The sequence below is a fragment of the Oncorhynchus keta genome, unplaced genomic scaffold, assembly GCF_023373465.1.
Source record: "Oncorhynchus keta strain PuntledgeMale-10-30-2019 unplaced genomic scaffold, Oket_V2 Un_contig_2926_pilon_pilon, whole genome shotgun sequence".
Taxonomy (NCBI): domain Eukaryota; kingdom Metazoa; phylum Chordata; class Actinopteri; order Salmoniformes; family Salmonidae; genus Oncorhynchus; species Oncorhynchus keta.
Window position 1 is genome coordinate 1 of NW_026286458.1, and position 65,000 is coordinate 65,000.

At 34.7% G+C, this 65,000-nt stretch overlaps 1 protein-coding gene and 1 long non-coding RNA gene across 3 annotated transcripts; both read right to left on the reverse strand.

Moving 5' to 3' along the window:
* Positions 1 to 1,928: 1,928 nt before the first annotated feature.
* LOC127923315 (unconventional myosin-XV-like) lies at positions 1,929 to 40,136 on the reverse strand (the record flags this gene model as incomplete). Its single annotated transcript, XM_052507314.1, has 4 exons — positions 1,929 to 2,004; positions 11,039 to 11,143; positions 15,363 to 15,430; positions 40,013 to 40,136. Coding segments are annotated over 4 exons (373 nt in total), but the record flags the coding sequence as incomplete, so codon positions are not given.
* On the reverse strand, positions 36,901 to 38,011 carry LOC127923314 (uncharacterized). Of its 2 annotated transcripts, none has more exons than XR_008114084.1 (3): positions 37,741 to 38,011; positions 37,236 to 37,454; positions 36,901 to 36,945 (listed from the first exon to the last, which is right to left on the reverse strand). It is a non-coding gene; the product is annotated as an uncharacterized LOC127923314 (long non-coding RNA). The 2 variants fall into 2 exon arrangements; XR_008114085.1 differs by lacking the exon at positions 36,901 to 36,945 and having other exon boundaries at positions 37,204 to 37,306; positions 37,378 to 37,454.
* Positions 40,137 to 65,000: the final 24,864 nt, after the last annotated feature.

A 65,000-nucleotide genomic window follows, 5' to 3' on the forward strand; every position in this document is an offset into this window, starting at 1 on the left:
GTGCCAGAGAGCGCAGAATAACTGACGATTTCAGAGGACTCTCGTCTGTGCCAGAGAGCGCAGAATAACTGACGACCAGAGGACTCTCGTCTGTGTGCCAGAGAGCTATAGTCAACAGATTGACCAGAGGACTCTCAGTCTGTGTGCCAGAGAGCGCAGAATAACTGACGAATTCAGAGGACTCCCGTCTGTGTGCCAGAGAGCGCAGAATACAACTGACGATTTCAGAGGACTCTCGTCCAGTGGCAGAGAGCGCAGAATAACTGACGAATTCAGAGGACTCTCGTCTGTGTGCCAGACCTCGTCTGTGTGCCCAGGAATAACTGACGAATTTACAATCGCTCAAAACCTGTTGAACACGAGCCGGGGTCAGTAAACATCCTCAAAGAAAGCGTCATTAAATGGAGGCCAACAGTTACATTCACCAACACTCTGGATAACACGAAAACAGCCCAACCAGCTCTGCTCGGGAGAGTAACATGGTCAGAGTCGGGCTGTTCTCTCATTATGTGTCTGAAGTAGCTAGCCAACGTTAGCCAGTTAGCTCGGGTGCTTTTGACTGCCGTTGTGAGGTCAGAACTCTCGGATCAATCAGAGTGTCCAGTGTCCGTTTTGAGAGCGAAACGCAATGTACGAACACGTAGTTAGGTAGTTAGTTAGATAGCATATAGTTAATATACTGGCAGGTTTGATGTATTGGTAGCAACTAACGTTAGGTAGCTAACTAACATACCGGTACATACTGCTGTAATGATTTGGTACAGTGGGGCAAAAAATAGCAGCCACCAATTGTGCAAGTTCTCCCACTTAAAAAGATGAGAGGCCTGTAAGTTTCATCATAGGTACACTTCAACTATGACAGACATAATGAGAAAAAAATTCCAGAAGATCATTGTAGGATTTTTAATGAATTTATTTGCAAATTATGGTGGAAAATAAGTATTTGTTCACCTACAAACAAGCAAGATTTCTGGCTCTCACAGACCTGTAACTTCTTCTTTAAGAGGCTCCTCTGTCCTCCACTCGTTACCTGTATTAATGGCACCTGTTTGAACTTGTTATCAGTATAAAAGACACCTGTCCACAACCTCAAACAGTCACCTCCCAAACTCCATCATAATAAGACCAAAGAGCTGTCAAAGGACACCAGAAACAAAATTGTAGACCTGCACCAGGCTGGGAAGACTGAATCTGCAATAGGTAAGCAGCTTGGTTTGAAGAAATCAACTGTGGGAGCAATTATTAGGAAATGGAAGACATACAAGACCACTGATAATCTCCCTCGATCTGGGCCACGCAAAGACTCTCACCCCGTGGTCAAAATTATCACAAGAACCGTGAGCAAAAATCCCAGAACCACAGGGGGACCTAGTGTATGATCTGCAGAGAGCTGGGACCAAAGTAACAAAGCTCTACCATCAGCAAGGGCATTGAAGATGAAACATGGCTGGGTCTTTCAGAATGACAATGATCCCAAACACACCGCCCGGGCAACGAAGGAGTGGCTTCGTAAGAAGCATGTCAAGGTCCTGGGGTGCCCTAGCCAGTCTCCAGATCTCAACCCCATAGAAAATCTTTGGAGGGAGTTGAAAGTCCGTGTTGCCCAGCAACAGCCCCAAAACATCACTGCTCTAGAGGAGATCTGCATGGAGGAATGGGCCAAAATACCAGCAACAGTGTGTGAAAACAGTGTGAAGACATACAGAAAACGTTTGACCTCTGTCATTGCCAACAAAGGGTGTATAACAAAGTATTGAGATAAACTTTTGTTACTGACCAAATACTTATTTTCCACCATAATTTGCAAATAAATTCATTAAAAATCCTACAATGTGATTTTCTGGATTTTTAGAACTATGATAGACAAAGTGAGAAAAATAATTCCAGAAAATCACATTGTAGGATTTTTAATGATTTTATTGACCTACTGTGTTTCCTGGAGGAGGGGTGGTGCTGGGCGGGGTTCAGGCTGGCCTGGTAAGGGCTCTCTGGAGCTTCTTCAGTCTGGAACGAGATAAAGAGAGTGACAGGGTTGATGTTTTCATTTTTTATTTCACCTTTATTTAACCAGGTAGGCCCAGTTGAGAACACCTTTATTTAACCAGGTAGGCCCAGTTGAGAACACCTTTATTTAACCAGGTAGGCCCAGTTGAGAACACCTTTATTTAACCAGGTAGGCCCAGTTGAGAACAAGTTTTCATTTATAATTGCGACCTGGCCAACATAAAGCAAAGCAGTGAGACAGAAACAACACAGAGTTACACATGGAATAAACCAACGTACCGTCAATAACACACTAACCCCTAACCCCTAACCCTAACCCATGGAATAAACCAACATACAGTCAATAACACACTAACCCTAACCCCTAACCCTAACCCCTAACCCCTAACACCTAACCCTAACCCTAACCCCTAACCCTAACCCCTAACCCTAACCCTAACCCCTAACCCTAACCCCTAACCCCTAACCCTAACCCCTAACCCTAACCCCTAACCCCTAACCCTAACCCTAACCCCTAACCCTAACCCCTAACCCCTAACCCTGTATGGAGAAGGTACTGCTCTGTATCAGCTGGTATGGTCAGTCTAGCTGTATGGAGGAGAAGGTACTGCTCTGTTTCAGCTGGTATGGTCAGTCTAGCTGTATGGAGGAGAAGGTACTGCTCTGTTTCAGCTGGTATGGTCAGTCTAGCTGTATGGAGAAGGTACTGCTCTGTTTCAGCTGGTATGGTCAGTCTAGCTGTATGGAGAAGGTACTGCTCTGTTTCAGCTGGTATGGTCAGTCTAGCTGTATGGAGAAGGTACTGCTCTGTTTCAGCTGGTATGGTCAGTCTAGCTGTCTGGAGAAGGTACTGCTCTGTTTCAGCTGGTATGGTCAGTCTAGCTGTATGGAGAAGGTACTGCTCTGTTTCAGCTGGTATGGTCAGTCTAGCTGTATGGAGAAGCTACTGCTCTGTTTCAGCTGGTATGGTCAGTCTAGCTGTCTGGAGAAGGTACTGCTCTGTTTCAGCTGGTATGGTCAGTCTAGCTGTATGGAGAAGGTACTGCTCTGTTTCAGCTGGTATGGTCAGTCTAGCTGTATGGAGAAGGTACTGCTCTGTTTCAGCTGGTATGGTCAGTCTAGCTGTATGGAGAAGGTACTGCTCTGTTTCAGCTGTTATGGTCAGTCTAGCTGTCTGGAGAAGGTACTGCTCTGTTTCAGCTGGTATGGTCAGTCTAGCTGTATGGAGAAGGTACTGCTCTGTTTCAGCTGGTATAGTCAGTCTAGCTGTATGGAGGAGAAGATACTGCTCTGTTTCAGCTGGTATGGTCAGTCTAGCTGTTTGGAGGAGAAGGTACTGCTCTGTTTCAGCTGGTATGGTCAGTCTAGCTGTATGGAGAAGCTACTGCTCTGTTTCAGCTGGTATGGTCAGTCTAGCTGTATGGAGAAGGTACTGCTCTGTTTCAGCTGGTATGGTCAGTCTAGCTGTATGGAGGAGAAGGTACTGCTCTGTTTCAGCTGGTATGGTCAGTCTAGCTGTATGGAGAGAAGGTACTGCTCTGTTTCAGCTGGTATGGTCAGTCTGGCTGTATGGAGAAGGTACTGTTCTGTTTCAGCTGGTATGGTCAGTCTAGCTGTATGGAGGAGAAGGTACTGCTCTGTTTCAGCTGGTATGGTCAGTCTAGCTGTCTGGAGAAGGTACTGCTCTGTTTCAGCTGGTATGGTCAGTCTAGCTGTATGGAGAAGGTACTGCTCTGTTTCAGCTGGTATGGTCCAGTCTAGCTGTATGGAGGAAAGGTACTGCTCTGTTTCAGCTGTTATGGTCAGTCTAGCTGTATGGAGGAGAAGATACTGCTCTGTTTCAGCTGGTATGGTCAGTCTAGCTGAATGGAGAAGGTACTGTTCTGTTTCAGCTGGTATGGTCAGTCTAGCTGTATGGAGGAGAAGGTACTGCTCTGTTTCAGCTGGTATGGTCAGTCTAGCTGTCTGGAGAAGGTACTGCTCTGTTTCAGCTGGTATGGTCAGTCTAGCTGTATGGAGAAGGTACTGCTCTGTTTCAGCTGGTATGGTCAGTCTAGCTGTATGGAGAAGGTACTGCTCTGTTTCAGCTGGTATGGTCAGTCTAGCTGTATGGAGAGGTACTGCTCTGTTTCAGCTGGTATGGTCAGTCTAGCTGTATGGAGAAGGTACTGCTCTGTTTCAGCTGGTATGGTCAGTCTAGCTGTATGGAGAAGGTACTGCTCTGTTTCAGCTGGTATGGTCAGTCTAGCTGTATGGAGGAGGTACTGCTCTGTTTCAGCTGGTATGGTCAGTCTAGCTGTATGGAGAAGGTACTGCTCTGTTTCAGCTGGTATGGTCAGTCTAGCTGTATGGAGAAGGTACTGCTCTGTTTCAGCTGGTATGGTCAGTCTAGCTGTATGGAGGAGGTACTGCTCTGTTTCAGCTGGTATGGTCAGTCTAGCTGTATGGAAAGGTACTGCTCTGTTTCAGCTGGTATGGTCAGTCTAGCTGTCTGGAGGAGAAGGTACTGCTCTGTTTCAGCTGGTATGGTCAGTCTAGCTGTCTGGAGAGAAGGTACTGCTCTGTTTCAGCTGGTATGGTCAGTCTAGCTGTCTGGAGAAGAAGGTACTGCTCTGTTTCAGCTGGTATGGTCAGTCTAGCTGTATGGAGGAGAAGGTACTGCTCTGTTTCAGCTGGTATGGTCAGTCTAGCTGTCTGGAGAAGAAGGTACTGCTCTGTTTCAGCTGGTATGGTCAGTCTAGCTGTCTGGAGAAGAAGGTACTGCTATGTTTCAGCTGGTATGGTCAGTCTAGAGCTGTCTGGAGAAGAAGGTACTGCTCTGTTTCAGCTGGTATGGTCAGTCTAGCTGTATGGAGAAGGTACTGCTCTGTTTCAGCTGGTATGGTCAGTCTAGCTGTATGGAGGAGGTACTGCTCTGTTTCAGCTGGTATGGTCAGTCTAGCTGTCTGGAGAAGGTACTGCTCTGTTTCAGCTGGTATGGTCAGTCTAGCTGTCTGGAGAAGAAGGTACTGCTCTGTTTCAGCTGGTATGGTCAGTCTAGCTGTATGGGGAGGTACTGCTCTGTTTCAGCTGGTATGGTCAGTCTAGCTGTCTGGAGGAGAAGGTACTGCTCTGTTTCAGCTGGTATGGTCAGTCTAGCTGTCTGGAGAAGAAGGTACTGCTCTGTTTCAGCTGGTATGGTCAGTCTAGCTGTCTGGAGGAGAAGGTACTGCTCTGTTTCAGCTGGTATGGTCAGTCTAGCTGTCTGGAGAAGAAGGTACTGCTCTGTTTCAGCTGGTATGGTCAGTCTAGCTGTATGGAGGAGAAGGTACTGCTCTGTTTCAGCTGGTATGGTCAGTCTAGCTGTATGGAGGAGAAGGTACTGCTCTGTTTCAGCTGGTATGGTCAGTCTAGCTGTCTGGAGAAGAAGGTACTGCTCTGTTTCAGCTGGTATGGTCAGTCTAGCTGTCTGGAGGAGAAGGTACTGCTCTGTTTCAGCTGGTATGGTCAGTCTAGCTGTCTGGAGGAGAAGGTACTGCTCTGTTTCAGCTGGTATGGTCAGTCTAGCTGTCTGGAGGAGAAGGTACTGCTCTGTTTCAGCTGGTATGGTCAGTCTAGCTGTATGGAGAAGGTACTGTTCTGTTTCAGCTGGTATGGTCAGTCTAGCTGTATGGAGGAGAAGGTACTGCTCTGTTTCAGCTGGTATGGTCAGTCTAGCTGTCTGGAGAAGGTACTGCTCTGTTTCAGCTGGTATGGTCAGTCTAGCTGTATGGAGAAGGTACTGCTCTGTTTCAGCTGGTATGGTCAGTCTAGCTGTATGGAGAAGGTACTGCTCTGTTTCAGCTGGTATGGTCAGTCTAGCTGTATGGAGAAGGTACTGCTCTGTTTCAGCTGGTATGGTCAGTCTAGCTGTATGGAGAAGGTACTGCTCTGTTTCAGCTGGTATGGTCAGTCTAGCTGTATGGAGAAGGTACTGCTCTGTTTCAGCTGGTATGGTCAGTCTAGCTGTATGGAGAAAGGTACTGCTCTGTTTCAGCTGGTATGGTCAGTCTAGCTGTATGGAGAAGGTACTGCTCTGTTTCAGCTGGTATGGTCAGTCTAGCTGTATGGAGAAGGTACTGCTCTGTTTCAGCTGGTATGGTCAGTCTAGCTGTATGGAGAAGGTACTGCTCTGTTTCAGCTGGTATGGTCAGTCTAGCTGTATGGAGGAGAAGGTACTGCTCTGTTTCAGCTGTTATGGTCAGTCTAGCTGTATGGAGGAGAAGGTACTGCTCTGTTTCAGCTGGTATGGTCAGTCTAGCTGTATGGAGAAGGTACTGTTCTGTTTCAGCTGGTATGGTCAGTCTAGCTGTATGGAGGAGAAGGTACTGCTCTGTTTCAGCTGGTATGGTCAGTCTAGCTGTCTGGAGAAGGTACTGCTCTGTTTCAGCTGGTATGGTCAGTCTAGCTGTATGGAGGAGAAGGTACTGCTCTGTTTCAGCTGGTATGGTCAGTCTAGCTGTCTGGAGAAGGTACTGCTCTGTTTCAGCTGGTATGGTCAGTCTAGCTGTATGGAGAAGGTACTGCTCTGTTTCAGCTGGTATGGTCAGTCTAGCTGTATGGAGGAGGTACTGCTCTGTTTCAGCTGGTATGGTCAGTCTAGCTGTATGGAGAAGGTACTGCTCTGTTTCAGCTGGTATGGTCAGTCTAGCTGTCTGGAGAGAAGGTACTGCTCTGTTTCAGCTGGTATGGTCAGTCTAGCTGTCTGGAGGAGAAGGTACTGCTCTGTTTCAGCTGGTATGGTCAGTCTAGCTGTCTGGAGGAGAAGGTACTGCTCTGTTTCAGCTGGTATGGTCAGTCTAGCTGTATGGAGGAGAAGGTACTGCTCTGTTTCAGCTGGTATGGTCAGTCTAGCTGTCTGGAGAAGAAGGTACTGCTCTGTTTCAGCTGGTATGGTCAGTCTAGCTGTCTGGAGAAGAAGGTACTGCTATGTTTCAGCTGGTATGGTCAGTCTAGAGCTGTCTGGAGAAGAAGGTACTGCTCTGTTTCAGCTGGTATGGTCAGTCTAGCTGTATGGAGAAGGTACTGCTCTGTTTCAGCTGGTATGGTCAGTCTAGCTGTATGGAGGAGGTACTGCTCTGTTTCAGCTGGTATGGTCAGTCTAGCTGTCTGGAGGAGAAGGTACTGCTCTGTTTCAGCTGGTATGGTCAGTCTAGCTGTCTGGAGAAGAAGGTACTGCTCTGTTTCAGCTGGTATGGTCAGTCTAGCTGTATGGAGGAGAGGTACTGCTCTGTTTCAGCTGGTATGGTCAGTCTAGCTGTCTGGAGGAGAAGGTACTGCTCTGTTTCAGCTGGTATGGTCAGTCTAGCTGTCTGGAGAAGAAGGTACTGCTCTGTTTCAGCTGGTATGGTCAGTCTAGCTGTCTGGAGGAGAAGGTACTGCTCTGTTTCAGCTGGTATGGTCAGTCTAGCTGTCTGGAGAAGAAGGTACTGCTCTGTTTCAGCTGGTATGGTCAGTCTAGCTGTATGGAGGAGAAGGTACTGCTCTGTTTCAGCTGGTATGGTCAGTCTAGCTGTATGGAGGAGAAGGTACTGCTCTGTTTCAGCTGGTATGGTCAGTCTAGCTGTCTGGAGAAGAAGGTACTGCTCTGTTTCAGCTGGTATGGTCAGTCTAGCTGTCTGGAGGAGAAGGTACTGCTCTGTTTCAGCTGGTATGGTCAGTCTAGCTGTCTGGAGGAGAAGGTACTGCTCTGTTTCAGCTGGTATGGTCAGTCTAGCTGTCTGGAGGAGAAGGTACTGCTCTGTTTCAGCTGGTATGGTCAGTCTAGCTGTATGGAGAAGGTACTGTTCTGTTTCAGCTGGTATGGTCAGTCTAGCTGTATGGAGGAGAAGGTACTGCTCTGTTTCAGCTGGTATGGTCAGTCTAGCTGTCTGGAGAAGGTACTGCTCTGTTTCAGCTGGTATGGTCAGTCTAGCTGTATGGAGAAGGTACTGCTCTGTTTCAGCTGGTATGGTCAGTCTAGCTGTATGGAGAAGGTACTGCTCTGTTTCAGCTGGTATGGTCAGTCTAGCTGTATGGAGAAGGTACTGCTCTGTTTCAGCTGGTATGGTCAGTCTAGCTGTATGGAGAAGGTACTGCTCTGTTTCAGCTGGTATGGTCAGTCTAGCTGTATGGAGAAGGTACTGCTCTGTTTCAGCTGGTATGGTCAGTCTAGCTGTATGGAGAAGGTACTGCTCTGTTTCAGCTGGTATGGTCAGTCTAGCTGTATGGAGAAGGTACTGCTCTGTTTCAGCTGGTATGGTCAGTCTAGCTGTATGGAGAAGGTACTGCTCTGTTTCAGCTGGTATGGTCAGTCTAGCTGTATGGAGAAGGTACTGCTCTGTTTCAGCTGGTATGGTCAGTCTAGCTGTATGGAGGAGAAGGTACTGCTCTGTTTCAGCTGTTATGGTCAGTCTAGCTGTATGGAGGAGAAGGTACTGCTCTGTTTCAGCTGGTATGGTCAGTCTAGCTGTATGGAGAAGGTACTGTTCTGTTTCAGCTGGTATGGTCAGTCTAGCTGTATGGAGGAGAAGGTACTGCTCTGTTTCAGCTGGTATGGTCAGTCTAGCTGTCTGGAGAAGGTACTGCTCTGTTTCAGCTGGTATGGTCAGTCTAGCTGTATGGAGGAGAAGGTACTGCTCTGTTTCAGCTGGTATGGTCAGTCTAGCTGTCTGGAGAAGGTACTGCTCTGTTTCAGCTGGTATGGTCAGTCTAGCTGTATGGAGAAGGTACTGCTCTGTTTCAGCTGGTATGGTCAGTCTAGCTGTATGGAGGAGGTACTGCTCTGTTTCAGCTGGTATGGTCAGTCTAGCTGTATGGAGAAGGTACTGCTCTGTTTCAGCTGGTATGGTCAGTCTAGCTGTCTGGAGGAGAAGGTACTGCTCTGTTTCAGCTGGTATGGTCAGTCTAGCTGTCTGGAGGAGAAGGTACTGCTCTGTTTCAGCTGGTATGGTCAGTCTAGCTGTCTGGAGAAGAAGGTACTGCTCTGTTTCAGCTGGTATGGTCAGTCTAGCTGTATGGAGGAGAAGGTACTGCTCTGTTTCAGCTGGTATGGTCAGTCTAGCTGTCTGGAGAAGAAGGTACTGCTCTGTTTCAGCTGGTATGGTCAGTCTAGCTGTCTGGAGAAGAAGGTACTGCTATGTTTCAGCTGGTATGGTCAGTCTAGAGCTGTCTGGAGAAGAAGGTACTGCTCTGTTTCAGCTGGTATGGTCAGTCTAGCTGTATGGAGAAGGTACTGCTCTGTTTCAGCTGGTATGGTCAGTCTAGCTGTATGGAGGAGGTACTGCTCTGTTTCAGCTGGTATGGTCAGTCTAGCTGTCTGGAGGAGAAGGTACTGCTCTGTTTCAGCTGGTATGGTCAGTCTAGCTGTCTGGAGAAGAAGGTACTGCTCTGTTTCAGCTGGTATGGTCAGTCTAGCTGTATGGAGGAGGTACTGCTCTGTTTCAGCTGGTATGGTCAGTCTAGCTGTCTGGAGGAGAAGGTACTGCTCTGTTTCAGCTGGTATGGTCAGTCTAGCTGTCTGGAGAAGAAGGTACTGCTCTGTTTCAGCTGGTATGGTCAGTCTAGCTGTCTGGAGGAGAAGGTACTGCTCTGTTTCAGCTGGTATGGTCAGTCTAGCTGTCTGGAGAAGAAGGTACTGCTCTGTTTCAGCTGGTATGGTCAGTCTAGCTGTATGGAGGAGAAGGTACTGCTCTGTTTCAGCTGGTATGGTCAGTCTAGCTGTATGGAGGAGAAGGTACTGCTCTGTTTCAGCTGGTATGGTCAGTCTAGCTGTCTGGAGAAGAAGGTACTGCTCTGTTTCAGCTGGTATGGTCAGTCTAGCTGTCTGGAGGAGAAGGTACTGCTCTGTTTCAGCTGGTATGGTCAGTCTAGCTGTCTGGAGGAGAAGGTACTGCTCTGTTTCAGCTGGTATGGTCAGTCTAGCTGTCTGGAGGAGAAGGTACTGCTCTGTTTCAGCTGGTATGGTCAGTCTAGCTGTCTGGAGGAGAAGGTACTGCTCTGTTTCAGCTGGTATGGTCAGTCTAGCTGTATGGAGAAGGTACTGCTCTGTTTCAGCTGGTATGGTCAGTCTAGCTGTATGGAGAAGGTACTGCTCTGTTTCAGCTGTTATGGTCAGTCTAGCTGTATGGAGGAGAAGGTACTGCTCTGTTTCAGCTGGTATGGTCAGTCTAGCTGTCTGGAGAAGGTACTGCTCTGTTTCAGCTGGTATGGTCAGTCTAGCTGTATGGAGGAGGTACTGCTCTGTTTCAGCTGGTATGGTCAGTCTAGCTGTATGGAGGAGAAGGTACTGCTCTGTTTCAGCTGGTATGGTCAGTCTAGCTGTCTGGAGGAGAAGGTACTGCTCTGTTTCAGCTGGTATGGTCAGTCTAGCTGTCTGGAGGAGAAGGTACTGCTCTGTTTCAGCTGGTATGGTCAGTCTAGCTGTCTGGAGGAGAAGATACTGCTCTGTTTCAGCTGGTATGGTCAGTCTAGCTGTCTGGAGAAGAAGGTACTGCTCTGTTTCAGCTGGTATGGTCAGTCTAGCTGTATGGAGGAGAAGGTACTGCTCTGTTTCAGCTGGTATGGTCAGTCTAGCTGTATGGAGGAGAAGGTACTGCTCTGTTTCAGCTGGTATGGTCAGTCTAGCTGTATGGAGAAGGTACTGCTCTGTTTCAGCTGGTATGGTCAGTCTAGCTGTCTGGAGGAGGTACTGCTCTGTTTCAGCTGGTATGGTCAGTCTAGCTGTATGGAGAAGGTACTGCTCTGTTTCAGCTGGTATGGTCAGTCTAGCTGTATGGAGAAGGTACTGCTCTGTTTCAGCTGGTATGGTCAGTCTAGCTGTATGGAGAAGGTACTGCTCTGTTTCAGCTGGTATGGTCAGTCTAGCTGTCTGGAGAAGGTACTGCTCTGTTTCAGCTGGTATGGTCATGTTTATGTTTGAATATGTTTGAATATGTTTGAATCCTTCTTGTATTTTAATTTGTGGATTCAAATTGAGTATTTAAAATGTGTGTGTGTGTGTCAGTGTGTGTGTTTGTGTGTCAGTGTGTGTCCTCACATGGCTGGAGGTGCGGGGGGGTGGTTGTGTGGGAGGGGCCTGGGGGGCGAGGGAAGACAACATCTGCTGCTGGATAGCCATGGCCTGCATGGTCATCTGCTGCGCCTGAAAAAACAGGAACACAGTAGTATTACAGTAGTATTACAGCAGTATTACAGTAGGATTACAGTAGTATTACAGTAGTATTACAGTATCATAGCCATGTCCTGCATGGTCATCTGCTGCGCCTGAAAAAACAGGAACACAGTAGTATTACGGTAGTATTACAGTAGGATTACAGTAGGATTACATTATTATAGCAGTATTATAGTAGTATTACAGTAGTATTACAGTAGTATTACAGTAGGATTACAGTATTATAGCAGTATTATAGTAGTTTTATAGAAGTATGGTGGCAGTATTACAGTAGGATTACAGTAGTATTACAGTAGGATTACATTATTATAGCAGTATTATAGTAGTATTACAGTAGTATTACAGTAGGATTACAGTATTATAGAAGTATTATAGTAGTATTACAGTAGTATTACAGTAGGATTACAGTATTATAGCATTATTATAGTAGTTTTATAGAAGTATGGTGGCAGTATTACAGTATTACAGTAGTATTATAGAAGTACTGTAGCAGTATTACAGTAGGATTACAGTAGGATTACAGTATTATAGTAGTATTACATTAGTATTATAGAAGTTCTGTAGCATGTTTATAGTAGTATTACACTATTATAGCAGTATTATAGTAGTATTACAGTAGTATTATATCATTACTACAGAGCATTATAGTAGATTACAGTATGATTATAGCAGTTTATAGTACATAAGCTGAATCGTACAATACCGGATCCGACACTCGTCGGCTGTGGCAGGGCTTGCAAACTTTTACGGACTACAAAGGGAAGCACAGCCAAGAGCTGCCCAGTGACACCAAACGAGAGAAATAACTTCTATGCTCGCTTCGAGGCAATCAACACTGAAGCATGCATGAGAGCATCAGCTGTTCTGGATGACTGACTATGTGATCTCACGCTCTCCGTAGCCGATGTGAGTGAGACCGTGAAACAGGTCAACATTCACAAGGCCACAGGGCCAGACGGATTATCAGGACGTGTACTCCGAGCATGCGCTGACCAATGTCTTCACTGACATTTTCAACCTGTCCCTGACCGAGTCTGTAACAACAACATGTTTTAAACAGACCACCATAGTCCCTGTGCCCAAGAACACTAAGGTAACCTGCCTAAATGACTAACGACCCATAGCACTCATGTCTGTAGCCATGAAGTGCTTAGAAAGGCTGGTCATGGCTCACATCAACGCCATCATCCCAGATACCCTAGACCCACTCCAATTTGCATACCGCCCTAACAGATCCACAGATGATGCTATCTCTATTGCACTCCACACTGCCCTTTCCCACCTGGACAAAAGGAACACCTATGTGTGAATGCTATTCATTGACTACAGCTCAGCGTTCTACACCATAGTGCCCTCAAAGCTCATCACTAAGCTAAAGAACCTGGGACTAAACAACTCCCTCTGCAACTGGATCCTGGACTTCCTGACGGGCCGCCCCCAGGTGGTAAGGGTAGGTAACAACACATCTGCCACGCTGATCCTAAACACAGGAGTCCCTCAGTGGTGCATGCTCAGTCCCCTCCTGTACTCATTTACATTTTACATTTACATTTAAGTCATTTCCCCTACACCTGACAACCAGTGGAACAGCCACTTGCATCTAAATCTGTTCACCCATGACTGCAGGTGTCTCCGGAAGGTGGTGATTGACCAGCTGTCCTGGCGTCGTGAGGGAGTTTGTTCCACCTTGGGGGCCAACACCAGTTTTCATTAAGTTTGACTGCACGGCCGATGACTCCAACACCATCAGTTTGATGACAGTGGTAGGCCTGATCACCGACAACGATGAGACAGCCTATAGGGAGGAGGTCAGAGACCTGACCGTGTGGTGCCAGGATAGAAACCTCTCCCTCGACGTGATCAAGACAAAGGAGTTGATTGTGGACTACAGGAAAAGGAGGACTGAGCACGTCCCCATTCTCATCCACGGGGCTGTATGTAGTGGAGCAGATGGAGAGCTTCAAGTTCCTTGGTGTCCAAAAAACGAACATGTTCCAAGCACATCAAGACAGTGGTGAAAGGACACGACAAAGCCTATTCCCTCAGGAGACTGAAAAGATTTGGTCCTCAGATCCTCAAAAAGCCTATTCCCCTCAGGAGACTGAAAAGATTTGGTCCTCAGATCCTCAAAAAGCCTTTCCCCTCAGGAGACTGAAAAGATTTGGTCCTCAGATCTTCAAAAAGCCTATTCCCCTCAGGAGACTGAAAAGATTTGGTCGTCAGATCTTCAAAAAGCCTATTCCCCTCAGGAGACTGGAAAGATTTGATCCTCAGATCCTCAAAAAGCCTTTTCCCCTCAGGAGACTGAAAAGATTTGGTCCTCAGATCTTCAAAAAGCCTTTTCCCCTCAGGAGACTGAAAAGATTTGGTCGTCAGATCTTCAAAAAGCCTATTCCCCTCAGGAGACTGGAAAGATTTGATCCTCAGATCCTCAAAAAGCCTATTCCCCTCAGGAGACTGAAAAGATTTGGTCCTCAGATCTTCAAAAAGCCTTTTCCCCTCAGGAGACTGAAAAGATTTGGACCTCAGATCCTCAAAAAGCCTTTTCTCCTTCAGGAGACTGAAAAGATTTGGTCCTCAGATCTTCAAAAAGCCTATTCCCCTTCAGGAGACTGAAAAGATTTGGTCCTCAGATCCTCAAAAAGTTCTACAGCTGCACCATTGAGAGCATCCTGACGGGTTGCATCACCACCCGATATGGCAACTGCTCGGCCTCCGACCGCAAGGCACTACAGAGGGTAGTGCGTACGGCCCAGTACATCCCTGGGGCCAAGCTTCCTGCCATCCAGGACCTCTATACCAGGCGGTGTCAGAGGAAGGCCCTAAAAATTGCCAAGGGCTCCAGCCACCCCAGTCATAGACTGTTCTCTCTGCTACCGCACGGCAAGCTGTACCGGAGTGACCAAGTCTAGGTCCAAAAGGCTTCTTAACAGCTTCTACTCCATAAGAATCCTGAGCAGTTGATCAAATGGCTACCCGGACTATTTGCATTGTCCCAAACCACCCTCCACATTCGGCTGCTGTTTATTCTCCATGCATTGTCACTTTACCTTGTTACCTCGACTAACCGGTGCCCCCGCACATTGACCCCCTTTATATAGCCTCGCTACTGTTATTTCATTATTGCTCCTTAATTATTATTATTATTTTTATATATGTATTTTTGATTTATTCATTATTTGTTATTTTCTTACTTTACATTTTTTTATTTTTTTATTTTTTACATTTTTACTTCAGTTTAATTTAGAAAAAGACTTTCACTGTAAGAGCCTACAATTGTTCTATTCGGCGCATGTGACAAATAAAATTTGATTTTGAATTGATAGTTTTTATACTGAACTAAAATAAAATGCAACAATTTCAAAGATTTGACTGAGTTACATCATAGAAGGAAACAGTCATTTGACTGAGTTACAGTTCATAGAAGGAAACAATCAATTGACTGAGTCACAGTTCATAGAAGGAAACAGTCAATTGAAAGACATCCATTAGGCCATAATCTATGGATTTGGGCAGGGGCACAGCCATGGGTAAACCTGGGAGGGCATAGGCCCACCCACTTGGGAGCCAGGTCCTGCTAATCAGAATGAGTTTTCCCCCAGAAAACGGGCTTTATCACAGACAGAAATACTCCTCAGCACCTCCCCCACCCTCTCCCTCCTCAGACAATCCCGCAGGTGAAGAAGTCGGATATGGAGGTCGTGGTTACACGTGGTCTGCGGCTGTGAGGGCGATTGGACGTACTGACTAATTCTCTGAAATGTCGTTGGAGGCGGCTTATGGTAGAGAAAAGAACGTTCACATTTTGGGCAACACCTCTGTTGCGCATTCCTGCAATCAGCATGCCAATTGCACCATCCTTCATGACTTGAGACATCTGTGGCATTGTGTTGTGTGACAAAACTGCACATTTTAGAGTGGCCTTTTATTGTCCCCAGCACAAGGTGCACCTGTGTAATGACCATACTGTTTCACCAGCTTCTTGACATGCCACACCTGTCAGGTGGATGGATTATCTTGACGAAAGAGAAATGCTCACTAACAGGGATGTAAACGAATTTGGGGACAAAATTTGGGAGAAAGAAGCTTTTGTGCGTCTGGAACATTTCTGGGATCTTTTGTTTCAGCTCATGAAACATGGGACCAACACTTTACATATTTTTGTTCAGTATAGTATAATGAGACAAACCAGTATGATGGCTTGCTGGTTGATGATGGTCTGTTGCTGCTGAGCCATCCCTGTCTGTTCTGGAGAACCTGGAGAAACACACAGACAGACAGTTTCAACACAACTAGAAACAACCGTCCTCCTCTTGAGATACAAAAAGATGGACACACACACGGTAGGGTGCAGGGTTAGTGTCTGACTCGGTAGGGTACAGGGTAGGGTACAGGGTTAGTGTCTGACTCAGTAGGGTACAGGGTAGGGTGCAGGGTTAGTGTCTGACTCGGTAGGGTACAGGGTAGGGTACAGGGTTAGTGTCTGACTCAGTAGGGTACAGGGTAGGGTACAGGGTTAGTGTCTGACTCAGGGTAGGGTACAGGGTTAGTGTCTACAGGGTACAGGGTGTCTGACAGGGTTAGGGTACAGGGGGTAGGGTACAGGGTTAGTGTCTGACTTGGTAGGGTACAGGGTAGTGTCTGACAGGGGGTGGTAGGGTACAGGGTTAGTGTCTGACTCTGTAGGGTACAGGGTTAGTGTCTGACTTGGTAGGGTACAGGGTTAGTGTCTGACTTGGTAGGGTACAGGGTTAGTGTCTGACTTGGTAGGGTACGGTAGGGTACAGGGTTAGTGTCTGACTCGGTAGGGTACAGGGTTAGTGTCTGACTTGGTAGGGTACAGGGTAGGGTACAGGGTTAGTGTCTGACTTGGTAGGGTACAGGGTTAGTGTCTGACTTGGTAGGGTACAGGGTTAGTGTCTGACTTGGTAGGGTACAGGGTAGGGTACAGGGGTCTGACTTGGTTGGGTACAGGGTTAGTGTCTGACTTGGTAGGGTACAGGGTTAGTGTCTGATAGGGTGGTAGGGTGACAGGGTACAGGGTTAGTGTCTGACTCGGTAGGGTACAGGGTTAGTGTCTGACTTGGTAGGGTACAGGGTTAGTGTCTGACTTGGTAGGGTACAGGGTAGGGTACAGGGTTAGTGTCTGACTTGGTAGGGTACAGGGTTAGTGTCTGGGTACAGGGTTAGTGTCTGACTTGGTAGGGTACAGGGTAGGGTACAGGGTTAGTGTCTGACTTGGTAGGGTACAGGGTTAGTGTCTGACTCAGTGGTAGGGAACAGGGTAGGGTACAGGGTTAGTGTCTGACTTGGTAGGGTACAGGGTTAGGGTTTGTCTGACTTGGTAGGGTACAGGGTTAGTGTCTGACTTGGTAGGGTTACAGGGTAGGGTACAGGGTTAGTGTCTGACTTGGTAGGGTACAGGGTTAGTGTCTGACTTGGTAGGGTACAGGGTAGGGTACAGGGTAGGGTAGTGTCTGACTGGTAGGGTACAGGGTTAGTGTCTGACTTGGTAGGGTACAGGGTTAGTGCCTGACTTGATAGGGTACAGGGTTAGTGTCTGACTTGGTAGGGTAGGGTACAGGGTTAGTGTCTGACTTGGTAGGGTACAGGGTTAGTGTCTGACTTGGTAGGGTACAGGGTTAGTATCTGACTTGGTAGGGTACAGGGTAGGGTACAGGGTTAGTGTCTGACTTGGTAGGGTACAGGGTTAGTGTCTGACTTGGTAGGGTACAGGGTTAGTATCTGACTAGGGTAGGGTACAGGGTTAGTGTCTGAATCAGTAGGGTAGGGTACAGGGTAGGGTACAGGGTTAGTGTCTGACTTGGTAGGGTACAGGGTAGGGTACAGGGTTAGTGTCTGACTTGGTAGGGTACAGGGTAGGGTACAGGGTTAGTGTCTGACTCGGTAGGGTACAGGGTTAGTTTCTGACTTGGTAGGGTACAGGGTAGGGTACAGGGTTAGTGTCTGACTTGGTAGGGTACAGGGTAGGGTACAGGGTTAGTGTCTGACTTGGTAGGGTACAGGGTTAGTGTCTGACTCGGTAGGGTACAGGGTTAGTGTATCTGTAACCTGACTTGGTAGGGTACAGGGTAGGGTACAGGGTTAGTGTCTGACTTGGTAGGGTACAGGGTTAGTGTCTGACCTAGGGACTTCTGACTTGGTAGGGTACAGGGTTAGTGCCTGACTTGGTAGGGTACAGGGTAGGGTACAGGGTTAGTGTCTGACTTGGTAGGGTACAGGGTTAGTGCCTGACTTGGTAGGGTACAGGGTTAGTGTCTGACTTGGTAGGGTACAGGGTAGGGTTCTGGGTTAGTGTCTGACTTGGTAGGGTACAGGGTTAGTGTCTGACTTCAGTAGGGTACAGGGTTAGTATCTGACTTGGTAGGGTACAGGGTACAGGGTTAGTGTCTGGCTTGGTTAGGGTACAGGGTTAGTGTCTGACTTGGTAGGGTACAGGGTAGGGTACAGGGTTAGTGTCTGACTTGGTAGGGTACAGGGTTAGTGTCTGACTACAGGGTAGGGTACAGGGTTAGTGTCTGACTTGGTAGGGTACAGGGTAGGGTACAGGGTTAGTGTCTGACTTGGTAGGGTACAGGGTTAGTGTCTGACTTGGTAGGGTACAGGGTTAGTGTCTGACTCGGTAGGGTACAGGGTTAGTGTCTGACTCGGTAGGGTACAGGGTAGGGTACAGGGTTAGTGTGTGACTCGGTAGGTTACAGGGTAGGGTATAGGGTTAGTGTCTGACTTGGTAGGGTACTGGGTTAGTGTCTGACTCAGTAGGGTACAGGGTTAGTATCTGACTTGGTAGGGTACAGGGTAGGGTACAGGGTCTGACTTGGTTGGGTACAGGGTTAGTGTCTGACTTGGTAGGGTACAGGGTTAGTGTCTGACTTGGTAGGGTACAGTGTCTGGGTAGGGTACAGGGTTAGTGTCTGACTTGGTAGGGTACAGGGTTAGTGCCTGACTTAGGGTAGGGTACAGGGTAGGGTACAGGGTTAGTGTCTGACTTGGTAGGGTACAGGGTAGGGTACAGGGTTAGTGTCTGACTTGGTAGGGTACAGGGTAGGGTACAGGGTTAGTGTCTGACTTTAGGGTACAGGGTTAGTTTCTGACTTGGTAGGGTACAGGGTTAGTGTCTGACTTGGTAGGGTACAGGGTTAGTGTCTGACTTGGGGTACAGGGTTAGTGTCTGACTTGGTAGGGTTACAGGGTAGGGTACAGGGTTAGTGTCTGACTTGGTAGGGTACAGGGTTAGTGTCTGACTTGGTAGGGTACAGGGTTAGTGTCTGACTTGGTAGGGTACAGGGTAGGGTTACAGTGTCTGACTTGGTAGGGTACAGGGTTAGTGTCTGACTCGGTAGGGTACAGGGTTAGGGTACAGGGTACAGGGTTAGTGTCTGACTTGGTAGGGTACAGGGTTAGTGTCTGGGTAGGGTACAGGGTTAGTGTCTGACTTGGTAGGGTACAGGGTTAGTGTCTGACTTGGTAGGGTAGGGTTACAGGGTAGGGTACAGGGTTAGTGTCTGACTCGGTAGGGTACAGGGTAGGGTACAGGGTTAGTGTCTGACTTGGTAGGGTACAGGGTAGGGTTAGTGTCTGGGTAGGGTACAGGGTTAGTGTCTGACTTGGTAGGGTACAGGGTTAGTGTCTTGTCTGACAGGGTAGGGTACAGGGTTAGTATCTGACGGTAGGGTACAGGGTAGGGTACAGGGTTAGTGTCTGACTTGGTAGGGTACAGGGTTAGTGCCTGACTTGGTAGGGTACAGGGTTAGTGCCTGACTTGGTAGGGTACAGGGTAGGGTACAGGGTTAGTGTCCGACTTGGTAGGGTACAGGGTTAGTGCCTGACTTGATAGGGTACAGGGTTAGTGTCTGACTTGGTAGGGTACAGGGTAGGGTTCTGGGTTAGTGTCTGACTCAGTAGGGTACAGGGTTAGTGTCTGACTCAGTAGGGTACAGGGTTAGTATCTGACTTGGTAGGGTACAGGGTAGGGTACAGGGTTAGTGTCTGGCTTGGTTGGGTACAGGGTTAGTATCTGACTTGGTAGGGTACAGGGTTAGTGTCTGACTTGGTAGGGTACAGGGTAAGTATCTGACTTGGTAGGGTACAGGGTTAGTGTCTGAATCGGTAGGGTACAGGGTAGGGTACAGGGTTAGTGTCTGACTCGGTAGGGTACAGGGTAGGGTACAGGGTTAGTGTCTGACTTGGTAGGGTACAGGGTTAGTGTCTGACTCAGGGTACAGGGTTAGTGTCTGACTCGGTAGGGTACAGGGTTATTGTCTGACTCGTTAGGGTACAGGGTAGGGTACAGGGTTAGTGTGTGACTCGGTAGGGTACAGGGTAGGGTACAGGGTTAGTGTCTGACTCGGTAGGGTACAGGGTTATTGTCTGACTCGGTAGGGTACAGGGTTAGTATCTGAACCGGTAGGGTACAGGGTAGGGTACAGGGTTAGTGTCTGACTTGGTAGGGTACAGGGTTAGTGCCTGACTTGATAGGGTACAGGGTTAGTGCCTGACTTGGTAGGGTACAGGGTAGGGTACAGGGTTAGTGTCCGACTTGGTAGGGTACAGGGTTAGTGCCTGACTTGATAGGGTACAGGGTTAGTGTCTGACTTGGTAGGGTACAGGGTAGGGTTCTGGGTTAGTGTCTGACTCAGTAGGGTACAGGGTTAGTGTCTGACTCAGTAGGGTACAGGGTTAGTATCTGACTTGGTAGGGTACAGGGTAGGGTACAGGGTTAGTGTCTGGCTTGGTTGGGTACAGGGTTAGTGTCTGACTTGGTAGGGTACAGGGTAAGTATCTGACTCGGTAGGGTACAGGGTTAGTGTCTGAATCGGTAGGGTACAGGGTAGGGTACAGGGTTAGTGTCTGACTCGGTAGGGTACAGGGTAGGGTACAGGGTTAGTGTCTGACTTGGTAGAGTAGAGGGTTAGTGTCTGACTCGGTAGGGTACAGGGTTAGTGTCTGACTCGGTAGGGTACAGGGTTATTGTCTGACTCGTTAGGGTACAGGGTAGGGTACAGGGTTAGTGTGTGACTCGGTAGGGTACAGGGTAGGGTACAGGGTTAGTGTCTGACTCGGTAGGGTACAGGGTTAGTGTCTGACTCGGTAGGGTACAGGGTTATTGTCTGACTTGTTAGGGTACAGGGTAGTGTACAGGGTTAGTGTGTGACTCGGTAGGGTACAGGGTAGGGTACAGGGTTAGTGTCTGACTCGGTAGGGTACAGGGTTATTGTCTGACTCGGTAGGGTACAGGGTTAGTATCTGAACCGGTAGGGTACAGGGTAGGGTACAGGGTTAGTGTCTGACTCAGAAGGGTACAGGGTTAGTGTCTGACTTGGTAGGGTACAGGGTAGGGTACAGGTTTAGTGCCTGACTTGGTAGGGTACAGGTTTAGTGTCTGACTTGGTAGGGTACAGGGTTAGTGTCTGACTCGGTAGTGTACAGGGTTAGTGTCTGAACCGGTAGGGTACAGGGTAGGGTACAGGGTTAGTCTCTGACTTGGTAGGGTACAGGGTTAGAGTCTGACTCGGTAGGGTACAGGGTCTGTGTCTGACTTGGTAGGGTACAGGGTAGGGTACAGGGTTAGTGTTTGACTTGGTAGGGTACAGGGTTAGTGCCTGACTTGGTAGGGTACAGGGTTAGTTCCTGACTTGGTAGGGTACAGGGTAGGGTACTAGGTTTGTGCCTGACTTGGTAGGGTACAGGGTTAGTTCCTGACTTGGTAGGGTAAAGGGCAGGGTACAGGGTTAATGTCTGAATTGGTAGGATACAGGGTTAGTGTCTGACTTGGTAGGCTACAAGGTTAGTGTCTGACTTGGTAGGGTACAGAGCAGGGTACAGGGTTAGTGTCTGAATTGGTAGGGTACAGGGTTAGTGTCTGACTCGGTAGGGTACAGGGCAGGGTACTAGGTTCATGTCTGAATTGGTAGGGTACAGGGTTAGTCACTGACTTGGTAGGGTATAGGGTTAGTGTCTGACTTGGTAGGCTACAGGGTTATTGTCTGACTTGGTAGGGTACAGGGCAGGGTACAGGGTTAGTGTCTGAATTGGTAGGGTACAGGGTTATTGTCTGATTTGGTAGGATACAGGGTTAGTGTCTGACTTGGTAGGCTACAAGGTTAGTGTCTGACTTGGTAGGGTACAGAGTTAGTGTCTGACTTGGTAGGGTACATGGCAGGGCACAGGTTTAGTGCCTGACTTGGTAGGGTACAGGTTTAGTGCCTGACTTGGTAGGGTACAGGGTTAGTGTCTGACTCGGTAGTGTACAGGGTTAGTGTCTGAACCGGTAGGGTACAGGGTAGGGTACAGGGTTAGTGTCTGACTCAGAGGGGTACAGGGTTAGTGTCTGACTTGGTAGGGTACAGGGTTAGAGTCTGACTCGGTAGGGTACAGGGTCTGTGTCTGACTTGGTAGGGTACAGGGTAGGGTACAGGGTTAGTGTTTGACTTGGTAGGGTACAGGGTTAGTGCCTGACTTGGTAGGGTACAGGGTTAGTTCCTGACTTGGTAGGGTAGGGTACTAGGTTTGTGCCTGACTTGGTAGGGTACAGGGTTAGTTCCTGACTTGGTAGGGTACAGGGCAGGGTACAGGGTTAGTGTCTGAATTGGTAGGATACAGGGTTATTGTCTGATTTGGTAGGGTACAGGGTTAGTGTCTGACTTGGTAGGGTACAGGGTTAGTGCCTGACTTGGTAGGGTACAGGGTTAGTGCCTGACTTGGTAGGGTACAGGGTAGGGTTCAGGGTTAGTGTCTAACTTGGTAGGGTATAGGGTTAGTGTCTGACTTGGTAGGGAAAAGGGCAGGGTACTAGGGGTTATGTGGTAGGGTACAGGGTTAGTCACTGACTTGGTAGGGTACAGGGTTAGTGTCTGACTTGGTAGGCTACAGGGTTAATGTCTGACTTGGTAGGTACAGGGTAGGGTACAGGGTTAGTGTCTGAATTGGTAGGGTACAGGGTTAGTGTCTGATACAGGGTTAGGGTACAGGGTTAGTGTCTGACTTGGTAGGGTACAGGGTTAGTGCCTGACTTGGTAGGGTACAGGGTTAGTGCCTGACTTGGTAGGGTACAGGGTAGGGTTCAGGGTTAGTGTCTAACTTGGTAGGGTATAGGGTTAGTGTCTGACTTGGTAGGGAACAGGGCAGGGTACTAGGTTCGTGTCTGAATTGGTAGGGTACAGGGTTAGTCACTGACTTGGTAGGGTATAGGGTTAGTGTCTGACTTGGTAGGCTACAGGGTTAGTGTCTGACTTGGTAGGGTACAGGGCAGGGTACAGGGTTAGTGTCTGAATTGGTAGGGTACAGGGTTATTGTCTGATTTGGTAGGGTACAGGGTTAGTGTCTGACTTGGTAGGCTACAAGGTTAGTGTCTGACTTGGTAGGGTACAGAGTTAGTGTCTGACTTGGTAGGGTACATGGCAGGGTACAGGGTTAGTGTCTGACTTGGTAGGTACAAGGTTAGTGTCTGACTTTGGTAGGGTACAGGGTAGGGTACAGTGTTAGTGTCTGACTTGGTAGTGTACAGGGTAGGGAACATGGTTAGTGTCTGACTTGGTAGGGTACAGGGTAGGGTACAGGGTTAGTGTCTGACTTGGTAGGGTACAGGTTTAGTGTCTGACTCTGGTAGGGTACAGGGTTAGTGTCTGACTTGGTAGGGTTGGGTACAGGGTTAGTGTCTGACTTGGTAGGGTACAGGGTTAGTGCCTGACTTGGTAGGGTACAGGGTTAGTGCCTGACTTGGTAGGGTACAGGGTAGGGTTAGGGTCTGACTTGGTAGGTAGTGTCTAACTTGGTAGGGTACAGGGTTAGTGTCTGACTTGGTAGGGTACAGGGCAGGGTACAGGGTTAGTGTCTGAATTGGTAGGGTACAGGGTTAGTGTCTGATTTGGTAGGGTACAGGGTTAGTGTCTGACTTGGTAGGGTACAGGGTTAGTGTCTGACTTGGTAGGGTACAGGGTTAGTGCCTGACTTGGTTAGTGTCTACAGGGTAGGGTACAGGGTTAGTGTCTGAATTGGTAGGGTACAGGGTTAGTGTCTGACTTGGTAGGGTACAGGGTTAGTGTCTGACTTAGGGTACAGGGTCTGTGTCTGACTTGGTAGGGTACAGGGTAGGGTACAGGGTTAGTGTCTGACTTGGTAGGGTACAGGGTTAGTGTCTGACTTGGTAGGGTACAGGGTTAGTGTCACTGACTTGGTAGGGTACAGGGTAGGGTACTAGGTTTGTCTGACTTGGTAGGGTACAGGGTTAGTGTCTGACTTGGTTAGGGTACAGGGTTAGTGTCTGACAGGGTTGGTCTGACTTGGTAGGATACAGGGTTATTGTCTGATTTGGTAGGGTACAGGGTTAGTCACTGACTTGGTAGGGTACAGGGTTAGTGTCTGACTTGGTAGGCTACAGGGTTAGTGTCTGACTTGGTAGGGTAGGGTACAGGGTTAGTGTCTGACTTGGTAGGGTACAGGGTTAGTGTCTGATTGGTAGGGTACAGGGTTAGTGTCTGACTCGGTAGGGTACAGGGTTAGTGTCTGACCGGTAGGGTACAGGGTAGGGTACAGGGTTAGTGTCTGACTCAGAAGGGTACAGGGTTAGTGTCTGACTTTAGGGTACAGGGTAGGGTCTAGTGTCAGGGTTAGTGTCTGACTCGGTAGGGTACAGGGTTAGTGTCTGACTCGTTAGGGTACAGGGTAGGGTACAGGGTTAGTGTCTGACTCGGTAGGGTACAGGGTTAGTGTCTGACTTGGTAGGGTACAGGGTTAGTGCCTGACTTGGTAGGGTACAGGGTTAGTGCCTGACTTGGTAGGGTACAGGGTAGGGTTCAGGGTTAGTGTCTAACTTGGTAGGGTATAGGGTTAGTGTCTGACTTGGTAGGGAAAAGGGCAGGGTACTAGGTTCGTGTCTGAATTGGTAGGGTACAGGGTTAGTCACTGACTTGGTAGGGTATAGGGTTAGTGTCTGACTTGGTAGGCTACAGGGTTAGTGTCTGACTTGGTAGGGTACAGGGCAGGGTACAGGGTTAGTGTCTGAATTGGTAGGGTACAGGGTTATTGTCTGATTTGGTAGGGTACAGGGTTAGTGTCTGACTTGGTAGGGTACAGGGTTAGTGCCTGACTTGGTAGGGTACAGGGTTAGTGCCTGACTTGGTAGGGTACAGGGTAGGGTTCAGGGTTAGTGTCTAACTTGGTAGGGTATAGGGTTAGTGTCTGACTTGGTAGGGAACAGGGCAGGGTACTAGGTTCGTGTCTGAATTGGTAGGGTACAGGGTTAGTCACTGACTTGGTAGGGTATAGGGTTAGTGTCTGACTTGGTAGGCTACAGGGTTAGTGTCTGACTTGGTAGGGTACAGGGCAGGGTACAGGGTTAGTGTCTGAATTGGTAGGGTACAGGGTTATTGTCTGATTTGGTAGGGTACAGGGTTAGTGTCTGACTTGGTAGGCTACAAGGTTAGTGTCTGACTTGGTAGGGTACAGAGTTAGTGTCTGACTTGGTAGGGTACATGGCAGGGTACAGGGTTAGTGTCTGGCTTGGTAGGCTACAAGGTTAGTGTCTGACTTTGGTAGGGTACAGGGTAGGGTACAGTGTTAGTGTCTGACTTGGTAGTGTACAGGGTAGGGTACATGGTTAGTGTCTGACTTGGTAGGGTACAGGGTAGGGTACAGGGTTAGTGTCTGACTTGGTAGGGTACAGGTTTAGTGTCTGACTCTGTAGGGTACAGGGTTAGTGTCTGACTTGGTTGGGTACAGGGTTAGTGTCTGACTCGGTAGGGTACAGGGTTAGTGTCTGACTCGTTAGGGTACAGGGTAGGGTACAGGGTTAGTGTCTGACTCGGTAGGGTACAGGGTAGGGTACAGGGTTAGTGTCTGACTTGGAAGGGTACAGGGTTAATGTCTGACTTGGTAGAGTACAGGGCAGGGTACAGGGTTAGTGTCTGACTTGGTAGGGTACAGGGTTATTGTCTGATTTGGTAGGGTACAGGGTTAGTGTCTGACTTGGTAGGGTACAGGGTAGGGTTCAGGGTTAGTGTCTAACTTGGTAGGGTATAGGGTTAGTGTCTGACTTGGTAGGGAACAGGGCAGGGTACTAGGTTCGTGTCTGAATTGGTAGGGTACAGGGTTAGTCACTGACTTGGTAGGGTATAGGGTTAGTGTCTGACTTGGTAGGCTACAGGGTTAGTGTCTGACTTGGTAGGGTACAGGGCAGGGTACAGGGTTAGTGTCTGAATTGGTAGGGTACAGGGTTATTGTCTGATTTGGTAGGGTACAGGGTTAGTGTCTGACTTGGTAGGCTACAAGGTTAGTGTCTGACTTGGTAGGGGACAGAGTTAGTGTCTGACTTGGTAGGGTACATGGCAGGGTACAGGGTTAGTGTCTGGCTTGGTAGGCTACAAGGTTAGTGTCTGACTTTGGTAGGGTACAGGGCAGGGTACAGGGTAGGGTACAGGGTTAGTGTCTGACTTGGTAGGGTACAGTGCAGGGTACAGGGTTAGTGTCTGACTTGGTAGGGTACAGGGCAGGGACAGGGTAGGGTACAGGGTTAGTGTCTGACAGGGGTAGGGTACAGGGCAGGGTAGGGCAGGGCAGTGCCTGACAGGGTAGGGTACAGGGCACGGTAGGGTACAGGTTATGTGTCTGACAGGATAGGGTACAGGGTGTCTGAGGGTAGGGTACAGGGCAGGGTACAGGGCAGTGTCTGACATTGGTAGGGTACAGGGTTACGGTACAGGGTAGGGTACAGGGCAGGGGACAGGGTTAGGGTACAGGGTAGGGTACAGGTTAGTGGGACTTGGTAGGGTACAGGGCAGGGTACGGTACTGACTTGGTAGGGTACAGGGGTGTCTGAGGGGACAGGGTAGTGTCAGGGTTAGTGGTACAGGGTACAGGGTTAGTGTACAGGGTAGGGTACAGGGTTAGTGTCTGGGTTGGTAGGGTACAGGGTTAGTGTCAGGACAGGGTAGGGTACAGGGTTAGTGGGACTTGGTAGGGGTACAGGGTTAGTGTCTGACAGGGTAGGGTACAGGGTTAGTGTCTGACTTGGCAGGGTACAGGGCAGGGGACAGGGTTAGTGTCTACTTGGTAGGGTACAGGGGGGTAGGTCACTTGGGGACAGGGTAGGGTACAGGGCAGGGTTAGGGCAGGGTGTCTAGGGACAGGGTAGGGTACAGGGTACAGGGCAGGGTACAGGGTAGGGGACAGGGTAGGGTACAGGGTTACGTGTACAGGGCAGGGTACAGGGTTATGGTACAGGTAGGGTACAGGGCAGTGTCTGGGGGTACAGTGTCAGGGTACAGGGTAGGGACAGGGTTATGGCCTGACTTGGTAGGGTACAGGGTTAGTGTCTGACAGGGTAGGGGACAGGTTAGTGTCTGGGTAGGGTACAGGGCAGGGTACAGGGTTAGTGGGGACAGGGTATGGTACAGGGTATGGTACAGGTACGGTACAGGGCAGGGTACGGTACAGGGCAGGGTACAGGGCAGGGGACAGGTTAGTGTCTATGGTACAGGGTATGGTACAGGGTACGGTACAGGGCAGGGGACAGGGTAGGGTACAGGATAGGGTACAGGGTTAGTGTCTGACAGGGCAGGGCAGGGCACCGTACAGGGTTAGTGTCTGACTTGGTAGGGTACAGGGTATGGTACAGGGTACGGTACAGGGCAGGTCTACTTGGTAGGGACAGGGTAGGGTACAGGGGCGGTACAGGGTATGGTGACTTGGTAGGGTACAGGGTTAGTGTCTGATTTGGTAGGGTACAGGGTACGGTACAGGGTTATGTGTACAGGGGTAGGGTACAGGGCAGGGTACAGGGTTAGTGTCTGACTTGGTACAGGGCAGGGGACAGGGTAGGGTACAGGGTACGGTACAGGGCAGGTCTGACAGGGTTGGTACAGGGTATGGTACAGGGTGTCTGACTTGGTACAGGGTAGGGTACAGGGTTACGTGTACAGGGCAGGGTACAGGGTAGGGTACAGGGTACAGGGTACAGGGTCTGGTACAGGGTATGGTACAGGGTAGGGTACAGGGCAGGGTACAGGGCAGGGTACAGGGCAGGGTACAGGGCAGGGTACAGGGTACGGTACAGGGTATGGTACAGGGTATGGTACAGGGTAGGGTACAGGGCAGGGGACAGGGTAGGGTACAGGGTACGGTACAGGGCAGGGTACGGTACAGGGCAGGGTACAGGGTACGGTACAGGGTAGGGTACAGGGTACGGTACAGGGCAGGGTACAGGGTACGGTACAGGGTATGGTACAGGATAGGGTACAGGGCAGGGTACGGTACAGGGTAGGGTACAGGGTACGGTACAGGGCAGGGTACAGGGCAGGGGGCAGGGTACGGTACAGGGCAGGGTACAGGGTACGGTACAGGATAGGGTACGGTACAGGGCAGGGGGCAGGGTACGGTACAGGGCAGGGTACAGGGTACGGTACAGGGCAGGGTACGGTACAGGGCAGGGTACAGGGTACGGTACAGGGCAGGGGACAGGATAGGGTACAGGGCAGGGGACAGGGTAGGGTACAGGGTACGGTACAGGGTAGGGGACAGGGTAGGGTACAGGGCAGGGTACAGGATAGGGTACAGGGCAGGGGACAGGGTAGGGTACAGGGCACGGTACAGGGTACGGTACAGGGTATGGTACAGGATAGGGTACAGGGTAGGGTACGGTACAGGGCAGGGTACAGGGCAGGGTACAGGGCAGGGTACAGGGCAGGGTACAGGGCAGGGTACAGGGCACGGTACAGGGTACGGTACAGGGTATGGTACAGGATAGGGTACAGGGTAGGGTACGGTACAGGGCAGGGTACAGGGCAGGGTACAGGGCAGGGTACAGGGCAGGGTACAGGGCAGGGTACAGGGCACGGTACAGGGTACGGTACAGGGTATGGTACAGGATAGGGTACAGGGTAGGGTACAGGGTAGGGTACAGGGTACGGTACAGGGCAGGGTACGGTACAGGGCAGGGTACGGTACAGGGCAGGGTACGGTACAGGGCAGGGTACGGTACAGGGCAGGGGACAGGATAGGGTACAGGATAGGGTACAGGGCAGGGTACAGGGCACAGGGCAGGGTACAGGGTACAGGGCAGTGGACAGGATAGGGTACAGGGCAGGGTACAGGGCACAGGGCAGGGTACAGGGTACAGGGCAGGGGACAGGATAGGGTACAGGGTATGGTACAGGATAGGGTACAGGGTAGGGTACAGGGTAGGGTACAGGATAGGGTACAGGGTATGGTACAGGATAGGGTACAGGGTAGGGTACAGGATAGGGTACAGGGTAGGGTACAGGGTAGGGTACAGGGTACGGTACAGGGTAGGGTACAGGGCAGGGTACAGGGCAGGGGACAGGGCAGGGGTACAGGGTAGGGTACAGGGCAGGGTACAGGGCAGGGGACAGGGTAGGGTACAGGGTACGGTACAGGGTACGGGACAGGGTACGGTACAGGGTAGGGTACAGGGCAGGGTACAGGGCAGGGGACAGGGTAGGGTACAGGGTACGGTACAGGGCAGGGGACAGGGTACGGTACAGGGTAGGGTACAGGGCAGGGTACAGGGCAGGGGACAGGGTAGGGTACAGGGTAGGGGACAGGGTACAGTAACACTGCATGATAAACACACTAACACACCATACCTGGCATCACACCTGGCATCACACCTGGCATCAGAGGTAGGCCTGGTATGGAAGGCATGAGTGGCATCCCATGGAGGGGGGGCATGGCAAGGGGAGGGGCAGCAGGGGGTGTAGCAGTAGTGGTTGGGGGAGCTGAAGGTGCCCGAGCAGGAGGCTGGGTGTGGTAGGGGTGGCGGGCAGCAGGGGGTGAGGCAGGAGAGGTAGGCTGGGTGTGGTAGAGGTGGCGGGCAGCAGGGGGCGAGGCGGGAGAGGTAGGCTGGGTGTGGTAGGGGTGGTAGGCAGCAGGGGGTGAGGCAGGAGCGGTAGGCTGGGTGTGATAGGGGTGGCGGCCAGCAGGGGGTGAGGCAGGAGCGGTAGGCTGGGTGTGATAGGGGTGGCGGCCAGCAGGGGGCGAGGAAGGAAGCTGGTGGTACTGATGGTGGGAAGGGCTTGGCATTGTGGGTATAGGGGGTATCATCCCTCCCATCACTGGAAGCACTGGCACAGCTGGGTAGCAGACAGACAGGGTTAGGATACAGCTGGGTAGCAGACAGACAGGGTTAGGATACAGCTGGGTAGTAGACAGACAGGGTTAGGATACAGCTGGGTAGCAGACAGACAGGGTTAGGATACAGCTGGGTAGCAGACAGACAGGGTTAGGATACAGCTGGGTAGTAGACAGACAGGGTTAGGATACAGCTGGTAGTGAGACAGACAGACAGACAGGGTTAGGATACAGCTGGGCAGCAGACAGACAGGAGACAGGGTTAGGATACAGCTGGGTAGCAGACAGACAGGAGACAGGGTTAGGATACAGCTGGGTAGCAGACAGACAGGAGACAGGGTTAGGATACAGCTGGGTAGTAGACAGACAGGAGACAGGGTTAGGATACAGCTGGGTAGCAGACAGACAGGGTTAGGATACAGCTGGGTAGCAGACAGACAGGAGACAGGGTTAGGATACAGCTGGACAGCAGACAGACAGGGTTAGGATACAGCTGGGTAGCAGACAGACAGGGTTAGGATACAGCTGGGTAGTAGACAGACAGGAGACAGGGTTAGGATACAGCTGGGTAGTAGACAGACAGGGTTAGGATACAGCTGGGTAGTAGACAGACAGGGTTAGGATACAGCTGGGTAGTAGACAGACAGGGTTAGGATACAGCTTGGTAGTAGACAGACAGGGTTAGGATACAGCTTGGTAGTAGACAGACAGGGTTAGGATACAGCTTGGTAGCAGACAGACAGGGTTAGGATACAGCTGGGTAGTAGACAGGCAGGGTTAGGATACAGCTGGGTAGTAGACAGACAGGGTTAGGATACAGCTGGGTAGTAGACAGACAGGGTTAGGATACAGCTTGGTAGTAGACAGACAGGGTTAGGATATAGCTGGGTAGCAGACAGACAGGAGACAGGGTTAGGATACAGCTGGGTAGTAGACAGACAGGGTTAGGATACAGCTGGGTAGCAGACAGGGGACAGGGTTAGGATACAGCTGGGTAGTAGACAGACAGGGTTAGGATACAGCTGGGTAGCAGACAGACAGGGTTAGGATACAGCTGGGTAGTAGACAGACAGGGGACAGGGTTAGGATACAGCTGGGTAGTAGACAGACAGGGTTAGGATACAGCTGGGTAGCAGACAGACAGGGTTAGGATACAGCTGGGTAGCAGACAGACAGAGTTAGGATACAGCTGGGTAGTAGACAGACAGGGTTAGGATACAGCTGGGTAGTAGACAGACAGGGTTAGGATACAGCTGGGTAGTAGACAGACAGGGTTAGGATACAGCTGGGTAGTAGACAGACAGGGTTAGGATACAGCTGGGTAGTAGACAGACAGGGTTAGGATACAGCTGGGTAGTAGACAGAGAGGGGACAGGGTTAGGATACAGCTGGGTAGTAGACAGACAGGGTTAGGATACAGCTGGGTAGCAGACAGACAGGGTTAGGATACAGCTGGGTAGCAGACAGACAGGGTTAGGATACAGCTGGGTAGTAGACAGACAGGGTTAGGATACAGCTGGGTAGTAGACAGACAGGGTTAGGATACAGCTGGGTAGTAGACAGACAGGGTTAGGATACAGCTGGGTAGTAGACAGACAGGGTTAGGATACAGCTGGGTAGTAGACAGACAGGGTTAGGATACAGCTGGGTAGCAGACAGACAGGGTTAGGATACAGCTTGGTAGCAGACAGACAGGGTTAGGATACAGCTGGGTAGCAGACAGACAGGGTTAGGATACAGCTGGGTAGCAGACAGACAGGGTTAGGATACAGCTGGGTAGTAGACAGACAGGGTTAGGATACAGCTGGGTAGTAGACAGACAGGGTTAGGATACAGCTGGGTAGTAGACAGACAGGGTTAGGATACAGCTGGGTAGTAGACAGACAGGGGACAGGGTTAGGATACAGCTGGGTAGTAGACAGACAGGGTTAGGATACAGCTGGGTAGCAGACAGACAGGGTTAGGATACAGCTGGGTAGCAGACAGACAGAGTTAGGATACAGCTGGGTAGTAGACAGACAGGGTTAGGATACAGCTGGGTAGTAGACAGACAGGGTTAGGATACAGCTGGGTAGTAGACAGACAGGGTTAGGATACAGCTGGGTAGTAGACAGACAGGGTTAGGATACAGCTGGGTAGTAGACAGACAGGGTTAGGATACAGCTGGGTAGCAGACAGACAGGGTTAGGATACAGCTTGGTAGAAGACAGACAGGGTTAGGATACAGCTGGGTAGCAGACAGACAGGGTTAGGATACAGCTTGGTAGCAGACAGACAGGGTTAGGATACAGCTGGGTAGCAGACAGACAGGGAACAAGCTTAGGGTTTAGGATGTAGGGTTAGGGTACAGAGGACAGATTTAGGGTACAGGGTTAGGGAACACCCTATACCCAACAGAGGGTTTAGGGCAGGGGTGTCAAACATACGGCCCGCGGGCCGGAACCGGCCCCCAAGGAGGTTCGATCAGGCCCGCAGGATAATTTGAAAGTGGAAAAAATGCATAAAAGACATGGAATTAATATTTTTAATTCGCTGCAATTCATGGATTATCCGCTAAGGGGCGCACTCTTTCCATCAGAGTAGAAGACAAGCCGCATCACTGAGACAGACTGAAAACAGCAACGGTATCAATGCGCCATCTGCTGCTTGTTACGACGTTGTTAATACCTTGGTCTCTACCTCTCCGCTACACCCTCATTAGCCAAAATGTCGTTATCCAAACGGAGAAAAGTAGATAAGGAGTGTAGAATTTTCAAAGAAAAATGGACCACGTCCTATTTATTAACAGAGATGCACGGAAAACCTTTGTGCTTGGTGTGTTTGCAACAAGTTTTCGGTATTGAAGGAATATAATACACGCCACTACGAGACTCATCACAGCGAAAAACTAGACTAACACCTTTAAAATGCTGCCTTAGATACTGTTTGCATTGAAAGAATACAGCTCTGTGAAGATGAATCCTTACTGTGGTGATTTAAAAAATGTGCACTTTAATGTTAGTCAGCAGCTTCAAAACAAAAGTTGTGTGATGGTATTTACTGTTCATACAACTCCATACATTTTCAGTATGTATTGTATGTGTATGTATGTTTCATGTATGAAGTTTACAGATTTACAGGACAGAACACTTTCTTCATTACAAATTTAAAACTTAGGAAGGTGTACAGGGATTACATTTAGATTTTATATGCGTATGTGTAAGTGGTTTAAAAATTCCTTTCTTTAAAAGTCTCATTTAATCTTAAAGTGCATTACTATATTTTTCAGTACCAATTAAAGTTTTGTGCCTTTGTACAATCAGTGGGATCAGTTGCAATGCATATTTGTGAATGATAAAAGTAAATTGCACATTTGTCTAAGGAAATATGAGGTGTTTCATGAAATGTTTTGTAAAGGGATAGTTCATTAAATTTCAATATTTTCCTAATGTTCTTGTGCTTCTTGGTTATTTATAGCAGAGTATGGTATAATTTTAATGGTCCGGCCCACTTGACATCTCCCTAGGCCGTATGTGGCCCACGATGCGAAATGAGTTTGACACCCCTGGTTTAGGGTATAGGGCAAAGCATCAAGATCACCAGGACTTTCTGAAAGGAAGCTTCATCTCACTAAAACAAAAGCCTAACCGCTGAACATAAAACCAACCCCTGAATCATTAGATATCACTGAAACCACTTCCAGTAGTGGTTTATTATGTATGAGATCAGAGAGAGATGCCTGGTTTAAACAGGAACACACACAGAGAGAGAGAGGCCTGGTTTAAACAGGAACACACACAGAGAGAGAGAGGCCTGGTTTAAACAGGAACACAGAGAGAGAGGCCTGGTTTAAACAGGAACACACAGAGAGGCCTGGTTTAAACAGGAACACAGAGAGAGGCCTGGTTTAAACAGGAACACAGAGAGAGGCCTGGTTTAAACAGGAACACAGAGAGAGGCCTGGTTTAAACAGGAACACAGAGAGAGGCCTGGTTTAAACAGGAACACAGAGAGAGAGATGCCTGGTTTAAACAGGAACACAGAGAGAGAGAGAGGCCTGGTTTAAACAGGAACACAGAGAGAGGCCTGGTTTAAACAGGAACACAGAGAGAGAGAGAGAGAGGCCTGGTTTAAACAGGAACACAGAGAGAGAGAGGCCTGGTTTAAACAGGAACACAGAGAGAGGCCTGGTTTAAACAGGAACACACAGAGAGGCCTGGTTTAAACAGGAACACAGAGAGAGGCCTGGTTTAAACAGGAACACACAGAGAGAGAGAGAGAGGCCTGGTTTAAACAGGAACACAGAGAGAGGCCTGGTTTAAACAGGAACACAGAGAGAGGCCTGGTTTAAACAGGAACACAGAGAGAGGCCTGGTTTAAACAGGAACACAGAGAGAGAGAGAGAGGCCTGGTTTAAACAGGGACACAGAGAGAGAGAGAGAGAGAGGCCTGGTTTAAACAGGAACACAGAGAGAGAGAGAGGCCTGGTTTAAACAGGAACACAGAGAGAGAGGCCTGGTTTAAACAGGAACACAGAGAGAGGCCTGGTTTAAACAGGAACACAGAGAGAGGCCTGGTTTAAACAGGGACACAGAGAGAGGCCTGGTTTAAACAGGAACACAGAGACAGCAGCTGTTGTCATGTTGTTGTCATGTTGAGTTGCTACCACGTTGTTGTCATGTTGTGTTGCTACCATGTTGTTGTCATGTTGTGTTTCTACCATGTTGTTGTCATGTTGAGTTGCTACCACGTTGTTGTCATGTTGTGTTGCTACCATGTTGTTGTCATGTTGTGTTGCTACCATGGTGTTGTCATGTTGTGTTGCTACCATGTTGTTGTCATGTTGTGTTTCTACCATGGTGTTGTCATGTTGTGTTGCTACCATGGTGTTGTCATGTTGTGTTGCTACCATGTTGTTGTCATGTTGTGTTGCTACCATGTTGTGTTGCTACCATGCTGTGTTGTCATGTTGTGTTGCTACCATGCTGTTGTCATGTTGAGTTGCTACCATGGTGTTGTCATGTTGTGTTGCTACCATGTTGTTGTCATGTTGTGTTGCTACCATGGTGTTGTCATGTTGTGTTGCTACCATGTTGTTGTCATGTTGTGTTGCTACCATGGTGTTGTCATGTTGTGTTGCTACCATGTTGTTGTCATGTTGTGTTGCTACCACGTTGTTGTCATGTTGTGTTGCTACCATGTTGTTGTCATGTTGTGTTTCTACCATGTTGTTGTCATGTTGAGTTGCTACCACGTTGTTGTCATGTTGTGTTGCTACCATGTTGTTGTCATGTTGTGTTGCTACCATGGTGTTGTCATGTTGTGTTGCTACCATGTTGTTGTCATGTTGTGTTTCTACCATGTTGTTGTCATGTTGTGTTGCTACCATGTTGTGTTGCTACCATGCTGTGTTGTCATGTTGTGTTGCTACCATGGTGTTGTCATGTTGTGTTGCTACCATGTTGTTGTCATGTTGTGTTGCTACCATGTTGTGTTGTACCATGTTGTCATGTTGTGTTGCTACCATGCTGTTGTCATGTTGTGTTGCTACCATGTTGTTGTCATGTTGTGTTGCTACCATGTTGTTGTCATGTTGTGTTGCTACCATGTTGTTGTCATGTTGTGTTGCTACCATGTTGTTGTCATGTTGTGTTGCTACCATGGTGTTGTCATGTTGTGTTGCTACCATGTTGTTGTCATGTTGTGTTGCTACCATGGTGTTGTCATGTTGTGTTGCTACCATGTTGTTGTCATGTTGTGTTGCTACCATGGTGTTGTCATGTTGTGTTGCTACCATGGTGTTGTCATGTTGTGTTGCTACCATGTTGTTGTCATGTTGTGTTGCTACCATGGTGTTGTCATGTTGTGTTGCTACCATGTTGTTGTCATGTTGTGTTTCTACCATGTTGTTGTCATGTTGTGTTGCTACCATGCTGTTGTCATGTTGTGTTGCTACCACGTTGTTGTCATGCTGTGTTGCTACCATGTTGTGTTGCTACCATGCTGTGTTGTCATGTTGTGTTGCTACCACGTTGTTGTCATGCTGTGTTGCTACCACGTTGTTGTCATGCTGTGTTGCTACCATGTTGTGTTGCTACCATGCTGTGTTGTCATGTTGTGATGCTACCATGTTGTTGTCATGTTGTGTTGCTACCATGCTGTGTTGTCATGTTGTGTTGCTACCATGCTGTGTTGTCATGTTGTGATGCTACCATGTTGTTGTCATGTTGTGTTGCTACCACGTTGTTGTCATGCTGTGTTGCTACCATGTTGTGTTGCTACCATGCTGTGTTGTCATGTTGTGTTGCTACCACGTTGTTGTCATGCTGTGTTGCTACCACGTTGTTGTCATGCTGTGTTGCTACCATGTTGTGTTGCTACCATGCTGTGTTGTCATGTTGTGATGCTACCATGTTGTTGTCATGTTGTGTTGCTACCATGCTGTGTTGTCATGTTGTGTTGCTACCATGCTGTGTTGTCATGTTGTGTTGCTACCATGTTGTTGTCATGCTGTGTTGCTACCATGTTGTTGTTATGTTGTGTTGCTACCATGCTGTGTTGTCATGTTGTGATGCTACCATGTTGTTGTTATGTTGTGTTGCTACCATGTTGTTGTCATGCTGTGTTGCTACCATGTTGTTGTTATGTTGTGTTGCTACCATGTTGTTGTTATGTTGTGTTGCTACCATGTTTGTGTTGCTACCATGTTGTTGTCATGCTGTGTTGTCATGTTGTGATGCTACCATGTTGTTGTCATGTTGTGTTGCTACCATGTTGTTGTTATGTTGTGTTGCTACCATGTTGTGTTGCTACCATGCTGTGTTGTCATGTTGTGTTGCTACCATGTTGTTGTCATGTTGTGTTGCTACCATGTTGTTGCGATGCTACCATGTTGTTGTCATGTTGTGGTGCTACCATGTTGTTGTCATGTTGTGTTGCTACCATGTTGTGTTGCTACCATGTTGTTGTCATGTTGTGTTGCTACCATGTTGTTGTGATGCTACCATGTTGTTGTCATGTTGTGGTGCTACCATGTTGTTGTTATGTTGTGGTGCTACCATGTTGTTGTCATGTTGTGTTGCTGCCTTGCTATGTTATTGTCTTAGGTCTCTCTCTGGTCCTGGGGCTCTGTTCACAAACACACCCCATAGAGAGATGAACCTGGAGAAGAGTCCCCTAAGCAAGCTGGTCCTGGGGCTCTGTTCACAAACACAAACACACCCTACAGAGAGATGAACCTGGAGAAGAGTTCCCTAAGCAAGCTGGTCCTGGGGCTCTGTTCACAAACACAAACACACCCTACAGAGAGATGAACCTGGAGAAGAGTTCCCTAAGCAAGCTGGTCCTGGGGCTCTGTTCACAAACACACCCTACAGAGAGATGAACCTGGAGAAGAGTCCCCTAAGCAAGCTGGTCCTGGGGCTCTGTTCACAAACACAAACACACCCTACAGAGAGATGAACCTGGAGAAGAGTTCCCTAAGCAAGCTGGTCCTGGGGCTCTGTTCACAAACACAAACACACCCTACAGAGAGATGAACCTGGAGAAGAGTTCCCTAAGCAAGCTGGTCCTGGGGCTCTGTTCACAAACAGACCCTACAGAGAGATGAACCTGGAGAAGAGTCCCCTAAGCAAGCTGGTCCTGGGGCTCTGTTCACAAACACAAACACACCCTACAGAGAGATGAACCTGGAGAAGAGTTCCCTAAGCAAGCTGGTCCTGGGGCTCTGTTCACAAACACACCCTACAGAGAGATGAGCCTGGAGAAGAGTCCCCTAAGCAAGCTGGTCCTGGGGCTCTGCTCACAAACAGACCCTACAGAGAGATGAACCTGGAGAAGAGTCCCCTAAGCAAGCTGGTCCTGGGGCTCTGTTCTCAAACACAAACACACCCCACAGAGAGATGAACCTGGAGAAGAGTCCCCTAAGCAAGTTGGTCCTGGGGCTCTGTTCACAAACAGACCCTACAGAGAGATGAACCTGGAGAAGAGTCCCCTAAGCAAGCTGGTCCTGGGGCTCTGTTCACAAACACACCCTACAGAGAGATGAACCTGGAGAAGAGTTCCCTAAGCAAGCTGGTCCTGGGGCTCTGTTCACAAACACACCCTACAGAGAGATGAACCTGGAGAAGAGTCCCCTAAGCAAGCTGGTCCTGGGGCTCTGTTCACAAACACAAACACACCCTACAGAGAGATGAACCTGGAGAAGAGTCCCCTAAGCAAGCTGGTCCTGGGGCTCTGTTCACAAACACACCCTACAGAGAGACCCCTGGAGAAGAGTTCCCTAAGCAAGCTGGTCCTGGGGCTCTGTTCACAAACACACCCTACAGAGATGAACCTGGAGAAGAGTCCCCTAAGCAAGCTGGTCCTGGGTCTCTGTTCTCAAACACAAACACACCCCACAGAGAGATGAACCTGGAGAAGAGTCCCCTAAGCAAGCTGGTCCTGGGGCTCTGTTCACAAACACACCCTACAGAGAGATGAACCTGGAGAAGAGTCCCCTAAGCAAGCTGGTCCTGGGGCTCTGTTCACAAACACAAACACACCCTACAGAGAGATGAACCTGGAGAAGAGTCCCCTAAGAGCCCCAGGACAGCAGCACAATTAGACCCAACCAAATCATGAGAAAACAAAAATATAATTATTTCCAATGTGTCAAGTAATTAACAACAAAACAGGGCAAACTAGAATGCTATTTGGCCCTAAACAGAGAGTACACAGTGGCAGAATACCTGAGCACAGTGACTGACCCTAAACAGAGAGGACCCAGTGGCAGAATACCTGACCACTGTGACTGACCCTAAACAGAGAGTGGTAGAATACCTGACCACTGTGACTGACCCTAAACAGAGAGTACACAGTGGCAGAATACCTGAGCACTGTGACTGACCCTAAACTGAGAGGACACAGTGGCAGAATACCTGAGCACTGTGACTGACCCTAAACAGAGAGGACACAGTGGCAGAATACCTGAGCACTGTGACTGACCCTAAACAGAGAGTGGTAGAATACCTGACCACTGTGACTGACCCTAAACTGAGAGGACACAGTGGCAGAATACCTGAGCACAGTGACTGACCCTAAACAGAGAGTACACAGTGGCAGAATACCTGAGCACTGTGACTGACCCTAAACAGAGAGTACACAGTGGCAGAATACCTGAGCACTGTGACTGACCCTAAACAGAGAGTACACAGTGGCAGAATACCTGAGCACAGTGACTGACCCTAAACAGAGAGGACACAGTGGCAGAATACCTGAGCACTGTGACTGACCCTAAACAGAGAGTGGCAGAATACCTGACCACTGTGACTGACCCTAAACAGAGAGGACACAGTGGCAGAATACCTGACCACTGTGACTGACCCTAAACTGAGAGTACACAGTGGCAGAATACCTGAGCACTGTGACTGACCCTAAACAGAGAGGACACAGTGGCAGAATACCTGTCCACTGTGACTGACCCAAACTTAAGGAAAGCTTTGTAGAGACTCAGTGAGCATAGCCTTGCTATTGAGAAAGGCCGCCGTAGGCAGACATGGCTCTCAAGAGAAGACAGGCTATGTGCTCACTGCCCACAAAATGAGGTGGAAACTGAGCTGCACTTCCTAACCTCCTGCCCAATGTATGACCATATTAGAGAGACATATTTCCCTCAGATTACACAGATACACAAAGAATTAGAAAACAAACCCAATTTTGATAAACTCCCATATCGACTGGGTGAAATACCACAGTGTGACTTCACAGCAGCAAGATTTGTGACCCGTTGCCACGAGAAAAGGGCAACCAGTGAAGAACAAACACCATTATAAATACAACCCATATTTATGCTTATTTATTTTCCCTTTTGTTCTTTAACTATTTGCACATAAAATGACATTTTAAATGTATTTATTTTTTGGGAACTTCTGTGAGTAATTTTTATTGTTTATTTCACTTTGTTTATTATCTACTTCACAAGCCTTGGCAACGTTAACATGTTTCCCATGACAACAAGCCCAGACAGACAGACAGACAGACAGACAGACAGACAGACAGACAGACAGACAGACAGGCAGGCAGGCAGACAGGCAGGCAGGCAGGCAGGCAGACAGGCTTGCAGGCAGGCAGGCAGGCAGGCAGGCAGGCAGGCAGGCAGACAGACAGACAGACAGACAGACAGACAGACAGACAGACAGAAAGAAAGAATTGGGGAGCAGACAGACAGACAGACAGACAGACAGACAGACAGACAGACAGACAGACAGAAAGAAAGAAAGAAAGAATTGGGGAGCAGACAGACAGACAGACAGACAGACAGACAGACAGACAGACAGACAGAGAAGACGGAGACAGTGACAGAGACAGACAGACAGGAAACGATGCAGGTCAGAACATTCAGAAACAGACAGACAGACAGACAGACAGACAGACAGACAGACAGACAGACAGACAGACAGACAGAGAAAGAAAAGAAACCTCCTGGCAGGCCAACAGACAGACAGACAACAGACAGACAGACAGACAGACAGACAGACAAACAAACAGACAGACAGACAGACAGACAGACAGACAGACAGACAGACAGACAGACAGACAGACAGACAGACAGGAAACGACCGATGCAGGTCAGAACATTCTAGAAACCGACAGACAGACAGACAGACAGACAGACAGACAGACAGACAGGAAACGACCGATGCAGGTCAGAACATTCTAGAAACCGACAGACAGACAGACAGACAGACAGACAGACAGACAGACAGACAGACAGACCTCCGGGCTGTAGTCCTGGGGGATATGGTCTGCTGGAAGGGGCCTGACCCCTCTCCTCCTCTCCTCCTCCTATTCCTCCTCCTCCCTTCATCCGGCCTGTCATACTGGCTGGCTTGTCCAGGTCCTGAGAGAGACGGAGAACAGTGTTGAGACTAAAACAGGCTGATGGACGGAGTGAGAGAGACAGAGGAAAGGACAGAGAGGAACAGAGAGGGAGGTCCGTAATTGGCCCAGTCATTGGAACTCTATCCTCCCTGGGTAATACCATACACACCCTAAGAGCTGCACACACAACCTTCTGCTGCTCAAACCCCAGACAGACACACAACCTTCTGCTGCCAATCCCCCAGACAGACACACAACCTTCTGCTGCCAATCCCCCAGACAGACACACAACCTTCTGCTGCCAATCCCCCAGACAGACACACAACCTTCTGCTGCCAATCCCCCAGACAGACACACAACCTTCTGCTGCCAATCCCCCAGACAGACACACAACCTTCTGCTGCCAATCCCCCAGACAGACACACAACCTTCTGCTGCCAATCCCCCAGACAGACACACCACCTCCTGCTCTGCTCTCAATCTCCCAGACAGACACACCACCTCCTGCTCTGCTCTCAATCTCCCAGACAGACACACCACCTCCTGCTCTGCTCTCAATCTCCCAGACAGACACACAACCTCCTGCTCAATCCCCCAGACAGACACACAACCTTCTGCTCTGCTGTCCCAATCCCCATTATGATGTATTATGTTATGTCAATCCCCCAGACAGACACACAACCTTCTGTTGCCCAATCCCCAGACAGACACACATTACCTTCTGCTGTATTATGTTATGACAGACACACAACCTTCTGATGCCAATATTATATTTAACCTTCTTTATTATGATATATTATATTATGATATATTATATTATGATGTATTACATGATATATTATATTGCAATGTATTATACATGATATTATAACCAATGTCTTATCAATGTATTATATTACACAATCTGTATTATGATGTCAATTAATGTATTATGTTACAACCTTCTGCTGCCAATGTATTATATTACAACCTTATGCTAATATATTATATTAATGTATTACACACAACCTTTATATTAATGTAATATATTAATGTATTATGTATTATATTATAATCATATGTTATGATGTATTATATATTATGTTATGATTATTATGATGTATTATATTATCATTACCAATTTATGATAATGTATTATATTACAATGTTATGATGCTATTATGTTATGATATATTATGATTAGATGTATTATGAACCTTATGATATATTTCCAATGTATTATATTATGATGTATTATATTTAATATTATATTCCCCAATGTATTATATTATGAACCTTATTATATTATGATATATTATATTATAATGTATTATATTCCCCAATGTATTATGTTATGATGTATTATATTACCAATGTTATTATAATGTATTATTTAATGTATATATTTAATATATTATGCCAATGTATTATGTTATGATATGTTATGACAATGTATTATAATTATATTCTTATATTACCAATCCCCAATGTAGATATATTATAATAATAATTATATTGCCAATATATTATAATGTATTATATTACACAATTCTATATTGCAATGTTATCCCCCAATGTAGATATTACAATGTTATATTATATATGCCAATGTATTATCCCCCAATATATTACACAATGTATTATATTGCTGTCAATGTATTATACACAATTAATATATTATAATGTATTATATTATGATATATATATTATAATGTATTATATTATTATGTTATAATGTATTATATTACCAATCCCCCAATATGTTATACACAATGTATTATATTCAATGTATTATATTATATACAATGTATTATGATGTATTATATTATGTATTATATTACCAATGTATTATCCCCAATGTATTATATTATAATATATTATATTACCAATATATTATATTATAATGTATTATATTATGATAGTTTATATTATATTATAATATATTGCCAATGTATTATATTATGATATTATATTACAATGTATTATATTATAATGTAATATTATGACATATATTACAATGTATTATATTCTAATGTCAATATATTATATTATGATGTATTATATTAAATGTATTATAATATAATATATTATGATTATATTTGACATGTATTACCTTCTATATTATAATGTATTATATTATATGATATATATTATAATGTATATATGATGTATTATATTTAATGATATATTATATTAATGTATTATATTATAATGTATATATTATGATGTATTATATATTATGATATATTATATTATAATGTATTATATTATCCAATGTATTATATTATAATGTATTATAATATTATATATAATGTATTATATATTACCAACAATATTATATTATGATATATTATATTATAATGTATTATATTATGATATTATATATATTTAATGTAATATATTATGTATTATATTATAATGTATTATATTATAATGTATATATTACAATGTATTATATTACCAATGTATTATATTGCCAATGTATATATTATTATATATTAATGTATTATATTATGATAATATTTATTACCAATGTATTATATTATAATGTAATATATTAATGTATTATATTACCAATGTATTATATTACCAATGTATTATATTATATGTATTATATTATTATTATATTATAATATATTATATTATAATGTATTATAATGTATTATATTATAATGTATTATATTACCAAATGTATATTATGATATATTATATTATGATATATTATATTACCAATGTATTATATTATGATATATTATGTTATATTACCAATATATTATATTAATATATTATATTATATATTATATTATAATGTATTATATTATATGTATTATATTATATTATATTACCAATGTATTATATTATAATGTATTATATTATAATGTATTATATTATGATTAATGTATTATATTATGATGTATTATATTATGATATATTATATTATAATGTATTATATGATAATATTACCAATGTATTATATTATTATATTATAATGTATTATATTACCAATGTATTATATTACCAATGTATTATAATGTATTATATATATTATATATATATATATATATATATTAATTATGATATATTACCAATGTATTATATTATGATATATTATATTACCAATGTATTATGTTATGATAATATATTACCAATGTTATATTATGATATATTATGATATATTATAATGTATATATTATATTATGATATATTATATTATATTATAATATATATTATATTACCAATGTATTATATTATAATGTATTATATTATGATATACAATATTATATATTATATTACCAATGTATTATATTATAATGTATTATAATGTATATATTATGATGTATTATATTACCAATGTATATATATTATATATATTAATTAATATATTACCAATGTATTATATATATTATAATGTATTATATTATGTATTATATGTACCAATGTATTATTATGATATATATTACCAATGTATTATATTATAATGTATTATATTTATGTATATTATATTATGATGTATTATATTATGATGTATTATATATTATATATATTACCAATGTATTATATTATAATGTATATATATATGTATTATATTATAATGTATTATATATTTATATATTATATTATGATATATTATATTATATATTATATTATAATATATTATGATATAATATATTATAATGTATATATTACCAATGTAATATATTGATGTATTATATTACCAATGTATTATACCAATGTATATTATAATATTATATTATAATGTATTATATTGCAATGTATTATATTATAATGTATTATATTTATATTATATTATATTAATGTATTATATTATATAATATATTGCAATGTATTATATTGCAATGTATATATTAATGTATTATATTACCAATATATTATATTATAATGTATTATATTTATGTATTATATTATATATATTAATATATTATATTATATTATAATATATTATATTATGATATATTATATTATAATGTATTATATTATAATGTATTATATTATAATGTATTATATTGCAATGTATATATTATAATGTATATTATATTATATATATTACCAATATATTATATTATGATATTATATTATATTACCAATGTATTATATTACCAATATATTATATTATAATGTATATAATATATTATGATATATATATAATGATTATATTATAATATTATAATGTATTATTATATTATATTATATTACCAATGTATTATATAATATTATATTACCAATGTAATATATTATATTATATGTTATATATATTGTTAATATATTATGTTTATGTATTATATTATAATGTATTATATTATATATAATGTATTATGATATTATATTATAATGTATTATATTATTGCAATATTATAATATATTATATTACCAATATATTATATTATAATGTATTATATTGCAATGTATTATATTATAATGTATTATATGTATGTATTATATTATATATTATATATATTATATTATATATATTAATGTATTATATTATAATGTATTATGATATATTATAATGTATTATATTATATTATATTACCAATGTATTATAATGTTATATTATATATTATAATGTATTATAATGTATTATACCAATGTATTATATTATATGTATATATTATAATGTATTATATTATATATTATATTACCAATATATTATGATATATATATATTATGATATTATATTATGATATTATGATATATTATGTTATAATTATGATATATTATAATGATATTATATTACCAATATATATATTATATTATATATTATATATTATATATGATGTATATATGTATTATATATATTATGATGTATTATATTATATATTATATTATATTATATTATATTAATGTATATATATTATTATGTATTATATTATGTATTATATTACCAATGTATTATATTATAATATTATGATATATTATACCAATGTATATATTATAATGTAATATATTATATTGCAATGTATATATATTAATGTATTATATTATTATATTTAATATATTTATAATGTATTATAATGTATTATATTATAATAATATATATTATAATATATTATATTGCAATGTATTATATTATGTATTATATTATAATTATATTATATTACCAATGTATTATATTACCAATGTATTATATTTATTATATTATATGCAATGTATTATATTATATGTTATTATATTATATATTATAATATATTATGATATATTATATGTATTATATATATTACCAATGTATATATTATATTATGCAATGTATTATATTACCAATATTATAATGTATTATATTTAATGTATTATATATACCAATGTATTATATTATATTATTATATTATATATATATTATAATGTATTATATTATGTAATATATTATACCAATGTATTATATTATATATATTATATTGCAATATTTATATATATTATAATGCAATATTATATTATATTATATATTATATTATATTACCAATGTATTATATTACCAATGTATTATATATATAATGTATTATATTGCAATGTATTATATTATATATTATTGCAATGTATTATATTATTAATGATATATATTATATTATGTATATATTATAATGTATATATTATAATGTATTATATTATATTATATTATATATTATATTATAATGTATATTATAATGTATTATATTATAATGTATATTATTATATTATGTTATTATATTATAATGATAATATTTATGATATTATATTATAATATATTATATTATGATAATATTATATTATATATTATGTATTATACCAATATTACCAATGTATTATATTACCAATGTATTATTAATGTAATATATTAATGTTATATATTATATTATATTATATATATTATATTATGTATTATATATATTATTATGTATTATATTACCAATATATTATATTATGATATATTATATTATATATTTATAATGTATTATATTATAATGTATTATATATTATGTATTATTATGTATTACAATGTATTTATGTATTATATTATGATATTATATATATTTAATGTATTATATTATAATATATTATAATGTATTATATTTATATTATGTATTACCAATATATTATATTATGATATATTATATTATAATGTATTATATTACCAATGTATTATATTATAATGTATTATATTACCAATGTATTATATTATAATGTAATATATTATAATGTATATATTATGTATTATATATATATATATACCAATGTATTATATTACCAATAATGTATTATATTATATATATTATAATATATTATATTTAATGTATTATATTATAATGTATTATATTATGTATTATATTATATTATAATATATTATAATGTATATTATATTTATTATATATTACCAATGTATTATATTATAATTATATAATATTATATTATTAATGTATTATATTATAATATATTATATTAATATATTACCAATTATATTATATTATAATGATATTATATTACCAATGTATTATAATGTATTATATTACCAATGTATTATATTATAATGTATTATAATGTAATATATTATAATGTATATATTATATTATATATATATATTATTATATTACCAATGTATTATATTACCAATGTATTATATTATAATGTATTATATTACCAATGTAATATATTATAATATATTATATTATATTATATTATAATGTATTATATTATTATAATGTATTATATTATACCAATATATTATATTATAATGTAAATATTATATTACCAATGTATTATATATTATATTAATGTATTATATTGCAATATATATTATATTATGTATTATATTATAATGTATTATTATTATTAATGTATTATATTATAATGTATTATGTTATAATGTATTATATTAATGTAATATATTATAATGTATTATATTATGATAATATTATATGTAATATATTTATGATATATTTATGATATATTATAATGTATTATATTATGATGTATTATATTATAATGTATTATATTATAATGTATTATATTATAATGTATGATATATATATTATGCAATGTATTATATTATAATTACCAATATATATATTATAATGATATATTATATTATAATGTATTATATATTACCAATGTATTATATTATAATGTATTATAATATATTATATTATATTATGTATATTGCAATGATATTATATTATAATATATATATTATACCAATGTATTATATTATATTATGTATTATATTACCAATGTATATATTATTATATATAATGTATTATATTTATGAATATTATATTATGATATATTATATTTACCAATGTATATTATATTATGATTATATTATATTATAATGTATTATATTATAATGTATATATTAATGTATTATATTATAATGTATTATATTACCAATGATATATTATATTATACCAATGTATTATATTATAATGTATTATATTATAATATATATTACCATGATTATGATATTATATTATGATATATTATATTATGATATATTATATTATTATATTACCAATGTATTATATTATAATGTATTATATTATGATATATTATATTACCAATGTATTATATTACCAATGTATTATATTATAATTATTACCAATGTATTATATTATGAATATTATATTAATGTATTATATTACCAATGTATTATATTATGTAATATATTATATTATGTATATATATTATAATGTATTATTATGATTATATTATAATTATGATATTATAATGTATTATATTATAATGTATTATATTATGAATGTATTATATTATAATATATTATATTATAATGTATATATTATATTACAATGTATTATATTATGATATATTATATTACCAATATATTATATTATTATAATGTATTATATTATATTATGATAATATTATAATATTATATTATGATATATTATATTATAATGTATTATATTGCAATGTATTATATTACCAATGTATATTACCAATGTATTATATTATAATGTATTATATTATATGTATTACCAATGTATATATTACCAATGTATTATATGTATTATATTATGATATTATATTATAATGTATTATATTATAATATATTATAATGTATTATATTTATATATATTATATTATAATGTATTATGATATATTATATTATATGTATTATATTACCAATGTATTATATTACCAATGTATTATATTATAATTATTATATTATGATAATATATTACCAATGTATTATATTACCAATGTATTATATTATTATGTTACCAATGTATTATATTATAATTATTATATATATATTATATTAATGTATTATATTGCAATGTATTATATTATTATATTATATATATTATATATGATATATTATGATATATTATATTGCCAATTATATTACCAATTATTATGATATATTATATTACCAATGTATTATATTATATTAATATATTATATACCAATTATTGCAATGTATTATACCAATGTATTATATTATATATTATATTATATTTATGATATATTATATTACCAATGTATTATATTATGATATATTATATTATAATATATTATATGCAATGATATATTATATTATTATATTATAATATATTATAATGTTATATTATATTACAATATATATTATATATTATATTATAATGTATTATATTATAATATATTATATTACCAATGTATTATATTATAATGTATTATATTATTATGTATTATATTACCAATGTATTATATTACCAATGTATTATATTATAATATATTATAATGTATTATATTATATATATATATTATAATGTATTATATTACCAATGTATTATATACCAATGTATTATATTAATGTATTATACCAATGTATTATATATATTATATTACCAATGTATATATTATATATTATATTATATATATTACCAATGTATTATATTACCAATGTATTATATTATAATATTATATTACCAATGTATTATATTACCAATGTATTATATTATGATATATTATATTACCAATGTATTATATTAAATGTATATATATTATATTATAATGTATTATATATTATAATGTATTATATTATAATGTATTATATTACCAATGATATATTATAATGTATTATATTACCAATGTATTATATTACCAATGTATTATATTACCAATGTATTATTATGTAATATTAATGTATATATTATGAATATTATGAATATTATATTATGATGTATTATATTACCAATGTATTATATTTATGTATTATGTTATATATTATATTATGATATATTTATATATATATATTATATTATGATATATTATATTAATATATTATATTACCAATGTATATATTATATTATGTATATTATATTTATGTATTATATTACCAATGTATTATATTATAATATATTATATTATAATGTATTATATTATAAATGTATTATATTATAATTATATTATATATATTATAATGTATTATATTATAATGTATTATTTATGTATATTATATTATAATGTATTATATTACCAATGTATTATATTATAATATATATTATAATATTATATTATAATGATATTATGATATATTATATTATGATATTATATTATGATATATTATATTTATAATGTATAATGATATATTATATTATAATATATTATATATATATATTATGATTATTATATTATATATTGCAATATATTATATTATATATATTATAATGTATTATATTTATATGTTATATATATTATATTACCAATGATATATTATAATGTATTATATTATAATGTATATATATTATATTATATATTACCAATATTACCAATATATTATATTATAATGTATATTTATAATGTATTATATTATAATGTAATATATTACCAATGTATTATATTACCAATGTATTATATTGCAATGTATTATAATATATTATATTATAATGTATTATATTATAATGTCAATGTATTATATTATAATATTACCAATGTATTATATTATGTATTATATTACCAATGTATTATATTACCAATGTATTATATTATGATATATTATATTACCAATGTATTATATTGCAATGTATTATATTATAATTATAATATATTTATGATATATTATGATATTACCAATGTATATATATTGCAATGTATTATATTACCAATGTATTATATTATAATATATTATATTATAATATATTATAATGATATATTATAATGTAATATATTATAATGATGTATTATATTACCAATGTATTATATTACCAATATAATATATTATATTACCAATGTATTATATTACCAAATTATACCAATGTTAATATTATATTACCAATGTATTATATTATAATGTATATATTATAATGTATTATATTACCAATGTATTATATTACCAATGTATTATATTACCAATGTATTATATTTAAGTATTATATATATTAATTATATATATATTATAACCAATGTATTATATTATAATGTATTATATATAATGTATATTACCAATGTATATATATATTATATTATAATGTATTATATTATAATGTATTATATTACCAATATATTATATTACCAATGTATTATATTACCAATGTATTATATTATATATTATATTATAATATTATAATGTTATATTATTAATGTATTATATTATAATGTATTATATACAATATATTATAATTATATTATAATATTATAATATTATATATATTTATATTACCAATATTATATTACCAATGTATATATTGCAATGTATATATTGCAATGTATTATATTATAATACCAATTATATTACCAATTATATTATATTACCAATATTATATTACCAATGTATATATTACCAATATTATATTATGCAATATATTATAATGTATTATATTACCAATATATTATATTATAATATATTATTATATATTTATATTATAATATATTATAATGTATTATAATGTATATATATTGCCAATATTATAATGTATTATATTACCAATGTATATATTATAATGTATTACCAATGTATTATATTATAATGTATTATATTATGTATATATATATTATTATAATATATTACCAATGTATTATATTATAATGTATTATATATATATTATATTATAATGTATTATATTATGAATGTACCAATTACCAATTATATATTGCAATGTATTATATTATATTATATTACCAATGTATTATATTACCAATGTATTATATTACCAATGTATTATATTATAATATATTATATTACCAATGTATTATAAATATATTACCAATGTATTATATTATATATAATATATTACCAATGTTATTATAATATTACCAATGTATTATTATTATATTACCAATGTATTATATTACCAATGTACCAATGTATTATATTGCAATGTATATTGCAATGTACCAATGTATTATATTACCAATGTATTATATTATATGTATTATATTTGCAATGTATTATATTACCAATGTATTTATATTATAATGTATATATATTATATTACCATAATGTATTATATTACCAAATATATTACCAATGTATTATATTACCAATGTATATATTATAATGTATTATATTATAATGTATTATATGCAATATTTATTACCAATGTATATATACCAATGTATATATTATATAATATAATGTATTATATTACCAATGTATTATATTATAATGTATTATATTATAATATTATATTATGATATATTATATTATAATGTATTATATTACCAATGTATTATATTATAATTATATTACCAATGTATTATATTACCAATGTATTATATTATTATATTATAATATTATATTATAATGTATATACCAATGTATTATATTGCCAATATTATATTTACCAATGTATATATTACCAATGTATTATATTGCCAATGTATTATATTACCAATGTATTATATTACCAATGTAATATATTATATTATATGTAATATATTATAATGTATTATATTATAATATATTATATTACCAATGTATTATATTACCAATGTATTATTACCAATGTATATATTATATTATTATATTATAATATTATATTACCAATGTATTATATTATTAATGTATATATTACCAATGTATTATATTACCAATGTATTATATTAATGTATTATATTGCAATGTATATATATAATTATATATTACCAATATTATAATGTATTATATTACCAATGTATACCAATATATATTATATATAATGTATTATATTACCAATGTATTATGCAATGTATTATATTACCAATGTATTATATATAATATATTATATATATTATAATGTATATATAATATATTATCAATGTATTATATTATAATGTATTATATTATAATGTATTATATTATATATATATTACCAATATTATATATATATTACCAACCAATGTATATATTATAATGTATATATTACCAATATTATATTACCAATGTATTATATTATTATATTATAATGTATATATTATAATGTATTACCAATGCAATGTATTATATTATAATATTATATATTATATTACCAATATTACCAATGTATTATATTATAATGTATTATATTATATATTATATATATTATAATGTATTATATTATAATGTATATTATATTACCAATGTATTATATTACCAATGTATTATATTATAATGTATTATAATTATATTATATTATAATGTAATATTATATTATATTATATTATAATGTATTATATTGCAATGTATTACCAATATTATATTACCAATATTATATTATAATATTATATTATATTACCAATGTATTATATTAATATATGTATTATATTACCAATGTATTATATTATAATGTATTATATTATATTATAATGTATTATATATAATATTATATTATTATATTACCAATGTATTATATTATTAATTATAATATATTATAATGTATATATTATAATGTATATATATAATATATTATAATATTATATTATGATATGTATATATTATAATATTATATTACCAATGTATTATATTACCAATGTAATGTATTATATTATAATGTATATATTATAATGTATATACCAATATTATATATTATATTATTATATATTACCAATGTAATATATTATAATGTATTATATTATATATAATATATTATATTATAATGTATTATATACCAATATTACCAATGTAATATATTACCAATGTATTATATATTAATGTATTATATGTATTATTATATATAACCAATGTAATATATTATATGTATATAATATATTATATTATAATATATTATATTACCAATGTATTATATATTAATTATAATATTATAATGTATTATATTATAATGTATTATATGTATTATATTATAATGTATTATATTACCAATGTATTATATTATAATGTAATATATTTATATTACCAATATTATATTATATTATATTATAATGTATTACCAATGTATTATATTATAATGTATATATATATTAATATATTATAATGTATTATATTATAATGTAATATATTATAATGTATTATATATTGCAATGTATATATTACCAATGTATATATTACCAATGTAATATATTACCAATGTATTATATTATAATATTATATTATAATATATTACCAATGTATTATATTACCAATGTATTATATTGCAATGTATATATAATATATTATATTATAATATATTATATTACAATGTATTATATTATAATGTATTATATTATAATGTATTATATTATAATATATTATATATATAATATATTATAATGTATTATATTATAATATATTATTATATTATAATGTAATATATTACCAATGTATATATTGCAATGTATTACCAATATTATAATGTATTATATTACCAATGTATTATATTATAATGTATATATATTACCAATGTAATATATTACCAATGTATATATTATATTATATTACCAATGTATTATATATTAATATATATTACCAATATATTATATTACCAATATTATATTGTAATATATTATAATGTATAATATATTATATTACCAATGTATTATATTACCAATGTATTATATTATTATATTACCAATATATTATATACCAATAATATATTATTATAATATATTGCAATTATATTATAATGTATTATAATGTATTATATTATATTAATGTATTATAATAATATATTACCAATGTATTATATTGCAATGTATTATATTATATATTATATTACCAATGTATTATATTATATTATATTATAATATTATATTACCAATGTATATATTACCAATGTATTATATTACCAATATATATATTATAATGTATTATATTACCAATGTATATACCAATGATAATATAATATATTATATTATATATATACCAATGTATTATATTACCAATATTATATTACCAATGTATATATGCAATGTATTATATTATAATGTACCAATGTATATAATATTTATTATATATTACCAATGTATTATATTATATATTATAATGTATATATTATAATTATAATATAATATATTATATATATATTATAATGTATTATATTATATTATTATATTACCAATGTATATATATTATATTATATATTACCAATATATATATTATAATGTATTATAATGTATTATATTATATATTATATGTATTATATTATATATATTATAATGTATTATATTATAATGTATATATTACCAATGTATTATATTTACCAATGTATTATACCAATATTATATTATAATATTATATTATATATATTATAATGTAATATATTACCAATGTATATATTACCAATGTATTATATTGCAATGTATTATATTATATTACCAATGTATTATATTATAATGTATATATATTACCAATGTATATATTACCAATGTATTATATTACCAATGTATTATAATATAATATATATATTATAATGTATTATATTATACCAATGTATTATATTACCAATGTATTATATATTATAATGTATTATATTGCAATAATATATTATATATTATATATTACCAATGTATTATATTATAATATATATATATATTGCAATGTATATATATAATGTATTATAATATATTATATTACCAATGTATTATATTACCAATATTATATTATATATTACCAATGTATTATATTATATTATAATGTATTATATTATATTATTAATGTATTATATATTATATATGCCAATGTATATATATTATATTATGATAATATATTACCAATGTATTATATTACCAATGTATTATATTATAATATATTACCAATGTATTATATTATAATGTATTATATTATTATATTATAATGTATTATATTATATTACCAATATATTACCAATATTATATTACCAATGTATTATATTATGTATTATATTACCAATATTATATTATATTATATATTATTATATATATACCAATGTATATTATATTATATATATATTACCAATGTATTATATTAATATTATATATATTTAATATTATATTACCAATGTATTATATTACCAATGTATATTATATACCAATGTATTATATTATAATATAATATATATATTAATGTATTATATTACCAATATATATATTATAATGTATTATATTAATTATGTTATTATATTATAATATATTATATTTAATGTATTATATTATAATGTATTATTATATATTATATTATAAATTATATTACCAATGTATATATTATAATGTATTATATTATTACCAATGTATTAATGTATTATATTATAATGTATTATATTACCAATGTATTATATTACCAAATATATTATAATTATATTATATTATATTATAAATATATTACCAATGTATTATATTACCAATGTATTATATTACCAATGTATTATATATATTATATTATAATATATTACCAATGTATTATATTACCAATGTATTATATTATAATGTATTATATTACCAATGTATTATATTACCAATGTATATAATAATATATTATATTGTATTATTACCAATTATATTACCAATAATATATTATATGTAATATAATATATTATATTATAATATTACAAAATATATTATAATGTATTATATTACCAATATATTATAATGTATTATAATGTATTTATTACCAATATATATATACCAATATTATATTATATTATATTACCAATGTATTATATTATAATGTATTATATTACCAATGTATTATATTACCAATGTATTATATTGCAATGTATTATATTAATTATATTATATTACCAATGTATTATATTACCAATGTATATATTATAATGTATTATATTATAATGTATTATAATAATATATTATAATGTATTATATTATAATGTATTATACCAATGTATTATATTACCAATGTATTATATTACCAATGTATTATATTATAATGTATATATTACCAATATATTATAATATATTGCAATGTATTATATTATATATATATATTATAATGTATTATATTATAATATTACCAATATATTATATTGCAATGTATTATAATGTATATATTATATATATATATACCAATGTATATTACCAATGTATTATATTATAAATGTATTACCAATGTATTATATTATAATGTATTATATTACCAATGTATTATATTACAATATTATATATTACCAATGTATATATATTTAATGTATTATATTAATATTATATTTACCAATGTATTATATTATAATGTATTATATTATAATATATTACCAATGTATTATATTACCAATGTATATATTACCAATGTATTATATTACCAATGTATTATATTATAATGTATTATATTATAATGTAATATATTACCAATGTAATATATTACCAATGTATATATTACCAATGTATTATATTATAATGTATTATATTATAATGTATTATATTATATAATATATTATAATATATTATATTATAATGTATTATACCAATAATATTATATATATAATATGTTATATTATAATATATATATTACCAATATTATATTACCAATGTATTATATTATAATATTATATTATATATATTACCAATGTATTATATTACCAATGTATTATATTACCAATATATATATATTATAATGTAATATATTACCAATGTATTATATTATATTACCAATGTAATATATTATAATGTATTATATATTATAATGTATTATATTATAATATTATATTATTATGTATTACCAATGTATATATTATTATAATATATTATATTATATATATTATATTATATTATAATATATTATAATATTATAATGTATTATATTACCAATATTATATTACCAATGTATTATATTACCAATATATTATATATATTATATTACCAATGTATATATATTACCAATGTATTATATTATAATATATTGCAATGTATTATATTATAATGTATTATATTACAATGTATTATATTATAATGTATATATTACCAATGTATTATATTATAATGTATTATATTACCAATGTATTATATTATATATTATATTAATGTATTATATTATAATGTATTATATTATAATATATTATATTACCAATGTATTATATACCAATGTATTATAATATATTATATTACCAATGTATTATATTATAATGTATTATATTATAATGTATTATATTATAATGTATTATATATTATAATATATTATGTATTATATTACCAATATTATTAATATTATATTATAATATATTATAATGTATTATATTATAATGTATTATATTATAATGTATTATATTATAATGTATTATATTACCAATGTATTATAATATAATGTATTATATTATGTAATATATTACCAATGTATTTAATATTTATATTATAATGTATTACCAATGTATTATATTACCAATGTATTATATATTACCAATGTATATATTATATTACCAATGTATTATATTACCAATATATTATACCAATTATTATATATTACCAATGTATTATATTATAATGTATAATATAATATATTATAATGTATTAATGCAATAATATATTACCAATGTATTATATTATACCAATATTATATTATAATGTATTATATTACCAATGTATTTATATTATAATATATTATATTACCAATGTATTATATATATAATATTATGTAATATATTTATTATAATATTATATTATTATATTATAATGTATTATATTACCAAATATATTATATTATATTATGTATTATATTGCAATGTATTATATTACCAATGTATTACCAATGTATTATATAATATAATATATATTACCAATGTATATATTACCAATATTATAATATATAATATTACCAATGTATTATATATTATATATATTACCAATATTATATTACCAATGTATTATATTATAATGTAATATATATTATAATGTATATATTATAATGTATTATATTATAATGTAATATATTACCAATGTATTACCAATGTATTATATTACCAATATATTATATGCCAATATTATATTAATATTATTGCAATGTATATATTATATTACCAATATATATAATGTATTATATTATAATATATTATAATGTAATATATTATATTATATTATATTATATTATAAATATATTACCAATGTATTATATTACCAATGTATTATATTACCAATGTATATTATATTATAATGTAATATATTACCAATGTATTATATTACCAATATTATATGTATAATGTAATATATTACCAATGTATTATATTACCAATGTATATATACCAATGTATATATATAATGTATTATATGTAATATATTATATATATTGCAATGTATTATATTACCAATGTATTATATTACCAATGTATTATATTATAATGTATTATATTATAATGTATTATAATGTATTATATTTATATTATAATATATATATTATAATGTATTATATATATTACCAATGTATTAATGTATTATATATAATACCAAATATATTATATTATAATGTATATATAATGTATTATATTATAATGTATTATATTACCAATGTATTACCAATGTATTTACCAATGTATTATATTATATATATTATATATTATAATGTATATATATAATGTATTATATTATAATGTATTATATTACCAATGTATTATATTGCAATGTATATTATAATGTATTATATTACCAATGTATTATATGTAATATATTATAATGTATTATATTATAATGTATTATATTACCAATGTATTATAATATATATTATAATGTATTATATTATATATTATAATATATTACCAATGTAATATATTACCAATGTATTATATTACCAATGTATTATATTTAATATTATAATGTATTATATACCAATGTATTATATTACCAATGTATTATATTACCAATGTATTATAATGTATTATATTATATATATTATAATGTATATATTATATAATTATATTACCAATGTAATGTATTATATTATAATGTATATATTATAATGTATTATATTACCAATGTATTATATTACCAATATATATATAATATATGTATATATATAATATATTATATTATTAATGTATTATATTACCAATGTATTATATTATATTATATTATATTATATTATATTACCAATATTACCAATATAATATATTATAATATATTATAATATAATATATTACCAATGTATTATATATATATTATGATATATTATTATAATGTAATATATTATAATGTATTATATTATAATGTATTATATTATTAATGTATATATTATAATGTATTATATTATAATATATTACCAATGTATTATATTATAATGTATTATATTACCAATATATATTACCAATGTATTATATTACCAATGTATTATATTATAATGTATTATATTATAATGTATTATATTATAATGTATTATATTACCAATGTATTATATTATAATGTATATATTGCAATGTATTATATTATAATATTATATTATAATATATTATATTACCAATGTATTATATTACCAATTATATATTATATTGCAATGTATTATATTATAATGTATTATATTTATATATTATATTATAATGTATTATATTGCAATGTATATATATATTATATTATATGATGTTATGTAATATATTATAATGTATTATATTACCAATGTATATATTATAATGTATTATATATAATATATTATAATGTATATATATTACCAATTATTATAATGTATTATATATTATATTGCAATGTATATACCAATGTATTATATTATAATATATTATAATGTATTATAATATTACCAATATATTATATTACCAATGTATATATTTAATGTATTATATTACCAATGTATTACCAATGTATTATATTATAATGTATATATTGCAATGTATTATATTGCAATGTATATAATATATATTATAATATTATATTACCAATATTATATTATAATATATATTATAATGTATTATATTGCAATGTAATATATATAATATTACCAATGTATTATATTATAATATTATATTATATTATATATTATAATGTATTATATTGCCAATGTATAATATATATATTATATATTATATTATATATATTATAATGTATTATATTACCAATATATATTATAATGTATTATATTATATGTATTATATTACCAATGTATTATATTACCAATGTATTATATTACCAATGTATTATATTATATATACCAATGTATTATATTACCAATGTATTATATTACCAATATATTATATTATAATATTATAAATATTATATTACCAATATTATATTATTAAATAATATATTGCAATGTATATATTATAATGTATTATTATATTATAATGTATATATTACCAATGTATTATATTACCAATGTATTATATATATATATATTATATTATATTACCAATATATATTACCAATGTATTATAATTATATTACCAATGTATACCAATATTATATATAATATGCAATGTATTATATTATATTATATTATATTTACCAATGTATTATATTATAATGTATTATATTATAATGTATATATTATTATATTACCAATATATTATATTATAATGTATTATATTGCAATGTATTATATTATAATGTATTATATTATATATATTATAATATATTATATTACCAATGTATATATTATTATATATAATGTATATTATATTGCAATGTATTATATTACCAAATATATATTATATATACCAATATATTATATATTATAATGTATTATATATTACCAATGTATTATATTATAATGTATTATATATTATTATATATATTATAATATATATTATAATATATTACCAATGTATTATATATTATAATGTATTATATTATATATATATACCAATGTATTATATTACCAATGTATTATATTATATTATATTATATTATATATTACCAATGTATTATATTACCAATGTATTATTATATTATAATGTATTATATATATATTATAATATATTATAATGTGTATATACCAATATATTACCAATGTATTATATTGCAATGTATTATGTATATATTATAATATATTATATTACCAATGTATTATATTTATGTATTAATATTAATATATTTACCAATGTATTATATTGCAATTATATATATATAATGTATTATATTATAATGTATTATATTATATATATTATATATATTATAATGTATTATATTACCAATGTATATATATTATGATATATTATACCAATGTATTATATTATATTATATTGCAATGTATTATATTACCAATGTATTATATTATAATATATTATTATATATAATGTATTATAATGTATTATATATTATATTATAATATTATATTATAATGTATATATTATATTATATATACCAATGTATTATATTATATATTATATTATATATTATATTATAATGTATTATATTACCAATATTATATTATAATGTATTATATTATAATGTATTATATTAATGTATTATATTACCAATGTATTATATTACCAATGTATATATATATATATTATATTACCAATGTATTATATATTATATATTATATTATAAATTATATTATTATATTATATATAATATATTATAATGTATTATATTATATTATATTATATTATAATGTATTATTATGTATTATATATATATTATGTATTATATTACCAATATATTATATATTATATTATAATGTATATATGCAATGTATTATATTACCAATATATATAATATATTATAATGTATTATATATATATTACCAATATTATATTAATATTATTATATATATATTATATTACCAATGTATTATATTATTAATATTATTATATATATATATAATATATTATATTACCAATGTATTATATTATAATTATATTATGTATATACCAATGTTATATATAATATATATATTATAATATGTTACCAATGTATTATATTGCAATGTATTATATTATAATGTATTATTATAATGTATTATATTATATATTAATATTATATTATAATGTATTATATTATAAATATATACCAATATATTATACCAATGTATTATATTACCAATGTATATATATATATATATTATATAATGTATTATATTATAATGTATTTATATATATTATAATATATATATATTACCAATGTATTATATATATTATATTATGATATATTATACCAATGTATTATATTATAATATTATATATATATTATAATATATTATATTTAAATATTATGTATTATATGCCAATGTATTATATTATAATATATATATAATATTACCAATGTATATATTATAATATTATATTGCAATGTATTATAATGTATTATATTACCAATGTAATATATTATAATGTAATATATTATAATGTAATATATTACCAATGTATATATATATAATGTATATATTACCAATGTATTATATTATATATTATAATATTATATTATAATATTATATTACCAATGTATATATTGCCAATAATATATTATAATGTATTATATTATAATATATTATATTACCAATGTATTATATTAATAATGTATTATATTACCAATGTATTATATTATAATGTATTATATTATTAATAATATATTATATTATATTATATTATATTATATTACCAATGTATTATAATGTATTATATTATAATGTATTATATTATAATGTATTATATTATATATTATATTATATATTATGATATATTATATTACCAATATTATATTATAATGTATATATTATATAATATATTATAATGTATTATATTATATAATATTATATAATATTACCAATGTATTATATTACCAATGTATTATAATGTATTATATTACCAATGTATTATATTATAATATTATATTATAATGTATTTATATTATAATGTATTTATGCCAATATATTATATTATAATGTATTATATTACCAATGATATATTACCAATGTATTATATTATATATATTATATTATATTATATTATAATGATAATATATTATAATGTATTATATTATATTATAATGTATATATATTATGATAATATTATAATATATATTACCAATGTATTATATTACCAATGTATTATATTATAATATATTATAATGTATTATATTATATATTATATTATAATGTATTATATATATTATGTATATATATTACCAATGTATTATATATTACCAATATATATATATACCAATATATATATTATATATTATATTATAATATATTATATTACCAATGTATATATAATGATATATTATATTATAATTATTATATTATAATATATTATATTAATATATTATATATATATATATTATATTATATATATTATATTATTAATATATTATATTATAATATTTATTATATAATATATATATATTTATATATTATATTACCAATATTAATATATATTATAATGTATTATATATTACCAATATATATATATAATGTATTATATTATATATATTATATAATATTATATATATAATATATATACCAATGTATTATATTATAATATATTATACCAATATATTATATATATTATAATGTATATAATATATTACCAATGTATATATATATATAATATATTACCAATGTATTATATTATAATATATTATTATATATATATATATATACCAATGTATTATATTGCAATGTATATATTATATATATATATATTATATAATATATTATATATATATTATAATGTATTATATTATAATGTATATATATTATATAATGTATATATATATATTATATTATAATGTATTATATTATATATATATAATATATATATTATATTATAATGTATTATATTATGATATAATATATTATAATATATTATATATATTAATATATTATAATGTATTATATTATTATATTATATTATATATATTATATTGCAATATTATATATATATATATGTTATATATATATATTATTAATGTATATATATTATATATATTATATTATGTATTATATATGTATATATATTATAATGTATTATATACCATATATTATATTATATATATATTTAATGTATATATTATATTATATATTATAATATATTATTAATGTATTATATTTTATGTATATATTACCAATGTATTATATATAATGTAATATATATATTACCAATGTATTATATTACCAATGTATTATATTATAATATTATATATATATATAATATTAATATATATTATATAATGTATTATATATTAATGTATTATATTGCCAATGTATATATTACCAATGTATTATATATAATATATTATATATTATATATATATATTATAATATTATTTATGTATATATAATATATTATATTACCAATGTATTATATTATATATATATATATATATATAATATATTATATTATTATAATATATATATTATAATGTATTATATTATATATATATATACCAATGTATATATATATTATGTTATAATATATTATATTATAATGTATATATTATAATATATTATAATATTATATTACCAATGTATTATAATGTATTATATTATAATGTATTATATATTATATATATATTGCAATGTAATATTATATTATATTATATATATATTACCAATGTATTATATTATAATGTATTATAATGTATATATTATAATGTATAATGTATATATTATAATATTATAATGTATATATATTATAATGTATTATATTACCAATGTAATATATTA